Consider the following 70,123-nt stretch of genomic DNA (forward strand, 5'->3'; position numbering starts at 1 on the left):
CCAAAAAAAAAAAAAAAAAAAAAAAAAAAAAAAAAAAGAGAGAGTAAGAGAGCCGTGTGGTCCTACTGTGCAATCATAATTGAGTGTTTGCAAACAACCCCATTTGACACATGCATTTATTTTTACATATTAAAACATCGTGTTTTTTTTTGTTTTTTGTTTTTTGGAGAGGAAAGATTGACCGCAATTTTCAGCTAGACATCATGTGCTCTTATTCCGTATTGTCTTTTTTCAGTTTGCTCCCTACTCAGCCTGGGGGTAGATTATTTTCCTTTCCCATCACCTGTGTTTCTTCCTGAGCCTTTCCAACTTCTCATCTGGGCTGCTTTTCATTTCTTTAAACAACTCACAGATTCAGCCTTCTCTGGTCACAATTTTGAAGTCACAATCTAAATGTTTTTGTCAGCCCAATAAGCTTTCTTCACTTAAATAATAAAATAACAGAGGATTAACAGGCCCTGGGAAAACAGTGCTGTATCTTGGCAAGAAAGATCAGCCTTTTCTCAATGGTATAATGAAATTCAGAAAGGAAAAGACACTACAGAACTGGCCAATTTTTCAGTGGCTCACGCCTGTAATCCCAGCACTTTGGGGGGCCGAGGTGGGCACATCATGAAGTCAGGAGTTGGAGATCAGCCTGACCAACATCGTGAAACTCCATCTCTACTAAAAAAATACAAAAATTAGCTGGGTGTGGTGGCGCACACCTGTAATCCCAGCTACTCAGGAGGCTAAGGCAGGAGAATCACTTGAACCTGGGAGGCGGAGGTTGCAGTGAGCTGAGATTATGCCACTGCACTCCAGCCTGGGTGACAGACCGGTACTCCCTCTCAGGCAAGAAAAAAAAAAAGAACTGGCCAATTAAAAAAAAAAAATTGATAATAAGATGGCTAAGTCTATTCTAATTATGTGTGTGTGTCTTTGTGTGGTTGTGAGCCCAGAGAGAGCCAGCGGTAAGGGGCCCTATATGGAAGTGACAGGATTTTTTCCTACCCTGTGGAAATTGCAGCAAGTAGGACTCTTCCTCTATGACAATTTCCTACTCCTCTTTACAGCGGTCAGACTTAGACTTCTAGAATGTTCTGTGGTTGGGTCACTCAGCCACAGATAAAACAGTATGGTATGTGTGCTCATGACTGGGAGAGAATCGGTCACTACACTGCCTTATGATGAGCTCCCGTTGTCATTATTAGTTCAGTGTGAGATTCTAGGGGTGATGGGAAACTCCAGCATGGAGCCACCTGCCTTGTGATGTCACATCTTACTGAGCCTAGATTGGAGGCCTGGGCTATCCAGGCTCTGCAAGCCTTTTGGCACAGAGCCTTTTATGGCTCTCCTGGCGGGAGATACATTCAGGCTGAATCTGAAAGTGGGCAAAATTGGCAGAAGATAGAACTAATAGAGTTGGTAGAAGCTGATTCTTTAATGAAAGCGTTATTGGGCCTCTGGAGTATGTTTTGTCTTCTTATCCCTAGGGCCTAGCATAGTGCCTACATGTCATAGATACTTAAGAACTGTTGTCTGAATGATTAAATGAATTTGAATGAATGTATTAAATGGCATTCCCAATGAAGACAGGTGGCTTGAATGCCTCATTGTACAGATGGTCTTTCGAGAGAATCCTAAGCCTCACTCATTCATCTATTTAAGAAATATTACTGAGCACTGGCCAGGCGCGGTGGCTCATGCCTGTAATCCCAGCACTTTGGGAGGCTGAGGCGGGCAGATCACAAGCTCAGGAGATCGAGACCATCCTGGCTAACATGGGGAAAACCCGTCCCTACTAAAAATACAAAAATTAGCCAGGCGCGCTGGTGGACGCCTGTAGTCCCAGCTACTCAGGAGGCTGAGGCAGGAAAGTGGCACAAACTCAGGAGGCAGAGCTTGCAGTGAGCTGAGATTGCGCCACTGCACTCCAGCCTGGGCCACAGAGCGAGACTCTGTCTCGAAAAAAAAAAAGAAAAAAGAAAAAGAAGGAATATTACTGAGCATCTCCTATGTGTTCCTTAGCACTCTCTCTGAAATTATCTGCTTCATTTAGACTTCTTACCCCCACCCAGCTGGGTCCTAGAATGTAAGCTCCTTGAGGGTAGTGAGCTTCCTGTTCTTATTGCTATATCTTTAGCATCTAGACCAGAGCTTTAGGAATGGGGAGAGGTCCTCAAAATGCGATAGATTGAATTTTCTGCCAGTTAGTATTGTCTGACTTGCAAATGGCTCCAAATTGTTCCCTGTATTAAAAGCCACTGGTGGCTGGGGGAGGTGGCTCTTGTGCTGGGCTTGAGATCTTCCCCTGTCAAGGGCCACTTGCTCATCTACTGAGCAGCCTCTGCTGTTATTCCAGACCATGTCCCATGGCCACCCCGCATCTTTCCCCATCTCATTTGATTAGAGCTGATATACAGACTCCAGCGTTTTTCCATATTTTCTAAAAGTTCAGTTTTGTAAGTGTAGTGTTTGGTATTCCTTTGTTTTGGCCATTTCTATTCTCATTGTATTTCATAAAATTCAAAAAATGCTGGAGGTCAAAAGTGCAACTTTCCTCTAGTAGGAAAATGTTTAATGCCTTTGGCAAAACTGTTTTCTCTGTGCTGCTGAGATAGGATGGATCTCATAAACCTCCCAGACTCCAGGCTGGAGAAGCGTAACTCCTAGACTAAAGACTGCCTGCAAGAATTTCCCCAGCTTCCTGGAGCGTCCTTTATCCTGCATTTGCTTCTTGAGTCCCTATTCTGAAACCTACTTTCTGTTACAGAGGGGAAGAAGCCAAGAGGAAGAAAGATATTTGCATAGAACTCCACAGTTTACAAAGCCTTTTCACATGTTATCTTTTAAAAATCCTTGCCATTAAACTGTGAAATGTGTGCTATCTCCGTTTAGAGATGAGGAAATAGAGGCTTAGGGAGGTTAAATAACATGCTAACAAGGAATGGAAGTGTCATTCCAACCCAAATCTCCCAAATATGAACCTTACATGTTTTTCCACTCCCAAACGATATCACAAATGAGCCTCTTACATTTGCTAGATTTTTGTTTCCTGGTTACTTCTCTGTGGATGTTATGGTTCCCCAAACTTGCCCTCTTCTCTATGTGTTTACCGTCGCTTATATTCATCCCTATTCACATCTCAGCTCACACAAGATAGTGGAAGACAGTGGTAAGAGTGGGATCTGGAGTCACACCGCCTGAATCTAAATCTTGGTCCTGCCATTTACTCTCTGTCAGACCTTGGATGGTTTTTGTTTTGTTTTTTGTTTTGTGGTTTTTGTTTCTTTTATTTTGAGACGGAGTCTCGCTGTGTCACCAGTCTGCAGTGCAGTGGCACGATCTCGGCTCACTGCAACCTCTGCCTCCTGGGTTCAAGTGATTCTCCTGCCTCAGCCTCCCTAGTAGCTGGGATTACAGGTGTGCGTCACCGTGCCCAGCTAATTTTTGTATTTTTAGTAGAGACGGGGTTTCACAATGTTAGCCAGGATGGTCTCGATCTCCCGACCTCGTGATCCACCGCCTCGGCCTCCCAAAGTGCTGGGATTACAGGCGTGAGCCGCCGCACCCAGCTGGATGGTTGTTTAACCTCTTAGTTCTTAGTTATTCCGTCTGTCTGATGGGGTAATTACAATGCTTATTTTCAAGGGATGGCAAAGAAAGAATACAAATATCTAATTGCTTAAAGAGTATTCCGTTTTCTGTGATTCCCTCCCGATTTTGCGCACCACCCATCTCCCCTGTTTCTCAAAAATCGCCTTTTGGTCATCGTGGGAATTCCAACCAACCACCCCTCCCAGAGAGAGGAAAATGAAAGGGAGAAAAAAGAGAGAGGAGGAAAAAGGAAAATCATGGAGCAAGTGGAGAGAAGTGTCAGATGCAGAGAAAACGGAAGACAGCCAGCTGAATTGAAAGAAGAAGGAATATTAAAATAAATGTACAAATGTTGTTCTGTGGAAGGTTGAGGAGAAGAGAAGAGAGAAATAGCTAAAAATGGCACTGCCTGTCCTGGCAGACATGTCCTGGCTCAGAAGGATCTGCTCTGAATCCAGGAACCAGCAGAGGAGCGTGGAACCCAACTCAGCAACTCTGCGGGAGGAGAGGAAGCGATGAGAAGAGCTGGCTTGGGAAGGAAGGAGGAAGGATGACAGGAATTGTCTCTGTATAAATCCAAGTGGCAGTTGGGATGTATTTACGTTTTAAGAAATTATTTTTTTTTTTAAAAAAAGGACAACAAGCCTTTTATGCACTTTTTTGCTTAGCAACAAGAGCCACCAAAGGCATGTGTTCAGTCAAAATGTCAGTTGCTCAGCTCATTAAAATATTAAGTGAAACACTGATGACAATTACATAGCACTGAGCCTTTTTGTCTGCCAAAGTGTGCCTTTCAATGCACAACAAAGTGGGTCAAAAGTTTGTTTTGTTATTTTATCACTTCTTTTTATCTTAGACTTTTGATGGAGTTTCTTTTGAGTAGGTAAAATGGTTGCCAAGTTTGGCAGGGATAATTTGAGGACAGGGGCACTTCAATAACTCAGACATCTATTTCTGGATGGCCAAGGAAAGGAGAGACTCCCCTGAATTTCCTTCTGTCATAGAAATTCACTCACTCAAATCTTTTCTAAGCTTCTGCTATGCGCTAGACCTTGTGCTAGATGTCGGGAATAAAGTTGTGAGCAAGACAAATACTGACCATGTTCTCATGATGAGATTCTTGGTCCCACTCAAGTCTGTTTACCTGGACAACAACTCATATTCAAAATCTCTCTTCCAATCATAAAATGCACACCTCCTAAGATTTCCCTGCCGGGCTCTGCTATGAGAAATGAACATTGATTACCAGGGGATGTTGATAGGTTATGAGGTGTTCATAGCAAAGAACAGCTATGTAAGTAATCTCCCTGTGGGCCCTTGTACCTGGAATATGTAAAGGTATACACTTTGAAATATAAAACCTTAACCCACAGGACTAAATTCCTGCTTGGGGGATTTCAAGCATACACACACACTTTTATTTACGTGGCTCTCCCAGGGGCACACCTATATTTTGATGTTTATAATGTAAGTACAGCGGGCATTTATTGAAAGTTTACCAAGTACCAAGAATTGTGCTAAGCATTTTTTTTTTTTTGAGACAGAGTCCTGCCTGTCGCCCAAGCTGGAGTGCAGTGGTGTGATCTTGGCTCACTGCAGCCTCTGCCTCCCAGGTTCAAGCAATTCTTTGGCCTCAGCCTCCTGAGTAATGGAACTATAGGCATGCACCACCACATCTGGCTAATTTTGTATTTTTAATAGAGATGGAGTTTCACCATGTTGGCCAGGATGGTCTTGATCTCTTGACTTAGTGATCCATCTGCCTCGGTCTCCCAAAGTATTGGGGTTACAGGCGTGAGCCACTGTGCTTGGCTGTGCTAAGCATTTTAAATGAACAAACTCGTGGCCGGGCTTGGTGGCTCACACCTATACTCCTAGAACTTTGGGAGGCTGAGGCAGGTGGATTGCCTGAGCTCAGGAGTTCATGACCAGCCTGGGCAACATGGTGAAATCTTGTCTCTACTAAAATACAAAAAATTAGCTGGGCATGGTGGTGTGCGCCTGTAATCCCAGTTACTCTGGAGGGTGAGACTGGAAAATCGCTTGAACCTGGGAGGTGGAGGTTGCAGTGAGCCCAGATCATGCCACTGCACTCCAGCCTGGGTGACAGAGTTAGACTCCATCTCAAAAAAATAAATAAATAAAATAAAATAAAATAAAATAAAATAAAAAATAAATAAATAAATGAACAAACTCATTTAATCTTTAACTCGTATAAGGTTTGAAGACCTGTAATGGATCTGTGATTCTGCTCTATTTCCAAGCTTCTGGATGCTGGCAGAAGACATTAGACTTCTGGGTCCGAGGTGAAGGGCATTATTACTCGTGGCTCAGCCAGCAGCATGAGCATTAGTACATTTGTACAGTTCCCCTGGCCTGAAGTTTCAAGGGGTGCCAGCAAATGGTGGATTGTGCTCTAGGAGAAGAACTCTAAGCTTAAAAAACCTGAATCTTTTATAACGGGCAGTAAGCATGCCTGCCCTTTGCTCTGAAGGGAGACATTATTTCTGTATTTCAAGGCTACTTGCTGTACAAAATCCTTGAAAACAGAGGCCTCTGTGTCTCACAAGACATGTAGAAACTTGAGAGACTTATGGAAAACGATCTCTCTGAATAGATATTGTGAATACTTCCTTTAGAGTCACAGTTTCACTCTGTACGGCTGGAGTGCAGTGGCGCGATCTCGGCTCACTGCAACTTCCGCCCCCTGGGTTCAAGAGAGTCTGCTGCCTCAGCCTCCCTAGTAGCTGGGATTACAGGCGCATGGCACCATGCCTAGCTAATTTTTTTTGTATTTTTCAGTAGAGACAGAGTTTCACTATGTTGGCCAGACTGGTCTCAAACTCCTGACCTCAGGTGATCTGCCTGCCTCGGTCTCCCAAAGTGCAGAGATTACAGGCGTGGGCCACTGCACCCGCCTACAGCTTTCATTTTCAAAACTTCCTTCAATTATGCAATCTGCAGTTACTCAATTTTTTGGTAAACCATACAAGAAGTGCAAAACTGATATATTCATTTCCCCGAGGAAAACTTTGGCAATAATTACACATTTGTTTAACCAAGTCAAAGACACTGAGACTGAATTGAAAAACTGCCGATTTTGTTACTTTTTTCTAGAACTATAACATAGGATAGGCTTAGTATATACCGTCACAGTTCTACTTATTCACATGTTAGCATGCTGAGCAGTTTTTAGACCACTTTGGTCTCACAAAGAGTGACATGGATTTTTTTCTTTTTTTATTTTATTAGCTAGTTTTTTTTTTTTTTTACAATTTTTATTGAGATAATTTTGATATGCAGTTGTAAGAAACAATACTAAAAGGTCCCTTGTACACTTTGCCCAGTATCCTCCAATGCTACCATTTTGCTAAACTATGATATATTGCAACTAAGATATTGACATCAATACAATCCACTCCTATTATTTGCGTTTCCACAGTTTTACTTTAATTCGTTTGTGTGTGTATTAAGCTCTATACAATTTTATCACCCACGTAGATTCATGTGTCAACCAATTCGATCAAGATATTGAATAGTTCTTGACCTTTTATAACCACATCTACTTTCCTCCCAATTCCCCATCCCAATACGACCCAGGGCAACCACTAATCTGCTATCTCTGGTAAAGTGTGTCATTTTATGTAAATGGAATCATATAGCGTGTAATGTTTTGGAATGGGCTTTCTTTTTTACCCAGCAAAATTCCCTGGACATATATCCAACTTGTGTGTATCAATTGTTTGCTCCTTTTGATTACAGAGTAGTATTTCCTGGGATGTATACACCACAGTTTATTTTTATTTTTATTTTTTTTAAAACGGAGTCTCGCTCTGTCACCCAGGCTGGAGTGCAGTGGCCGGATCTCAGCTCACTGCAAGCTCCACCTCCCGGGTTCATGCCATTCTCCTGCCTCAGCCTCCTGAGTAGCTGGGACTACAGATGCCCGCCACCACGCCTGGCTAATTTTTTGTATTTTTGGTAGAGACGGGGTTTCACCGTGTTAGCCAGCATGGTCTCGATCTCCTGACCTTGTGATCTGCCCATCTCGGCCTCCCAAAGTGCTGGGATTACAGGCTTGAGCCACTGAGCCCGGCCTACACCACAGTTTATTTAACCAGTCACCTGTTGAAAGACATCGATGCTGATTACTTTTTTTGCTGTTACAAATACAGCCACTATGAGCATTCATGTGTTTGTGGAAATGTGTTTTCTTTTCTCTGGCATAAATGTCCAGGAGTGCAATTACTGGGTTAGATTTTAGTTGCATATTTTCATTAGTGTTTGCAGGTACTGTGAGTGTGGGAGTATGTGTGAGAAATACCATAAAATTTTATCCCAGATAAAATTTTTAAAAATATAATATCAACTTTTATTTCAGATTTAGGGGATATGTGTGCAGGTTTGTTACGTGAGTTTATTACATGACACCGAGGTTTGAGGTATGAAAGACCCCATCACCCAGAATCATTGACTTCTACTCCTATTACTTCCACTGCCTACTGGGTACTGAGCATAGTACCCAGTAGGTAGTTTTTCAGCCCCTGTCCCCCTTCCTCTCTCCTGCTTCTAGTAGTCCCCAGTGTCTGTTGTTCTCATCTTTTTTTTTTTTTTGACACGGAGTTTTGCTCTTGTTGCCCAGGCTGCAGTTCAATGGCATGATCTTGGCTCACTGCAACCTCTGCCTCCTGGGTTCAAACATTCTATCTCAGCTTCCCAAGTAGCTGGCATTACAGGCATGTGCCACCACACCAGACTAATTTTTGTATTTTTAGTAGAGACGGGGTTTCTCCATGTTGGCAAGGCTGGTCTCAAACTCCTGACCTCACGTGATCTGCCCACCTTGGCCTCCCAAAGTGCTGGGATTACAGGCATGAGCCACTGCGCCTGGCTCTGTTGTTCTCATCTTTATGTCCATGTGTACCCAATGTTTAGTTCCTACTTGTGAGAACATGATGCAGTATTTGGCTTCCTGTTCCTCTGCTAATTTGCTTAGCATAATGGCCTGCAGATACATCCATGTTGCTGTAAAGGACACGATTTTGTTCTTTTTATGGCTGCATAGTATTCCATGGCATACACGTACCACATTTTCTTTATCCAACCCATTGTTGATGGGTACCTAGGTTGATTCCATGTCTTTTCTGTTCTGAATAGTGCTATGATTAATGTATGAGTGCATGTGTCTTTTTCAAGAATGATTTATTTTTCTTTGAGCATATAATCTAATTGCTGGGTTGAGTAGTGGTTCTGTTTTAAGTTCTTTGAGAAATAAAACTGCTTTCCACAGTGGCTGAACTCTTTTACATTCCCACCAATAGTATGTAAGTGCTTCTTTTTCTCCCCAACCTTGCCAGCGTCTGTTATTTTCTGGCTTTTAAAAGCCATTCTGTCAAGGGTAGGATGATCTCTCTCTCTCTCTTTTTTTTTTTTTTTTGAGATGGAGTCTCACTCTGTTGCCCTGGCTGGAGTGCCATGGCGCGATCTCGGCTCACTGCAACCTCCACCTCCTGGGTACAAGTGATTCTTCTGCCTCAGCCTCCCAAGTAGCTGGGACTACAGGTGTGTGTCACCACACCCAGCTAATTTTTTGTATTTTTGGTAGAGACGGGGTTTCACCATGTTGGCCAGGCTGGCCTCGAAATCCTGACCTCATTGTCTGCCTGCCTCGGCCTCCCAAAGTGCTGGCATTACAGGCGTGAGCCACCGCGCCCGGCTGAGATGATATCTCATTGTGGTTTTGATTTGCATTTCTCTGATGATTAGTGATGTTGAACATTTTTTCATATGTTTGTTGGCTTCTTGGATGTCTTTTGAAAAGTTTCTGTTTATGTCTTTTGCCCCACTTTTTTTTTTTTTTGAGACGGAGTCTTGCTCCGTCACCCAGGCTGGAGTGCAGTGGCCCAACTCCACTCACTGCAAGCTCCGCCTCCCGGGTTCATGCCATTCTCCTGCCTCAGCCTCCTGAGTAGCTGAGACTACAGGTGCCTGCCACCACGCCCGGCTAATTTTTTGTATTTTTAGTAGAGATGGGATTTCACCGTGTTAGCCAGGATGGTCTCAATCTCCTGACCTTGTGATCTGCCCGCCTCAGCCTCCCAAAGTGCTGGGATTATAGGCGTGAGCCACCACACCTGGTTCTTTTGCCCACTTTTTAATAGTGTTATGTGGTTTTTCCTTGTTGAGTTGTTTAAGTTCCTTATAGATTCTGCATACTGAACCTTTGTTGGATACATAGTTTGCAAACATTTTCTCTCATTCTGTAGGTTGTTTGTTTACTCTGTTGGCAGTTTCTCTTGCTGGGATACAGACATGTATATGGCAAATCTAAATAGCATCATCCAATCAGTTGTGATACTAAGATACTTTATGCTTTGTTCTCCGACTCCAGATTGGCTCCTTTACCAAGCAGAAATGTTAGGAAAGGTAGAATATAAGAAGACAGACAGCAGTGAACTCCCCTGGACCTGATTTGCCAATAGTGAGGTATGTAAGCTTAAGCCAGATGCTTACTTTTAGCTTCAGTTTCCTGGTCTCTCTTTTTTTTTTTTTTTAATTTATTATTATTATTATACTTTAAGTTCTAGGGTACATGTGCATAACGTGCAGGTTTGTTACATATCTATACTTGTGCCATGTTGCTGTGCTGCACCCATCAACTCGTTCCTGGTCTCTTAATAGGGCTGAAAACATGACATATATATTTTTTCTACTAGTGCTAATTGGAATATGATTCTGATCCAGTGAATTCTATTGAGAAGCCAGTACTTACAGCCACGTTGTACACTCTTTATGTTTGTATTTACTCTAGTCAGACAGACCTGGGTTTGCATCCTAACTCTGCTGGTTGTGTGACTTTGGGGCAAGTTGCCTAACCTCTTTGAGGTTCTGTAAAATTAATACGACAACACTGTCTTTTCTATAAATATTTCTACACACTCAAGTCTCTTGAATTAAAAAAACAAAAAACCCTGCTTTGACCTCATGTTTCTGTTCCTTTATCACCACCTCTCTCTCTCTTTTTTTCTTTTTTTTTTTTTTGAGACAGAGCCTTGCTCTTTTGCCCAGGCTGGAGTGAAGTGGCGTGATCTTGGCTCACTGCAACCTCCGCACCCCGCCCCGGGGTTCAAGTGATTCTCCTGCTTCAGCCTCCCAAGTAGCTGGGATTATGGGCGCCCACCACCACATCCAGCTAATGTGTGTATTTTTAGTAGAGACGAGGTTTTGCCACGTTGGTCAGGCTGGTCTCAAACTCCTGACCTCAGGTGATGCACCCACCTCAGCCTCCCAAAGTGCTAGGTTTATAGGCATGAGCCACCGAGCCCCGCCGACCATCTCTCTTGCTTTCCTTTCACAGCAAGCTTCCGAAGAACTGTTTGCACTATTGTTTCTACGTTCCCCCCTTCCTTTGACCCTATGGCAATGTGATTTCTACTCTTATTACTTCCACTGAGACTATTTTCACCAAGGTCACTAATGACTGCCTTCTTCCTAAATTCAAAGAACGGTTCCTAATTGTTTCTCAGCAAAATTCAACATAGTCAACAACTATCTCCTCGAAACACTCTTTTCCTTTGGCTTCCAATAATTTGTTTTCTACCTCTGTTCTTCTTTTTTCTCTGTTTCCTTTGGGGCCTGTCTTCTGCTTACCCCTTACATATGTGCTTGTCCTATAAGGTTCTATTCTAGATCCTCTATTTCTCTACAAAATCTTCTGGATATCTTATGTATTTTCATGTCTTCAAGTACCACCTACCATGTATGCTAATAACTCCTGAATCTTAATCTTTAGTCAATAGTTTTTCTGAGCTTCATATCCTTATACACAACTGCACTCTATTTCCACTTAATTGTCTTATAGACATGTCCCACAACATGTCCAAAATAAAACTCATTATCTTTCTGGCCATATTAATGCCCTTATATTGGTGAAGGAATCACCATCCACTCAATGGCTCAAGCCAGAAACCTGGGCATTATCCTTTCCTTTCCCCTACCCTCATGCCTCATACTCAATCAAGGAAGTCTTGCTGATTCCAGCTTTCACATATCTCTTGAATCCATCCATCTTCTCCATCTCAATGGCCATTTTCTGATTCAGACCACCATCGTCCGTCATCTCGATGACTACAACATTCTCCACATTGATCTCATTGATCAGTCTTGCTGCCATTCTTCACGCTACAGCTGAATTTATCACATCATTTCCCTGATTACAATCTTGCAACAGCTTTACGTTGCCCTCCAGCTAAAGTTCAGACTCTTGGCAATGACTTACAAGACGCTTTGTGATGCGGACTCTGCTCACCTCTGTAGCTTCATCTTTCTCTCCTCTCACTGCTCAGACACCCTGTATTTCATGCTCCATTGAAACAGAGCTCCTTCCAGTCCCTCAGATGAGCCATGGGGCCTGTGGGTACGTGTTATCCTCTTAGCTGGAAAACTCCTCTCCAAGCTTTTCACAGGTCTATAACTATATCACCACCTCCAACAAGCAAACCTTCCCTGATCCACCACACTCCTGCTGGGTGGATCAGCACATATTCAATATTCCCCTCTGTGTTCACCCTATCATCGTATTTGGTACATTGTACTATCAGTATCTCTCACTGCACTGACCTCTGTGAAGGCAAAGGCCCTGCCCATTTCACAGGTATTCCTTGTACTTAGCAGAGCCTGACACGCAGTGAGAACACACTCCACAAATGTCTATTGACTGAGCACAGGTACAGAAGTCACACGCTAGCTTGTTTAATAAGTTAGTTTCTGCTCTGTCACCAGAGTAATAGAATAGCAGAGTATTTCAAATATTGGCATTTTAATAGGACAGTAGAATAGGACAGTAAGCCAGTTGGTTTCTATCTGGGTTCAGAAGCCCTGTGGCTTGACAGAGGGAACTTGGGGGTTCTCATGATGAGAGGGGGGAAGAAAGGGAGAGGAGAATGGTAAAGGAAGCCCACTGGGCAGGTTTTGGTGTCCCTAACATGGCTTTAACCAGAACAGCTCAAAATTGTTTTGCTTCATCCACTGGAATGCCATTTTATATTTCATATGGGAAAAAAAGGAATGATAAAGGAGACAAAAAAAAAAAAAAAAAAAAAAAAACCCAAAAAAAACGAAGCCCTGATCTAAGTAGGCTATCAAAACAGGTCTTCTAAAATGGTTCTGCGACTAAGTCAAAAACACTGAGAAATGGAGGCAGGCATTGTGGTCACTACAACATAGCATATACTGATATTACCCCAAAAATGTACAGTACTCTTGAAAACCTTCCTGGTACAATGATATGTACTCATAAGTTTGCCATTTATTAAATCAATTAAGTTAAATGAAACTACCAGTTGCTATTTGATTATGCTATTTCTATTTCTCTTCTGTATATTATTGTTTTAGAAGATTGTACCTACCTACACTGCGACTTTTTGCTGAGTAGACAAGGAGAAACATATATAATCAGACTTTTATTTTTATTTTTTTGGACACAAAGTTTCATCCTTGCTGCCCAGGCTGGGATGCAGTGGCGTGATCTCAGCTTACCGCAACCTCCACCTCCCGGGTTTAAGCGATTCTCCTGCCTCAGCCTGCTGAGTAGTTGGGATTACAGGCATGCACCACCATGCCCGGCTAATTTTGTATTTTTAGTAGAGACAGGGTTTCTCCATGTTGGTCAGGCTGGTCTCGAACTCCCATCTTCAGTTAATCCTCTTACTTCAGCCTCCCAAATTGCCGGGATGACAGGTGTGAGCCATTGGGCCAGGCCCTAATCAGACTTTTAAAAATTAAATGAAACCCAGTACTGGGAATTTACAATGCTAGTCTGCTGCCTCTACTGATGCATGGGGAGATTTCACGCCTTTTAATTCCCTAGTGGAATGCTGCCCATAATGTCATGTCCCACCTTTCGAATGCTGGAGATGGTAAGGTGTTAGACAAAAAGATTGCTATTGGAAGAGAAAGCTTAGAAGTTAAATATTCTCTATCATTTATTCAGAAATATTTATTTAGAGCCTACTGTGTGCCAAGAACCTGCCAAATTTCTAGGGTTTGGAGACATATAAGTGAAAAAAAATGGACAAGGTCTCTGCTGTTACAAAGCTTATATTGTGATGGGGTGGTGGGAGAGAGAGACATTAAATGAGTAAAGCAAAAAGATAATTTTGAGGTGTGATGAGCTGTATGAAGCCGACAGAATGATAATGTGCTGGATGTGGATACTGCGGGAAGGTGTCAGTGAGGTGGGACTGCTCTAGCCAGGTGGCCTCTGGGCTGAGCAACCTGGGGAAGAACTAGCCTTGTGAAGGAGTAAGGGAAGGGCCTTCTCATCGAGGGAACAGTGAGGGCAACTTATCATCTTGTGCTTTTCCCACTGGGTCCTCAAGTAGCCAGAGCCTGAGGTGTAATGCAAATTCTAAGCTTCCCTACGTGACTCCAAGGCCCACGACCAGGGGGTTTATTAGGAAGGCCCAAAAGAGTGTGCCTATGTATAAGGGGACATCAAGGAAAACTCAGTGAGGAAGGGGAGAGAAGAGGCACATGCATGCTTTTATAAGAAGTTATGCACTTGGGTAGAATGACTATTTTGTTTTCCTCTTAAGATTTAAAAGCAGCTACTCTTAAAACTGGACGTGAAATCTAAAATAACAAAAAATGACCCTAAATTTTAAGGGGATTTAATTGAAACTTGCACTCATCCTACTTGGCCGCCAGAGAGCAGTATTGCCTATCAAATGCACCACGAGGCCCACGCTGCAGGCTGACATTTAGAGGGAGAAACTCAGTGCCACAGGTTCATCTCTTCTCCCATCTTCATTTCCCACTCCTCCCCGACCCTCCTCATAATTCCACCCCTTAACTTCCTACTGTTTACCTATCACACAAAATCTCAGTGTTCTGGATAAGCCTTACGTTTAGAGAAAATCTCTCGTTTTTTTTGTTTTTTTTTTTTTAGACGGAGTCTCGCTTTGTTGCGGTGGCGCAATCTCAGCTCACTGCAACCTCCGCCTGCCGGGTTCAAGCGATTCTCCTGCCTCAGCCTCCCGAGTAGCCGGGACTACAGGCGCCGCCACCACGCCCAGCTAAGTTTTGTATTTTTAGTAGAGACGGGGTTTCACCGTATTAGCCAGGATGGTCTTGATCTCTTGACCTCGTAATCTGCCCACCTTGGCCTCCCAAAGTGCTGGGATTACAGGCGTGAGGCATCGCGCCTGGCCTAAATCTCTGATTTTTTAGCAAAGAATAAAATCAGCACATTTAACCATGTTGGAAGTATTTTGACTCTTCCCTCAGCTGGGGACTCTCAGTGGCCAACGATCGGGGTCTAGGTAGCCTTTGGAGCAGTGGTGGGTTCCTTTTTCCCAGTTCTTCAGAATTAGACCGTTATTTGGGGGAATGGGTTCACGTTTTTAGCCTGGAGAGCAAGGAATGTTGTTCCTTCCATGTGTTGTTCGATCGACCGTCCGCTGGTAGGTTGGTGGCAGCAGAGACCTCCTCTGCCTGAGCCGGCCTCAGTGGGCGCCAGGACCTTGCTTCCTTCTTCCTCAGCAGCTCAAGCTCCGCTTCCTGAGGGGAAGTCTTGTGTTCTGTGTGTCGGGGCCTTTTCTGAAACAGTTTGCAAAAGAATGGGTTCACGAAAAGAAAAAGGAGGAGAAAGAGGTGACAGAATTTTAGCCATAGCCACACAGGCAGAGCAAAAGAAAGAATTTCAAATATGGTGTAAGAATAAATCCCAAAAAAGGTAAGAATTTATAATATGGACCCTGCTTTCTTCCATAGAAAGATTTGAGGCATGCTACAGCAAAAATACACATCAAAAACACACATCGCTTGGAACATAATTTATTCATCCACATTATATTTACTGCCCTACTTTCCTGTGCTAGGAGCTAGGTGTATACCTGAACAAGATGGACATAGACCCTGCTCCTATGCAGCTTCTATTGGAAATGAGTAAGGTTACAAATGAAATCAGAAATCATACAAGAAAACTTGTGAGTGTCAGGGTGCTTCAGAGCTGGAAGGAAACTTAAAATGATCATCTCCAACATTTTTTATCTTATAGATGAGGAAATGGTGGCTCAGAAATATTGTAACTGATCCAGAGATGAAACAATGTTTTCATTTGAGCATGAAAATTTGCTCTGAGGAAATAGGAAAATACCTATTACCTGGGTTTCCTGGCTTTTTCGGACCTTGATTAAGAGAGAATAGTCAGGGAAAGGAAACTTCTTTGAGGGGGATGCTAATTTATGAAAAAAATGGTCATATGGATCCTTACATCACAGACCTGAAGAGACAATGAAACATTCTTAATATGACTCTAGAAAATCATTAGGCCTTCATGAAATTGAGCTATATAGTATTGTGTTGTATTTTAGTGAAGAGATTTCTGTATGGGTTTAAACTACTGCACAGTTCAAGACTGTAACTTCGTTTAATCTAACTTGACATAAGAATGTAACCAAAAAAATCTGGAAAAATGTTTAACTATTTTAAAGTCCAGCATTGAGCAGCCACCCAGCCAATATGATGACTGAAACTCTCTTCAGATGAAACCACTGCCTCCGCCCAGCTGTCTGATACAGTCAGCTCCTTTTTTAAAGCATGTTTTGGGGTCCTAAATTATCTGTGTAGTTGTCTCAGTAGAAGGGAATACTGACAAGAAAAACAGACAGGGATGTTTGAATATGTTGCTTCTTACTTTTATTAGAACATGAACTCCTAGAGCTGGGATTGTATCTTGGATTTTTGGTTCCGCTGGTAGCACACTGTGCTCAATAAAAATTAATCCATCAATCAACAGGACAGAAAATCACATCCTGCCAGAAGCAATACCTCCTGTTTGTCCCATATAAAGCCAATTAGAGTGTTAGGATGTTGTAATGGAGACAGAAACTAAGGAAAGCAGCAAAAAATAAAAAATAAAAAAATAAAAAAATCCCCCAAAACATCAAATAGAAAATGTAACTGGAAAAAAACAGGTAACGATGGGACGCCACTACCCAATTCCACTTTCCCCTTGACACTCTCTTTCAACTTATCCTCAGTGTAATAAAAGTTTGACTGCAGAGTGGCATCTTGGACTGCCCACATTTCCTCGTCAGGGTTGGGCAGGGGAAGCCGTCCACCTTCCTAACGGCTCACCCGGAGGGCACCCACTGAGGTGCTCCCAGCAGTCTTGCCATCTACCTGACCTCCCCACCAGGGCACCAGCTCTTGAGTTCTCCTTGCTCAGCTTGGCTTGGTTAGAAAACAAGAAGGACAGTTCATCTGGGAAGGGATAAATAAATAGGCAGCTGGCAGGAGAGAGCAAGCTAGCTACTACCCATAAGAGAGGGTGGGGGTGGGAAGGAAAGTGAGACGGGCAAATTGGGAATTCTTTGTGTCATGAACCCTCTTGAGAATTGATTAAAAGCTACCAAGGCTTTCTCTAGAACGCAAACATACGTATATGTGCACACAATTTTGCATTCATTTTGTGAACCCCCACCTCACTTTCACACAAACACACCTCTTGTTCTAAAAACATAAACTCTAGAAGCTCTAAGTTTCCAAATCTTACTAACCAAGAAATTCTGAAAAATTTTTTAATCATGGCAACTTTTTAATATTAAGGATTCTCCAATTGTAGTCTTATATATTTCAAATATAATCAGTTTCAAAAGCAATTCCTAAAACACTAAAAATGGTCAAAATGGACACTTATGGTAAAAAATACTTATCAATGTTTCTTCTTATGTTGCAAGGCATACTGTATTTCAAGTTTCTACATATGCATTTACATAAAACTATTATTATTTTTTAAGACGGAGTTTTGCTCTTGTTGCCCAGGCTGGAGTGCTATGGCGTGATCTCGGCTCACCACAACCTCCGCCTCCAGGGTTCAAGTGATTCTCCTGCCTCAGCCTCCCAAGTAGCTGGAATTACAGGCACCTGCCACCACACCTGGCTAATTTTTGTATTTTTAGTAGAGATGGAGTTTCACCATGTTGGCCGAGCTGGACTTGAACTCCTGACTTCAGGTGGTCCACCCACTTCGGCCTCCCAAAGTGCTGGTATTACAGGCATGAGCCACCGCGCCCGGCCTATTAGTTTTGTTTAAAAGAAAAAAGACTTCCAAATCTTGGACGGTGGTTGGGTGGTGGGGGTGTCAAATCATCTGGTATTTGACTATTCAGGGCTCTTTTGGGGCAATAAAAAGCCCAAAAGTAAACAAAACAGTTTTGTCCATCTACCAGGCTCATACACTCTGTGTCCTGAAAGGAGGGGGAACATCTCTAAGTTCAACTAAAAATATGCTAACTGCAGGCTGAGCGCGGTTGCCCGCGCCTGTAATCCTAGCCCTTTGGGAGGCTGAGGAGGGCAGATTGCTTGAGCTGCAGAGTTCGATACCGGCCTGGACAACACAGCAAGACCCATCTCTAAAAAAAAAAAAAAAAAAAATGCTAACTGCAAATTGCACATTCTGCAAATGGTTCAGCATAGGAACAGGAGGCTGTTTCTGATCTCTTCTTGAAGGTAAGTCCAGGGCCTTTGGCTTATCTTCTTTTCGAAGACCGTACAGGAAGAGGTTTTCAAACAAGGATGGCGCAAGAAGGCAGCGGCGCTTGGACCACCTGCAGGCAAAGACACAGGGGAAACCCCACCTGGCCTCACAGCATGTGGGAGAGCAGAAGGGCAGAGATAACCGCTGGCAGAGGGAACATGTGGGAGGAAGTAAGGGGAAATCAATAAAACAGAGATACAAAAAATAATGTGCTTTCCATGCCATGAAGGAAAGTCATGATGAAGGCCCAAGTTAACTCCCCAAATGCTTTCAGGGATCACAGAAATGACACTGTCAAATACAACATTAGTTTTCTGAAGCCTACAGGCTGAATTTTATTTATTTAAAGTTAACTCCCATTTAAAAAGATAGCATATTCTACATCAAAGGGAAAATAACTTTTCCTAATGTATCCAGTTCTCTTCTGAAGCACACGAGCTGTCGCTATAGAATGCTTTGTGGCGTTTTCTCAGCTGTGCTTGCTTTTCTCTGTATCAGGAACAGTAAACAGGCTCAAGCCTGGGTCTGCTGCTTCTCAATGCCAAACTGGCAATCGTTTGACTGTGTGTGTTTTTAAACGCATTGTTGTTAGGTTTTTTTTTTTGAGTTCATTACAACTTCTTAAGAATTTCACCAACAGCCTATACAGTACAAGTTCAAAAAAGTAAACATGCTAAGGTAAGCAGATAACTCTTCAGAAGCCCAAACACATTTTCTTGCTGTATTTATGTTGAATTCTCCATCTACAATGAGCAGTCGTGAAGATGGTCTTCTTCAGGGCAACATGGTCACAGGACTGGGGCAATCCAGGGGACTGAGAGGGAGCATGAGGACGGGAGAGGGGGCTACCTCTTGCTATTTCACATTAGAGACAAACTGTAACCCAGTCCATGGGCCTGCAATCGTCCCCTTTTATCATCTGGCATAACGCTTGATGTAGTCATCCACTTTATTCCGGAAGTCCCCCTTGTCCCGCAAATGATGTTCTGCAGCTTCAATATTCAGTGGATCATCAAAATTCAAAAGATCAGTAAACAAAGAGTTTAATCCCCAAATGACATCCTTTAATGTTCTTGTGGGAGCCCAGCCACTGCCATCCATTGAATGTTCTCTCAGTAAACTCAGACATATTTCCCCTGTCTCTGTGATGTTGGGGTGCCAGATCTTGGTCAGGTATTTCACTTTGGGAGGCACCATGTTGTACGCATCGGGAACTTCAGTTTCAAGCTGAAATTTTCCACCCTGGTAGTAACCCTCATCTGGGGTTACTGTTAGCTGAAAACAATGAAGCTTATTTGGATCAGGAAAATGCACTTTACATGTACAAGGTAAATTAGCTTCAAGTTCTGCAGTCTCTTTAACAAGCAATTTGTCTGTCACAGAAACCCTCCGAGTCGTGTCGGACGCTGTGGCTGCTGTCCGGGACCCTTTGAGACCATCGTCACCCTTCAGTTTGCTTGCTAGCATTAGCATTACTGCTGCCTTTACCCTGGGATCCCTGAGACAGGCGAGGCAGGTCCGGTGCCCAACACCATGCCCCGCCCGGGCGGCTGCTGTGAGACGTGGCCCTCACAGCCGCTGCACTGTTAGTTTTAACTAAGATTTATATATGTTCCATGAATGATGTTTCAAAGCAGGAGAGAAAAAGAGGATTAGGCATCGCTATGAAATCAGTTCTTGGTAAATTGTGTAAAAGTGAAAACCATAAGCTGTCAAGAGAATTGGACTGGGGTAGCTTTTGGGGAATGATTCAGGTTTCTGTGGTGACTATTTTGTTCTCCTTGGAAGTTCAGTTGGTGGTTTCCTGGGTCTGATAAAAATTTCACCGCCTGGTGAAGATAAGCACTAGCTGTCTACCAGCTTTCTGGATTTGGTTTCCTGGCTGTGAGAAGAAACTAAAATTACCGGCTTTCTGAATTGCTGGCCTTCTGGTTGTTCTCCAAATATACTTTGCTCATTTCTGAGTCTGAGTGCTAGTTAGCTTGAACTGGTTAGTTCTTTTCTGAGTGTAGAGAAGTCAATTTTAGTGTAAACACAGTGGATAAGACCATGGACTCGGCAGTGGGATGGCCTGGATTAACTCCCTGGTCTGCCATTTACTGGCCCATGTCTCAGTTTCCCCATCTGAAAATGGGGATAATATGATTATCTACCCGACAGGGGTGTTAGGAGCAAATAAGTAATAGGTAAAAGTTATTTAGAATAGTACCTGGTACATAGTGAATTCTTTATTTTAGAGTGTTTGCAATGATGATTGTTGTAGTTGTTATTTTTCTGGTGACCTCATTACAGTTTTTTTCTCTGGGGAGCTGATCTGGTTCTGATATGGCTCAGATGGAGCTGACCTCACCTGCTTCTGTTCTGTGGGTGGACACATAGCCCAGACCTGGCCAATCAGTGAATTCTCTCCTCCCAGCTACAGTGATTGCCTCAGGGATAGGAACATGATATAAATTGGTCCAATCAGGGGATCACAGGAGTGTGTTTAGAACTATTGAGAAAGAGAGCTTATCTTTTGTGTTGGGGTGGTTAGGGAGTAGGATGTAAGCCAGAAGATGTGAGGGGCTACTGTGCGCAGTCAGGCTGAGACTGAAACCAGTGTAGAGGAAAGCAGAGCCAGGTGATGAAGGGAGAAAGAGGAATCAACTGAAATTGTGGGACCCCATGGCTCTAGCCATGCCTGAAGCCCTAGGACCACTCTTTCTGCACAAGTCCGTTTGTGTTGAGTTTCTCTCCTTGGCTGTCACTAACTCAGGCTCCCCTACGACACAGTCTATCTCCTCGACCCATTCATATGCACCCCATCCTTCGAGGCACCGCACAAAGCTCACCCCTTCTGGAAATGATGCTTCCTTTTCTAAGTTCCCACAGTACCTACCCTCTGGGCCATCAATCTAGTACTTATTATTCACTTCAGAAAGTATGCCTTTGCCAATGCAGCTATGGCATCTCTTCGGTGCTACAGGATCGACTCTGTGTTTTACTGTTTGGTGATCTCCATAGCCATCTGCACATCTGGCATTTTACAGCAAGCTTGCCAGTATTTATTATTTTAATTCCTTCTATCCACGTATATCCATCAGAAGTGGATTAAATACCTCGGTACACAAATAAATGTAAGCACAGGAGTACATGAAGTCAACTGAAGATGGGCAAACAAAGTTATATTGTTCATGTAGGTGACTTTCAAGGGGAGAGCCCAGCTCCTTGTCACATGTGAGAAGCAGCAGTAGGTTGTGGACTTGTTTATATTTCTCCCATCAGGTTGTAGGTTTCATAAGAGCAAGGACTAGCTCTATTTTTTAAAAACTGTCCTTAGTGCTTGGCTCAGTACGTGGCTCATTGTATATGCTCAATAAACACTGGTTGAGTGAATGCTGCATGTTGCAGTACAGGGGGCTTCCGTTAATAACTAACCCTTACCAACAGGTAAAGGAAATGAACTAAGAAAAGAATTGCCAGTTCTGTGAAGCCAACACCTTCTTTCCATTATTCTGAGCTCTTTCTACTATCACCTCATTTCTCCAAATTACAATAAATTAAGGCATTCCCAAGGATGACAGATGAAGTGTAATGACAATAGTATGTTTGGAATTTCCAGGTCTGTAAGAAAATTGGTATGAATTCCAGATGCAACAAGGAAAGGCTTGTGATCTTCAGAATGAGTGAGCGAAGGAATATGAAAGTTGAATTACAGGTTTATAAAAAGGCATTGTATTAAAATGTTCCTTATATACACAAAAAATTCTGGGTTTGGATCAGTCTTTCTTGGTATCATTATACAGCATCAGTTCTATAGAAGCTTTAGGTACTATAAACTGAAGAAAATACATGCCACTTTTCCTTTAAACTAGTTGATTTTCTCCCATAGAAAGTATGACTATATTAGTTATTCCTTTTCCCAACACAATATTTTTAATTCATCCTTTATTATTAACATGTCAACATTATCATCCTAAAAGCTCATTTTATTAGGTCAATAGTCCTGAAAATATTGTTGCTCCTTCACCATAAAATGCAAGCTAAATCAGACAGCCAAGGCCTTCAATAATTTGACCCCAATCTACCTTTTCATAGCTGAACTTTTCCCCTGTCCCCCATACAGGCCTCTAATCCATTTACCTTTGTCTATTTACTGTCTCTCTCACTTGATTCATACCTTTGTTCTTCTGAATCTTTCTGCCTATTCAAACATGTGTTTTAAGTGACATTCTTTAATCACTCCAACTAGAGGTAGGCTGTAGCGTGTGTGGCCTGCAGTACTAGTTCCTCGTGTTGTCTCAGCATTTTGTGTGAATGTGTTCTACGTCTTTTACTATAAACTTTTTAAAGGCAGGGATCACTCTTTAGATTTACCGATACTATTCTTTCTTTCTTTTCTTTTGAGATGGGTCTCACTCTGTTGCCCAGGCTGGAGTGCAGTGGTACAATCATGGCTCACTGCAGCCTCAACCTCCCTGAGCTCAGGTGATCCTCCCAACTCAGCCTCCTGAGTAGCTGGGACTACAGGTGTGTGCCACCATGCCCAGTTAATTTTTCTGTATTTTTGGTAGAGATGGGTTTTCAACATGTGGCCCAGGCTGGTCTCAAACTCCTGGGCTGAAGCACTCCACCTGCCTCGGCTTCCCGAAGTGCTTGGATTATAGGTGTGAGTCACTGTGCCTGGCTCCTCTTTGCATTTTTCTTTACATATAAATTATTTCTACAATTATTATGGCAATAAGTCTGGTATTACATAGCTAAGGATTTTCACTGTTCATGTCTGGGGAGGTTTTGCCTTTTCTCAGGCAGTAATGCCAAGTGCAATGAAGTTTTCAAATTTATAAATATCCTTCATGATTAAAGTTAATCAAAATTGCTTTCCAAATTTTCTGTTTCACAAAGCTCTTAATCAGCTGAGAGCTTTGCAAATCAATAAGCAAAAGACAAAATACCTAACAGAAAATTGGGAATGGGATCTTTATAACTTAATTGCTACCAAAGTATGAAAAGATGCCAATCTTTACTTAAAATTAAAGGTGAGAAAATAAAAAATGAGATTCCATCTTTCCACTTTGAGACTGATGAAAATTTTTAAAATTTAAAATTGCCAGTTAACAGTGTGGGGAAAGGTGTACGGAACTAGGAACCTACATACACCGTCCGTGGGAGTACAAATTTGGTATAATGACTTTGGAGGGCTATTTAGCAATATACCTGAAAATTTAAAATTCACCTAATCTGACCAGGTGTGGTGGCGCATGTCTGTAATCCCAGCATTTTGAGAGGCCAAGGTGGGCAGATCACCTGAGGTCAGGAGTTCAAGACCATCCTGGCCAACATGGTGAAAACCCGTCTCTACTAAAAAATACAAAAATTAGGTAGGCCCGGTGACAGATGCCTGTAATCTCAGCTACTCAGAAGGCTGAGGCAGGGAGAACTGCTTGAACCCAGGAGGTGGAGTTGCAGTGAGCTGAGCTTGCACCACTGCACTCCAGCCTGGGCAACAGAGTGAGACTCTATCTCAAAATAAACATAAATAAAAAGTAATTTAATAAAATAAAATAAAATAAAATTTACCTAATCTTAGATTGAAGAAGTCTACTTTTGGGAATATATATATATGTGTGTGTGTGTGTGTGTGTGTGTGTATATAATTATTTAAATGCATACATATATGTATATGTAAAAAGATGTCCATTGTGGTAGTATATATAATAGCAAAAGACCACCTAATGCTCTTCAGTAGGGGATTAACCCGAGGTTAAGCAGCAGCTGTGGTGGGACCAGGATTTGAATCCAGGCAAGCTAACTTCACATTTACAAATGCAACGCTTTACTGCTGTCAACTGAACTAGGGCCATTGTCTTAGAAGCTTAAAATGCTCTATTAAACGCTGTTCTGGGTTTTGGCCAGAAGGAAGAGTAGTTAGAAATATGTCATAAACATTACTAAAGTCATGAAACCAGTCAGAAACAGAGACACGATTAGAATTCCCATGTTCTTGAGTCTCAATCTAGAAAGCACCCTGCTATTTCTCATCTCAGTTTTGAGTTGACACATTTAACTTAGTTGCATGTCTGTAAAAAAAAAAGTTCTAATGAATCTTTCAAGGTGTTCTGCTAGCTGCTCTGTTTTGAAGTATATCTGATGCATGATTTATATATTAGATTAATTAAAAACACGTCCATTACTTCGGGGCCTTTGGTGGATTTTTAAAGGAAGCATATGACATATTTGACCCAGCAGTGAAGATTCTCCACAGGTCTCCCGCGGGCGTGGGCGGGTGGGACACGGCGGAGTGTCCGGCCTCCATCTTTGGCACCGAGAAAGACAAAGTCAGCTGTTCATTTTACTTCAAAGTTGGAGCATGTCGTCATGGAGACAGGTGCTCTCGGTTGCACAGGAATCCGACGTTTAGCCAGACCATTGCCCTCTTGAACATTTCCCGTAACCCTCAAAACTCTTCCCAGTCGGCCGACGGTTTGCGCTGTGCCGTGAGCGGTGTTGAGATGCAGGAACACTGTGATGAATGTTTTGAGGAGATTTGTACAGAAATGGAGGAGAAGTATGGGGAAGCTGAGGAGACGAACGTCTGTGACAAGCTGGGAGGGAGACCACGTGGTGGGGAACGTGCACGGCAAGTGTGGCCGTGAGGCAGATGCGGAAAAGGCTGTGACTGACTTGAACAACCGTTGGTTTAACGGACAGCCGAGCCCCGCCGAGCCCTCCCCTGACACGGACTTCAGAGAAGCCTGCCGCCGTCAGGATGAGACCGGAGAATGCTCCCGGGGCGGCTCCTGCGGCTCCGTGCCTTTGAAGCCCATTTCCAGAGAGCTGCGGCGGGAGCTGTACGGGCGGCGTCGCAAGAAGCGTAGATCAAGATGCCGATCCCGGGAGCGTCGTTCTGGGTCTAGAGACCGTGGTCGTGGCGGTGGCGGTGGCCCAGGCCGCGGCGGCGGGAGCGTGACAGGAGGCGGTCGAGAGGTCGTGAAGGATCTGGGCGATTCTGAGCCATCCCATTTTTACCTTATGTCTGCTAGAAAGTGTTGCTAGAAAGTGTAGCAGTTCATAAGGGGATTTTTTTGTTTTGTTTTTTGTTTTTTTGTTTTTTTGAGACGGAGTCTTGCTCTGTCTCCCAGGCTGGAGTGCAGTGGCCGGATCTCAGCTCACTGCAAGCTCCTCCTCTTGGGTTCACGCCATTCTCCTGCCTCAGCCTCCCGAGTAGCTGGGACTACAGGCACCCGCCACTTCGCCCGGCTAGTTTTTTGTATTTTTTAGTAGAGACGGGGTTTCACCGTATTAGCCAGGATGGTCTCGATCTCCTGACCTCATGATCCGCCCGTCTCGGCCTCCCAAAGTGCTGGGATTACAGGCTTGAGCCACCGCGCCCGGCCTAACCATAAGGGGATTTTTTAAACCACCACCACCACCACCACCACAACAACCACCACAACAACACAAAGATCGGTTTCTGAATAAAATTTGTAGTGATAACAGTAAAACAACAACAACAACAGCAACAAAAGATTCTCCATAAATAGTGGAGGGTGCCTCACTAATCCCGGCACTTTGGGCGGCTGAGGCGGGTGGATCACGAGGTCAGGAGATCGAGACCATCCTGGCTAACACGGTGAAACCCCGTCTCTACTAAAAATAGAAAAAAATAGCCAGGCGTGGTGGCGGGCGCCTGTAGTCCCAGCTACTCAAGAGGCCGAGGCGGGAGAATCAGTTGAACCCGGGAGGCGGAGCTTGCAGTGAGCCGAGATCGCACCACTGCACTCCAGCCTGGGAGACAAAGAGAGTCTCCGTCTCAACAACAACAACAAAAAAAAATCTCCATAAATAGGGATGGCTCACCTTTTGATGCCAGATCAAAAAGATGCTCTGAGTGGTGGGAGGGTGGGAGGAGAGTGAGGGATGAGAAATTGCTTAGTACATACAACGTACACTATTTGGGTGATGGCTATGCTAACAGCCCAGCCCTCACCACTATGCAGTATGTCCATGTAACAAAACTGTCCTTATACCCACTAAATCTAGAATTTAAAAAAAAGCTCTGAGGAGATAAGTAGACTTGACCTCTCTAACTCAAGATTCAGAAACAGCTACCACAGTCTTGCTTCCATTCCTTATGGCTCAAAACTTCAAACTTCTTTTGCAAAGTTGCTTTTGCAAGCAACTGATTCTTCTCCTGCGGGGCTTGAGTTATTAAACTTCCATTACATTTAGACCAAATGCAGTTCTCAAAATAGGATGCAAACACAAGCGCCAATGTGCCTAGTAAACCGAAGGAAGAAAGAATGATTGAAAGTACAAAGATCTTTCAAAATCAACACTGGGTACAACAGATTCATGATTCCTTTTAGAAGTTAGCTCTGGAAGGGGCACTAGATGGATAGAACATAAAAAGGTTCATTTCTGTCTCCCTGACTCTGTTTTATAATTAAGTTTTAGGACTTGCCAAAAATATTCTAGGGTTTGGAAGAGAAAAAGGTAAAAAGGTTGCAAGAGTGCAAGATTTCAAGAGTCATCTTTGAAGGCTAGGCTAATATATCAACCTGGATTAGTCTGCCAAAAAAACGAAAATATAAAAACATTATAAATTAGTCACATGTCCATGACTGTAATCTGTTTGCCTGATGCCAGATGTACTTATGATAGGAAAAACAGGTGGCTTAAAAATAGCTTAAAAATAGCTAGAAAATGTTAAGTACTTATATAACACATTTTTTTGTTTTAGGTATCAAATGAGTTGTTATCTTATTAGGGTTTCCAGTAAAAGAAGTGCCTATGATTTAACTTGGACCAATGGTAAGTTTTCCCATTTTAATATTTCAGTGTTCATTTATGGAACTATAATACCATGTAGTACAAATCCGTTATTAAATCAATGCATTCATTATCTGAAATAAAAGTTTTATTCAATCACTGTATTTTGATAGATTAGACTATCGCACACAGGCAGGAGATAATGGATTGAAGAGAGTGTCCTTGAAGAGGAGGAGCTCACGCCTCCTTTCTTATACAGTCTCAGGAGACAGTCCATTTCTGACACCATCAAGATTTCAGACGGCTGGCAAGGACTATGAGCCAGCCCTATGTGGTATAACAAATCAGCACATGAACGAGCTAACCATGTAACTAGTGAGAGAAAGAAAATGAAATCACTTCTGCTTAAAATCTCTCAATGTCGTCTTTTAACCTATTAAGGTGATCGGCTCAGGTGGCTTTATGGCGACCCAGTCATGTGTATGGTAAGGAGTCACTAGAAGCCATCATCAAAGTTAGTAAATCTATTTCTGCTCTCTGCAAGCTTTACTCACGTAGATTGATCTGCACATCTCTCTTACTGCCCAACAATTAGGGAAAGAGCAGGAGGTGCTCTGAGGAGAGGGAGGAGAAAGAATACGAGACCTACTAGGCAGATATGCACAAACAACACAGATTCAGAAAAAAGATGCTAATTGGTATTTTTACATTGGTATGCAAGAGGGAAATCAAGGCTCATTTTAAAAAATACTCACTTTCTGGGCCAGGCACGGTGGCTCATGCCTGTAATCCCAGCACTTTGGGAGGCCGAGGCAGGTGGATCAAGAAGTCAGGAGTTCAAGACCAGCCTGGCCAAGATGGGGAAACCCTATCTCTACTAAAAATACAAAAATTAGCTGGACATGGTGGCAGGCACCTGCAATCCCAGTTACTCGGGAGGATGAGGCAGAGAATTGCTTGAACCCAGGGGGTGGAGGTTGCAGAGAGCAGAGATCATGCCACTGCATTCCAGCCTGGGCAACAGAGCGAGACTCCATCTCAAAAACAAACAAACAAACAAACAAAAAAACACAAAACAAAACCTCACTTTCCTGTAACTACCTACAACTTTGTGCACTGACTGGGTCTTCTTACATACTTTTGTGTTTTGGATGCTGGAATAGTCATCGGCATAGACTAATTTTGATACTGAGGATCTCTAAATTCTTCTGGCAAGAGGGCATGGTTAATAAAAGTTAAAACAACAAAATTGATTCATATATATGTGTGTATATGTGTATATATACACACACATATATAATGTTTAGAATCAAAAATCAAATATGTATTTGTGTACTCTAAGAGAAAACCTTGTTAGTTAAATATTGATATGAGGGTCTGTCACTTAGTGGCAAAAATTCTTCAAATTTCAAATCTTAAAGATCTCTTCCTCAATTGTGGGTTTCTCGCAATCGTGTGCTGGATGCCTACACTACCACAAAGATCTCTGGGAAATGCTCTTTGGCAGCTGAACTTGGAAATTATGATGAAAAAACACTCACTAGCACAAGTTGTGTAAAAAGATGGTGATGCTACTTTCAGAAAATTTAATAGCTGTTTGCATTTATTTATACACATAAGTGCCATCACCATATTAATATAAACTGTTTCTATTAAAAGTCGAAGGAAGTGAAAAAGAGAAGAGGGAGATTCCTAGAGAAAAAAGAGAAGCCCAGAATCAGCAGCCTCTACCTTCCCAAACCATTTCAAAAATCACCCTACCCATCAGGAGGATTTAAAATTTTCCCACTTTATAAAAGGAAGGGAAGTAATTCTCGATTGGAGAGAAGGGACCTTATGATCAAGCCATTACATTGTTTCCCCACTTTTCAACGTATGAGTAAAGTGGACAAGACATAGCTACCCACCTTCTGAAGCAAGGCAGGCCTGAGGTTGCACTAGCTTCATGTCCAGGTCACAGTCAGTGTCGCATCTACCGTGCCTTCCGCTTGCAGCTCGGATGCAGTTCTGCATCTGATGCATTGGATGGCATGTGATGGCTTTTTCCGGGTATAGTATCAGAGTGATTTATGAGAAAGGAATCAGAAACGGGCTGAGTCTTGCAGTGCACAGTGTCTTCATACCCTTGACTAAAAATGCTAACAAGGGGTAACTTTGCAAGGCTCTAAAACAGCTCTCAGTCATACTGTAGTATATACAGTGCTCCCCGCTTTGGCCTGGCATTAAGATCCTTTTGAAAGGCCAGGCAAGGTGGCTCATGCTTGTAATCCCAGCACTTTGGGAGGCCGAGGGGGGGAGATCACCTGAGGTCGGGAGTTCGAGACCAGCCTCACTGTTTTTTTCATATGAAAGGGCTCATTCACATCAATGAGTGCTTTGTGGGCACTGGGGTCAGAAAACAGGCAGCCGTACAAGGCAGTAGGTACCCGTTTCCATTCTTAACTAGGCTAGTCAGTTGAAATGCCCAATATATGTACCTTTAAATCCCTTACTTAGGCTTTGAATGATTGCAAAAACCAAGTTTTGTTTACGAATTTAGTTTTCCTGTTTTCTCAGTGCTAGGGAAGGAGCACTTTCTTCTCTTTCTACTGACAATGAGGCTCAGCTGTTGACAATGTAAACTCTGTAAGAAATTCTAGAATTTTGACACATTGTTGTATTCACTCATTAAGCAACAAAGCCCCTTTCCCAAATAAATAGACTTGAGGTCTAGATCAGGAAGGCCTGAAGAAGTCAAGTTAGGTGCAGAAGAGCCGTCTTTTGAAGTTCCCCATGAAAACAGTGCACGGGCACAGAGTGGCTGCAGCTATTGCTTGTGAGGATAAACGAGATAATGGATACTCATGCGCTAAATTGTGTCTTTTCCCCACAACCCCTGCCCCAAATCCACATGTTGAAGTCCTGACTCTCAGTGCCTCAGAATGTGACTGTACTTGGAGACAGCGCCTTTGAAGAGGTAATTCAGATAAAATAAAGTCATATGAGTGGACCTTAATACAATATGACTGATATCCTTATCAGAAGAGGAGATCAGGACACAGTATGCACACTGAGGAGTGACCATGTGAGGACATAATGAGAGGAAACCATCTACAAGCCAAGGAGAGAGGCCTCACAAGAAACTAAACCTGACATCACCTTCACCTTGGACGTCCACCCTCCAGAACTGTGGGAAAATAAATTTCTGTAGTGTAAGGCACCCTATTTGTGGTATTTTGTTATGGCAACCCTAGCAAACTAATACAGATTTGAAAGTATTGGTAATTTATGAAGTATTATACAAATGTTAGTTATTATTATGTGATTATGTTGCACTGGAATAATGTTATTATTCTAAAAATAAGAGTGAGGGAGGAAGACGTATCATGAAGGAGCTAGGGAGTGGAAAGCGACCTGGACACTAAAAAGGCATGTCGTTGAGTAAAAATGGATTGAATGCTAGGTGCTTGGTTGTACCAAGATGAGGAAACTATGCATTTTGACCCCTAGCAAATGTCAACATGATAAGGAAGATGCTGAAAGAAGCTCGGGGAGTGGGGGAAAGGCAATTACTTCTTGTTGGGTGTGATGAGTGGAGGTGGGGAAGGGGGAGTTTGCAAAGTTTTCATAAAAATAACGTAACATTGAAGGTTCAAAAACGAAGACTTTTCCAAGTCAATGAAGTGAGGGCAGAGGAGAAAGCAAGTTCAGCAGCACTGTTACATGGGTGTGCCATGTCACTGGGAAGAGCACACACTGTGCTGGCAGGACATGAAACAGAGGGGACAGTGCTAGGGGATAAAGTTGAGAAATGGTTGGCATCAATTTGTGAAGGGCCTCGAATGCTGTGTGAAGGGACCTGGACTTTACCATACAGACAATGAAGAAGAAAAAGTATATATGTATTTTATTCTCTCAATAGTTCTTTACTTTATGATTTTATCTGCTTTTCTCACTTTCATCTTCATACCTTTACCCAGACTTCAAGTGCTGTCTTTCCCAGTCCACTGGGTTCCATCAGCCAAATGTTCCTTTAAGCCCATCTTTTCTGAAGACTTAGCTGATTTTCTATTGAGTCCATTCTTGAAAGCTAATCAGTAACCTGGATGTCCTACCCTGTGCAAGGTTTGTCACCAATTTGATGGATCTTTTAGGAAAAGTCATTTTTGCAATTTGTTAAGAACTGACAATAATGGTCATTTAGAGAGGTCTTGTCAGCCAAACTGTGATGGGGCCAAAACATAGATTAATTGGGAGAGTAAAATGTGTCTAAAAGTTGACATATACCCTGTTGTCTAGTCTGGGCATTCTCTCCCTCTCAGTGTCTGAATTAAAATAACATCCATCAATTATGGAACACAGCCAAACAGTTAAATATAAGTTATGAGATTAATTGGAAATGCATGCCAATTCTTGAACAAGTTTCAAGACAAACCTTTATTGATTCATGTTTATATATCACAGGGAATAATGAAAGTCACATTCATCCTTTACTTAAAACAAACCCTCATCACATCTACTTAAATAGCTCTACAGAAACTTTTGACTATGGTGGGTAAGCTGTAACACTACAGAATACACAGCTCACCACAATTATCTGGTGAAAAAATGGGCTGAATGTCTCAAAAGGCAGAAAAACTCTTATTACCACATTTTCTGCTCCCATATACCAACTTGTAAATTAGAAGTAAATGTACATGCCTCTGATCTCAAACTATCTTCAGTACACTAATAAAATGCTTCCATATTGGCCAAGAGTTAGTTTTTATATTTTTAGAATTTATTCTTCTAATAAATCTAAAATATTTAATACATAATTTTCATTATAGAAAGGAAATTCTTAGAGTGTCAGTATACATGAGGTGGTTGGGAATAAGAACTCTGGTGTCAGATTACCAAGGTTCAAGTCCTGGTTCTCCAGTTTGTAGTGACCTTGCCTAAGTCATTTTTAATCTCCCTGTACCTTAGAGAATTACCATGAAGATTAAGTAAGGTAATGGAAGTACAATGCATGCATACCACAGTAGTGGGTAAAAGCAACAACGTGCTACATAGAAAAAAATTATTTTCTGCTAGATGCTGCATCTCTAAATAGATTTTTAAAGCTCTAGTGTACACCTCTCTCTTTCCACATGGAATGAAGTGAGTTGACAAGGAAGTCATACAGAATGCCTGATATGACTCCCATCTACAACTATAACTCCTCTGCCAGTGGGCAAGAAATGATAATGCTGATGCAATTGATAAGTCACAATTGCAGAAAAATCAGTTCATTTACAAGTTTCAATAAGTGGCTCAGAAGAAATTGACTTTTACGTGGCTCTAAGCATGGAGGTCAGGGAGTTTGTGTTGAAGAGAATACTTTTGAATCTTTGAAGCAAAACAGATGTTCATACCTAGGCAGAAAGGTTTATTTTGGGTCTTACTGTTGAACAAAAGAGGTGCAAAGTGTAATATTAAAATACTTAGTCCAGCTTTGCACCAGGAGGCTGTGCTGAGAACAGTTAGAGTGAAGATCTCACTCCTCAGGCAGGGTGGTAGAGTTCTTGTTTGTTGGTCGAAGCGTTAACCAGCATGCTGCACGGATAATTTCTTCTCTAGGTAAATGGGTCACAGATACGAGAAGCAGTGCAGGCACCATCTTGTCCATCTGGGCTTCCAGCAATGTCTGGAACTCTTAAGATGCAAAAACAGAAAAACAATGAGTTTTCACTGTTGATCTTGAACAGAGCAGGTACACAATCAACAGCTGTTCAACAAACTCATCTACCACTGCAAAGTTGATTTCTTTAGGGGTGAGATGTGGATAAAGATTCTCCTATCTTTCTGACACTCAGCACCCATTTTGTCTGGTCCTGTGGTATGTTTTGCCTGAGGAATTTTCCATCATCACATCAAATAAAACTAATGTTAAAATATTTGCCATGTCCTCAATTTTTCTGGTTTTTCATTTTAGCAGAAACTCTACTTATAGTATGATTGAAATGAAAATGACTCTCTCTAGTTCTGAAAATGATATTCAGGTTATGGTTATTAAAAACAAAACAGAGAAATGGAACTCTAAATAAACATTTAAGACAAAATCTAATGATGATAAAAATCAGCAATATCGGCCGGGCGCGGTGGCTCAAGCCTGTAATCCAGCACTTTGGGAGGCCGAGACGGGCGGATCACGAGGTCAGGAGATCGAGACCATCCTGGCCGACACGGTGAAACCCCGTCTCTACTAAAAAATACAAAAAAACTAGCCGGGCGAGGTGGCAGGCGCCTATAGTCCCAGCTACTCGGGAGGCTGAGGCAGGAGAATGGCATGAACCCGGGAGGCGGAGCTTGCAGTGAGCCAAGATCACGCCACTGCACTCCAGCCTGGGCGGCAGAGCGAGACTCTGTCTCAAAAAAAAAAAAAAAAAAAAAAAAAATCAGCAATATCAGAGAGCACTTGCTGTTAATTTGGTAATGTTATTCAGAGAGGTGAGGCATGTGATATAAACATGGGGCAGGGCAAAAAGTATATATTTTTATTAATAAATAGTAAAAGCACAAGAAGAAAACAAAATTCTTTTCACAATACCATCCAACTTAAAAGTTCAATAAAAAATTCTCACATGGCAGTTTCCTCTCTAAACTGAGAAATTCTTTTGTAACTGAAACTGTCATGAAGTTGCCACATTAGACTGATGACCTTTAGTTATAATTGGATAATCAAATTTTAAATTGTCAAGAAATGGAACTGAAATTCATGGAATTTGCCAAGAGAGTAACTCTTTGATACACATTTGACAATCTGAAAAATACCACAAGCTTCTATTGCATTATCCAAGGGCAAAGCAAGCACCTGAATATTCTTTTTAAAAGCATTTCCCTCCATGATCTCAGGATTAAAAAATATCTCAGTCACGTTTGATGAATTTGTAATACATTTGCTTCAAGTTTCCTTTGGAGTAATTTTATCAGAGATGATTCTCCATGAATCCAGTCCTCGGTATAGGTTATCTTACAGCTAACTTCTTATTGTAATGACATTTAACCACATACTTACAATGCTGCCCAGTCTCCAATTATTAACTGAGAGTATGGAAGAAACAATTCTTAAACTGGGTGAAACTTGTAATGAATAGGAATTAAACATCTTTAATGTGTGTGGATTAAGAAGACTATCCTTTACTGAATTTATTTCACATTGAAATGTTGACATTAGAGGTGATATTGACAAAAGTGAGGCTGATCAATATTGAACCCTAAGGGTCAAAGGACTTCATGTTTGGTGTAATAAGCAACTTAGTTTAGATATTACAGTGTTTCAGTAAAGTAACAATTATTAAGGGTCAGGGGAGCTTTCCATTATAAACTGTAATTTGGGGAGGCTTGTATATTTCCAGTCTCCAAAGGAAGGTGATAGTATGATCAAGCAAGATGGTGGCTTGGAAATAAAGAGAAAGCGAGTCATTAAATTTGAATTTGAGGAATGAAATTATTTCCATTTTTTAGATTCAAAACTTTTCTTTTCTTATCATCTCCATTGATCTTTAATGAAATCACTAAACCCAGGACACTTTGGATGAAAGATAAATCTCATTTAAAATTTTAAATGGCTGGAAATCTTTTCTCGTGAAAATTATCTAGCACATACAAGAAGTCTATAAATTATAAACACTAGCGAAAGGAGCTCTGTATCAATTCAGCTAGATATGGTTCAATGAAACATCTTCTACACTTTCCACTTAGTCTCTGTGCAGAATGTTAGTACCACATGGAAATCGTTACTCTTCACTCGAACATACTTGATCATGTTTGCCTACTCAATTGCTTAAGATTTCATTTTTCAGCAAATATTACTGTTTATTTAACTATGAAATAATGCTTTAATTATTTACTTAAAATTTTGTGTTGGACACATTGTGATTTGAACTTCAGAAAAAGCAAACAATAAGGTAAATATATACCAAATATTTTATGAAAAATAATGATGAAATAAAAAATGGGTAACTTCTTAGAAGTAGATATTGCCTGGCTTAGAATTCAACAACATAATTCATTCCCTTATTATTTTGTTAAATTAACACAAAAAAGTTTAAGATTACGGACTTTGGGTTTAATAAAAATTGCATATCTGAGCACAGAGGAGGAGGCCTAGAGTACTAACTCCAGTACTGTCTGTCTATACCGGGCCCAAATAAACAAAACTTGTGAATCTTCAAGTCCTTCCTTGGGCAGACACTAAGTGCTCTGCCCTCTTGTGACCCTTCGTTTTGAATTTAGAATGTACAGATATGTTCAAACAACAGAAGTGGGCATTGATCAGTCAGGGAAGAAGCCATGCACTTTCAGTTTCCATTACATTAAACAAAATACTCATTAGTGCTTGGCATTTTCCCAAACAGACACAATCAAGGTGTCCACTGAGGGCTTGCCGTGCAGTTAAGAAGTTTAAAAAGACCTTCTAGACGTCAGCTAGGGACAATTAAGAGATGGGTTAAACTATTCCAGGGTAAGAAGGCTGGAATTACTGGAAATAAACACATGTAGAAAATCAACTGCAAATAGACAAACCACTTTATTTTTAAGATCAGTTAGATATTCAAAGAGACAAAGACTAAAGATTCCTCTGCTTAATAATTACTGCCCTCCTTGATGAAATCACAATACACTTTACTATGGGAGTATTCAGGGACATTAAAACTAAGTCACGTCTAGATATGTGGCAGAAAAAAAAACCTGATGGAAATCTGTCATCACAACATAATTGTTCCTATCCTTTACTCAACAAGGAAACTAAGTGCTGCTACTACTAACAGGTCATAATAATGTAAGTTAGCTCAGAAATCCATATCCATTAAAACTGTTGAAACATGTTTTATGCTAAACATCCACCCCTAGATCCTCTTAGAGCAACTTCTAGAAAATATTACTGAGAGCAAATACTTGCATGCAGATCAGATCAACTAAACTGTTTTTCCAACTATTTCCTTCTTTCCTTCATTCTTTCTGTTTCCCCTGTTGTCTCTTTTTGCCATCCATCCGACATTCATTAAGTACTATCTGCCAGGTACTGTGCCAAGTGCCAAGCCTATAAGAGTGAACAAGACAGACAAGGGTTATGTGTACATGAAGTTACAGTCTAGCACATGCTGCAAAAGCTTTTATATGACCTTTGCTGCTGTTGGTATTAAAACAACTACATTTGAGAAATCTTAATTCAAGACTAGTATCATAAGTTAAACTTCAAAAAATCATTCATGTTACCTGTTCTTCACTCTCTGGGTAGAGGAATGAGAAGCAATGCTTTTCATATCAAAACTTCTCTTACTATTTTTTTATTTTTATTTTTTTGAGATGGAGCCTTGCTCTGTCGCCCAGGCTGGAGCGCAATGGCACGATCTCGGCTCACTACAACCTCTGCCTCCTGGGTTCAAGCAGTTCTCCTGCCTCAGCCTCCTGAGGAGCTGGGATTACAGGTGTCTGCCACCATGCCTGGCTAATTTTTTTGTATTTTCAGTAGAGACAGGGTTTCACCACGTTGGCCAGGCTGGTCTCAAACTCCTGACCTCGAGTGATCTGCTTGCCCTGGCCTCCCAAAGTACTAGGATTACAGGCATGAGCCACCGCACCTGGCACCTTCTCTTATTTTAAAGTGACATTTATCTTTGAACTTTGGCTGATGCAATCTAATTTACCAGGAAGTTCTAGGAACAAATGTTAAATATAAACTCTTTCTCAAAAGGATGCTGTGTAATCTTTTCACAAGAAGTGTATGAAAGAATAGGCAAAAGGAAAGAACGTATACTTAACATGGAACATGAAAACCTCCTTGAGTTTGCCACAGTATATTCTCCTTGCTTTTTAAGTCAAAGACACCATTCTATCAGTACTTAACACGGATCTTTAAATCCCAGAGCTAATAATGCTTCCCAGCTACAGCTGGATGCATCTGACAAGCAGCATGTAGTAGGAAACCTCACAGGGGATAAGGTTCCTAACAGTCAACTAAGGGTTCAAATCCCAAAAGAGATGCCCCTGGAGTGCAGAGCACTTAACCCTTCGACCAGTACCAACATGACTATTCACAAATTATTGATGCTGCTAAATCCTTGGCAGATTGCAGACAGTTCTTGTATCCATTGAAGCTGAAGCATATGGCCACTAATGAGATAGATTTTTAAAAAATACATATATACATTCAGTCTTTGCTACATGAATGTAAATCCACGGAAATGCTAGAAGGTGATTGAACTGGATGGAACACTGTTAAATACATGCTTAGGCTCATGTTATGGATCATTTCCATTGACATCTATCTGCATCCTCAGTACAGTTTAATTAAAGCTGTCTGGAACAAGTCTGCCCTCTAAATGATCAGCAGTGCAATGAAAAGGTGAAATTTGAGGAGGCTTGAGGCCTTTTCTGTAAAGCATTCAAATGACTGTCTCTGTGGTTGAGAAGAGCAGCAGAGAAGAAACTCATTTTCAAAATTAGCCAGCCATTATACTTTTTTTTTTTTTTTCCAAAAAAAGGCAAAGCTTCTTCTGATGTCATCTTGAAATACCAGAAGCTGAGTTAGTTAGTCATATAGCAGATCTTAAGAACTCAAACTGGACCATGTTCTGGTCCCAAATAAACATGGTTTTTTGACTTGAAAACAGTAAATACTGTAGCAAACTTTCTTAGTATTTTATTTTGCAAAACAAAATCCCCAAATTGAACTATTTTGCTTAAATAATCCCTTAAGACAATTTTGCAACTAGATGGCAGGAACATCATCTGTTAGATATTTTCAAACAACTAAAATGTTTATTGAATTCTCTGATGTTTCCAGCACTTGTTAAAGTACCAGGGGAAAAAGAATAAAATGTGGATCTAGGGCATAAGAAATGTGAGACATAAAAGACTGGATTTTAAATTTATTAATTTGTATTTATTTTCTCTGGCATTTTCCTTTATTATGATTTTATTTAAATATATATAGATTAAATTATATTTGTCCTTTAATTCCAGAATTAATGGTACTTTATAAAAGTATCAAAAAGACTTCAATTTTTAAAGTCTCATTTTTAATATTTTTTTCATTGGCTTTTCCACACAAATCCATCAGTTATGGTGTAGGCTTTTTCTTTTCATTTAATATATATTTGATATCTACTTCATATAGGACATTGAATTACACTCTGTGCCTAACACCCACTATCTGCCACCACAAAACAAAAATAGTCTCTCCCTGTCTAGTATAACATGTTTATCCAGGATGGGGAAAACTTAAGAGTAGCAGTAACCCAAAAAAGCATCCCTAAATTCACTCCATTCAGGAGTACAGATGATTTTAGCCCTAGTCAGACCTAGAAGATATTATATTGAAGCAAATAAGCAATATTTATCGAGTGCTTTGTGTGCATTGGCACTGTGGTGGGAACTCTGGGAAATAGGATTCCAGTACAAGCTTCCTCAATGAACTTACAAACTGGGAAGATAGACACATTGAAAGTCATCAAGGAATGATGGAGTCAGATGAGTAAAAACTGGAGTGATGTTAAAGGCATTTTGAAGAAGATGAAGCTTGAGGTGGGCTTTGAAGAATGAGGCCAGAGGTCCAGGCCAGAAATACCATAACAGGCACACAGGGGCTGAAGGGCCAGGTACAAAATTGCCCGGCCTGGAGTGGATGCTTTGTGTTGAGAACAGCTGAGGTCTAATCAGAACAGAAACTACTTGAATTTATTTTAAACAGAAGGAATTTAATACAGGGAATTGATTTTAAAGGTGACCAAAGGCTGGGATGATGAACAGGAGACACGATAGCAATTTAGAGATGAGCAACTTCAGGAAGCTGCCAGCAATGCTTTGGTTGGAATGACAAGGGAGAATATAGAGTTTCTGGAGCTCAGAAACCAGGGTCACTCAGAGGATGATGGAACTAGAGAAGGCTTAACCAGTTGGATCTGGAGCAAAGGAGGAATGAAGATGCAATCATTTCCAGAGATCTGTATGAAGCAGAGAGAAGGAGAAATAACTTGACTTCTGCCACCCCCTAATCTCCCACCAATGTCTCTTATTTGCCAGGCCCAGTCTGAAGTTGACAAGGAGCCTAGGAAAATCATCCTGCAGGGGTCAGCTTCCCTGTGATACAGAACAGGGAGGGGAAGGCGAGGACTATGTATGACAAACAGGCTAATGATTAACAGAGACTAATGCAAAATTGTAAGATTATTATAGTAGGACCCTTTTATATAATGGGTTATGAATGTCAGGGACAGGAATTTAAACCAAATAGGCTAGAGGAAGCCATTTTAGGTTTTTGAGAAGGGGGACGATAGAATGAAACTGAGATTTCAGAAATATATGGCCAGATATGAAAAAAGATTTGAGGCAGGGTGACCAGTTAGGAGGGAGTAACAGATTAAAGATGGCCACAAGCTCCTTGACATTCCTCCCCTTGAAAGGTAGGGTGTATTTCCTTTCCCCATGAATCTCAGATGATCTATGGAAGAAGTGACACTGTACCAGTAGTCTTTAAGAGGACTGGGAGATTACATTTTGGTATCTTGGAGTCCTGAATTGCCATATAAGAAGTCTAACTATCCTGCAGAAAAAGGTCATCTGGAGAAGCCCAGAGAATATGGGGCAGGCAAAAGGGCTCAGCTGAATCCAGTTTCCAGCTGTTGCTCACCAAGGCACCAGACATGTGAGTAAAGCTGCCTTAAACCCTCAAGACAGGCCCAGCTACCAGATGAATTCCGATGACTGACTGTTGTTAATGAATCATTCAGCTGAGCCTTGCCTAAATTTCTGATCCACAAAATGATGAATTATAATACAACGGTCTTTGTTTAAACTCACTAAGTTTTGGGATATTCTATTATGCAGCAGCATATAACTAGAGTGGAGGCTATGCAGTAATATGAATATATCAAGATAAATCCCCCAAATTAATTGTAGTAGGAATGGAGAAGAGGCACAATTTTTGGAAGAGATCCTGAGTTTTTTTGTGTTTATAATGGGTTGACAATTTTTTTTTTTCTGAAGATGGTCACATAGCAAATATTTTTGACTTTGTGAGCCAACATATCTTTGTTGCTACTACCCAACTCTGTCACAAGGCAAAAGAAGCCACAGACAATATGTAAATGAATATGTGTAGCTGAGTTTCAATAAAACTTTATTATAAAAACAGGTGGCTGACTAGCATTGGCTGTGGGACATACATTGCTGACCTCTGGTTTGTTTGTTTATTTATTTATTTATTTGAGACGGAGTCTCACTCTGTTGCCCAGGCTGGAATGCAGTGGCCGGATCTCAGCTCACTGCAAGCTCCGCCTTCCGGATTTACACCATTCTCCTGCCTCAGCCTCCCGAGTAGCTGGGACTACAGGCGCCCGCCACCACGCCCGGCTAGTTTTTTTTTTTTTTTTTGTATTTTTTAGTAGAGACGGGGTTTCACTGTGTTAGCCAGGATAGTCTTGATCTCCTGACCCCGTGATCTGCCCGTCTCGGCCTTCCAAAGTGCTGGGATTACAGGCTTAAGCCACCGCGCCCAGCCTGACCTCTGGTTTATAAGGTTTGAAGTAGGAAGGAAAATTCAACTGGAGATATGTTACATCTAGATAACACACAGGAATGGAGCTTTGTGACATTTCAGGACAGGAGTATAGATTGAAGAATAGCTAAATATTCTGGAAGAGGGACTACAACATTGGTGTTATATGTTTTTAAGGTTGCTTCTGCTTTGTTGTTTCTTTTAAGAGACATTTGGATAGTTAGTAAACACACTAGTGGGCTCAGGAATTACTTTAATCTATAAGATGGTTCCACTGAGCCAGGGAACTTATAATATGCAGACAATCAGAGAACAACATTAAATAGACTTTCAGTTACATCTAGGTCTGCTCTCAATGGTTTTCAGATTTGTACAATTTCAACCCAATATATTTTATGAGTAAATTGGACTATTCTAGTACCATTTTTTTTCTGTGTGTGGCTAATACCATTCTAATTTTTAATTTATATCACATTCATGATTTATTTGAACAATTATGAGTTCGGCAATATTTCTTGCTCATATTTGAAGAGCATCTACAACATTAATCTCAAAGTATTTATATCCTAAACTATCTTGAAAAGTCAATGGTTATTTTCTATAATTTATGATATATTGAAGGCATTTTGTCATGCTATTTACTGTTATGTCATGGGAAAAAAAGTGTGACCTTTGAAGAAATAAAACAAGCAGTTTTTTAGTTCTCCTGCATATCTGTTACATTTATGGATATTTAGGCTTTATGAAACTTATATCAGGCAGCTAAACAATTTAGACTCACACAGCATGTAAATTCTATCAAACAACGGCTCTTTACCCTTTCACCTATTGCCCTACATATGCTTGGCACAGTGGTAGAACTATTCAGAACAAACACTAATAGTCTGCTTAAAATCTTTAATATAAGTAATGCTGGCATGCTAGAGGATTCTAGTGAATTTTGAAAGGGGTTTTTACCCATTTAAGGCAGAGAATGGCTTGAACAGTTCTGTTTGGAGCCAGAAAAAGAGCAACCTGGTTCAGAGGTGAAAGCTTCTTATAGTTCCCGCATTTGATAAAATACAGACCTTGTAGCATTCCCTCATAGACCTGTGACCTCAAGCCCTGGCCTTTAGACTTTTTCCCTCCTTGAGAGTGAAATGATTAGTGAGGTCCTTCTATTAGATATGTTAGCAGTTTCTGCAAAAAAGAGGATTTTAATAATACTAAATTGCAAAGAATTATGAGGCAGGGCTTACTTCTAGATACTAAGACAAACCCAGTTGAAGCTGACTACATAAGCTCCTATGCAGGGCCATCTGTTTAGTTCTAATAGTATTTTCTTTCTTTCTTTTTCTTTTCTTTTCTTTTTTTTTTAATCTTTGCAGCTTGGTTTCAAACCCTGTCTGGGACACCTGCTCAATGTGAAATGAGATTGGCGAGTCTCAGTCCATTTGTGGCTGGCTGAAATTTTCCATCTTCCTTTCCAGAAAAATGGTCCATAAGGAAATTAAGTGAAAAGAGTTAGACGTCACACACGGATTCACGTGTAGGTGTACTGAAGGCCTACAGAATCTTCCTGTGTGAAAGTACAATATAAATTCAACACTGGTTCATTGGTTCATCCACTTCTCCTCTCAGCAGCTCTCTAACACCTGAGGTCTCTGATACCCTGAAGAGGATGCAACTTTAGGGACATCTTTTTACTATTCTAAGCCACTGCATAATTTGAGCTGAGATTGTAACATGGTTTGAAATTGGCTGTATTTGCTGCTTCATTTAAACAGGAATGGTGTATGAAAATAATGTAAGAGGTACTTTTCTGTGCTTTTCTACATTATGTAAATAGATTCTACATTATGTAAATAGAGATTTAAAGTCTCTCTAAATAATAATTAAAGAATATTCATAGTTTAAGAGTAAACAGATTAGATGCCTTCAGACTGTATATTACCCACGAGAGAAGGCGGACGACCATAATTTATTATAACCCAAGGCAATATTACCCTAAAGTGGTATGAATTTTGATTTCAAAAGTCAATAGGGTCTTTTCCATATAAATTTAAAGCCATCAAAAATTTCACTGAGTTTACTAAATACACAATTAGTTTCTTGTTACAGATAATTTCTATTGATCCAAATCTGGTTTGTCAGCATGGATTAATCAAAATCGTCAGAGATTGAGATCTGTATGGCTCAAGGGATCAGTTTCCGGGCTAGGAGCCTCTCACCCCCAGGTCACTGTTTCCAATGCATAAAGGAGTTTTGAAAGGCCTATTTGACAGCTGGTGTGAAACCAACCAGCACTTTCAACTAAGTCTCCTGCATAGATTCATTGTCCCTTATATGAAAAGACATTAGCACCTACCGTCTGAGGGTATATGTGAGGTGAACAGTTACTGCATTGTCAGCAATCTTAGTTATTATTCATAGATACGTCCATATTTATAATCTCCTATGGTAAGCAATAGCAATTGCTATCTTCAAGGCCTGCCGTATCTAGTTATAAAATATTTATCTCTGTATGACATTTTCCTGCAGTTGAAACCAGCTGATCTCTGATAGACCAAGCTATTGTATATTCTTTCTTTTCTGGAATAAACTGTAGAAATGTTTCTTTTCTAGACGATGTATGTGTGTGCAACTCCTTTCTTTGTTTGCCTTTCAGGTCTTCCCTAAAGTGTAGGTTATAAGGTTCTAATCTTTTATCACTACATAAAAACTTCAGGTCCAGGTCTTCGCCAGTTATACGGCTTCCCTAAGGAAAATACTGTTCCTGGCAGTTCTGGGTTAGATGATTGTCCTTCACTTGCTCACAGTCTTTAGGAGGCTTTTAACCCCACCTGGGAATCCATAATGATCCATTGGGTAGATCTATGGGGTAGATCAGGGTAATACATATGCCTTGCTCTGTGGCCACATATTTCATCACTCTAAGTCAAAGAAACCCTCTGAAGATTCCCTTCCCTTCAGCCCTCAACCTTTAAAAGCCCTTAATAGCCTTGTTTATTCAAGGTGAGTCAGGCAACCTGATTTTCAAGAGTTTTTCTAGTTCTAGTCCCATGGATTTTGTTGTCAGGGACCAAACAACTTGTTTCTTTCCTGTCTTTGTAGAAAAATGAATAGGCTTTTACTATAAAGATACTAGCCATTCTCCTAGTTAGGAAAGAAAAAAAACCTGGTTACCCTGAATTAAAAGAAAAGAGGTTCTAGCCATGTTGGATCATGTATTAAGTTTTGCTACCTTGGCTGGGCGCGGTGGCTCACGCCTGTAATCCCAGCACTTTGGGATGCCGAGGTGGGTGGATCACCTGTAGTCGGGAGTTCATGACCAGTCTGACCAACATGGAGAAATCCCATCTTTAATAAAAATACAAAATTTGCTGGGTGTGGTGGCGCATGCCTGTAATCCCAGCTACTCAGGAGGCTGAGGCAGGAGATTCGCTTGAACCTGGGAGGCGGAGGTAGCAGTGAGCCGAGATCATGCCATTGCACTCCAGCCTGGACAACAAGAGCCAAACTCCGACTCAAAAAAAAAAAAAAAAAGTTTTGCTACCTTTTCTTTACTAAGGTATTTTTAACGTATGGTTCTTCTATGAAACTACAAATCTAGGAAGCTCAACATAATGAGTGGTGCCTATAGTGACTGTTATACTGTGAATGCAAGTTCATGATTCTTATTCGTATAAAGCATGAAAGGCCAAGGTGGGCAGATCATGAGGTCAGGAGATTGAGACCATCCTGGCTAACATGGTGAAACCCCATCTCTACTAAAAATTCAAAAATTAGCTTGGCGTGGTGGTGTGCACTTGTAGTCCCAGCTACTTGGGAGGCTGAGGTAGAAGAATCGCTTGAACCCAGGAGGTAGAGGTTGCAGTGAGCCGAGATCGTGCCATTGCACTCCAGCCTGGGTGACAGAGTGACTCTGTCTCCAAAAAAAAAAAAAAAAGAATGGGGGCAGGGTACAGTGGCTTATGCCTGCAATCCCAGAACTTTGGGAGGCCAAGGTGGGCAGATCAGTTGAGGTCAGAAGTTCGAGATCAGTCTGGCCAACATGGAGAAACCCTGTCTCTACTAAAAATCTACAAAAATTAGCCAGGCGTGGTGGCGGGCACCTGTAATCCCGGCTACCCTGGAGGCTGGGACAGGATGATCACTTGAACCCAGGATGCGGAGGCTGCAGTAAGCTGAGATCACGCACGCCACTACACTCCAGTCTGGGTGACAGAGTGAGACCCTATCTCAAAAAAAAAAAAAAAAAAAAATAAGAATGGGAAGCATCTAGTGCTTTCTGGTTTACTCTCAGAGGGGGGTCATGGTGATCTTTGGACGCTGTGTATAAGACAGTATAGTTCTCTACTACTGGGCCATGTCCATACAGTGAAGCCAGCTTGGTAGAATGTCTTAGTGATAGAGATCATGCCCACAGGAATTGCTGGCTTTGCTACTAGTTATCCATATGTCTGTGGCTACTTAATTTCAAGTCCCTTTGCTGTGGGATCAGAAAGAAGGTTTGGGGGATCTAATTAAACCAAGAAATCTGCCTTCCTGGATTCCAGATGTCAGGGAAGTAGCCCAAGATAATTATCTTCCAATTCCAAATTGTTGACCCAAATTGCTCCAAACTGACTTGAGTGCTCCTGGCCATAAAGCTAGAGGTGTGGGAAGAAGGAGGAAGCTCCTTTGGTTTCAGGTAAATGAGTGGAGTTGACCTAGCTAAGTGGCTTCCTTCTCAGTCCAGGGAAGGGGAGGCAGACAGTTACGTTCATAGAATGTCTTAGTTGAGGACAAAGAGCTGCTGGATTCACCCTTAGGGGACTTACTGTTGTCCTAGAGAAGGCCATCACTAAGTAAAAACACTGAATTATTTGGAATTTAAATTTTTCCAGTGTCCTCATAGCACCTTGTATACATTTCAATTACATCATCATAGTGAACTTCAATCATTCACCGATTTTCCTTCCCAATGAATAATAAAGGCAGTGACTATAGATTATTTATCTTTACAGAACAAGGATAGAATCTGATATATTACCTGCACTCAAGAAATGTGTGACAAATGAATGCATGGGAGAATCCAGAGAGGAACATGAGGTGTTCCATACTTCTTTCTTACCCTATTCTTTCCTTTCCGTGATGGTGACTTAGAGATGGAATCATTATGTATCAGTGCAGTAGAGTTGGTAAGCCCTCAAGTGCCCTGTGCTTAATTTGAATTCTGATTTTTAATACTTTTTAGTTATGTGATTTTGGACAAGAATTAAATAGCTTCATCTGTAAAATCAGAATAATGCTATTTTTTTTTGGATGTTGCGAGGATTAAATAACATATAGTTCTTGACACCTATAAGTTACATTATTAGTAATATTACTGCCATCAAAGTGGGAATATGTCCAGCTTGCTGCTGTTGAGTCTCGGTGAGAGGAAGAAATCATTTACAGCATCAAGTAAGAGTGCCTGATTTATTGTCTTGGATAACACTAAAGAATGGACTAATCCCCAGTTATTGTGCATCCCTTGGGTGATTCGATTTACCAGGTAAAAATACGTGTCTCCCTATTCTAATTTCCTTTAGATAAATAAAATCTGATTATTTAGTCAAGGAAATTCCTTTTTTCTCCTGGGTGGCCAAGGTGTGTGTGTGTAGGGGGAGGTGGGTAGAGCCTGATATGAACCATGTTTCAGTGTCCAGCAATCCTGGGGGCACTGAGGAAGAGTGTCAGTGCATAAATATGGAATGCTGACATTCTGAGCAAGGCAGAGAATGCACCAAGATTCCCAGTGTGGACTAGAAATGCAAGAGAAAGGAGGCACTGATTAACAGAAAGTTTTGGAAGAAGTCTGACATGGAAGGGTAGACTCTCCAAAGGAGTGAATATGGAGGACGCCTGGAGAGGAGAAAACATCTTAGCCTAGAATCTTTGCACACAGTAGCAGAATGGTAGTCTGCTAAATAGTAGAGGTAATAAGTGCCCATAAAGCCAATATAAGGTAAGAAACAAATATTTCTAGAAACATTAGACAATCTCTAGAGTCTAAATTTCCCTGGGGAGATGTAGTTATTTCATATTTACTAGGTTTCTTTTCATCAAAAAGAAACATTTACTTAAGTCTATATTACCTCTTTTTTTCTTAGTTTATTTGCATTTATAACTCTGCTAAAATAAATTGGTAACTTGGAAATACACAGGTACCATTTTTTTCTTGCCACTGGCCCGTTCTGAATAATCAATAAATAAAAGGACTTCTCATACCCAGACCTTGATTTGAAAGATACCCTGAAGATTTACAATATGCTAAACCAGGGAAAAACTTGGGAGTAATCAGTACAATACATTTTGTTCTCCATCATAATCAGTTTTTCAGCCTCCACGTCGATAAAACTTTTTCTCCTTTTTCACAATGGTTTACAACTTAAATAATTTAATACAACAGTTGTTATATTTTTATTGCAAGCTTATAAAACCAGTACCATAAGTCTTTTCTATGCAATATATTAGCAAAAAGTGACAGTGGAGAAGGGGAACTGATGATTACTAAAACTGTAATTCAATCTTCCAGTTCTGAAGATGTCATAAAAACGTCTTCTGCTTTACTTGCATATGGCAGATACTATCAGGATGCCTCAAATGAACTCTCTCTGGATATTCAATCTCTCCTTAGGCATTATTTCATATACAATAAAAAAGGGACTTCACAATGCAAATGCAACTCTGATTCAAGCCCAATAGTTCTTTTTGTCAAATAGGATTTTCTTTTATGAAGTTTCATCTTAGAATTAATTTTGATATCAATGCCTGTCAAGCTGTGGAAATTGAGCTGAACCAAGTGAGTCTATTCCTCTTTGCGCTGACTTGTAGGAAGTGGTAATTAGAAAAAATGCAGAGATTTTTGTACTTGGCTAAATAAAATTTAACTCATCATGCTACATATTGTCAATCTTGTCGAAAGTATAGAAGTGGTACATAGCAACATTCTATAAATGCCTATTTTTTGGGTATATTTTAAAATCTGCTCTTGACTACTTTTCATCTTATATTAGTTGCAAGAAAATTCTTTTCTAATTTTGGCTAATTGCTGCTATGATCTGAAAGGTCTGTGAAATTAAATAACAGATTCCTGTAGTGTTTATGATTAACGATGTTCCACAAAACTTAGGACACTAGCATGGAAGAAAACATATTTCATTAGATAAAGAGGATGGTTAGTTATTTGTACATTCTTGCCAACTGTTCTCATTCAGTGGTCTTGTCACATGTGTACTGACTTCAGTCTAAAACAAAGAGGCATCAAATTCCCCAAATCTCTTCTTTGAATGTCTAACATACAATTAATCTAATGATGTTGCAAATAAAATTAAAGAACTGTTATCTTTCTATTAACAGAGTCACTTTGCCTTCTGTATCAATGCACTAAAGCAATACTTTACAAAAGCCTTTAAAAATCTTCCTAGGATGAGAATAAATTAGTTTTTACAGGGAGGTGGAAGAATTGAACTTTCATAATATAGCTGCCTGGAGAGCAACACATACAGTTGGAAGGTAAAATTTTCCATTTATCCCCCAGCCTGAGAGAGTGCAGGTGGCACTCTGTGGGTTTCTGCACTTTGTCTCCCAGCCAATGCAGCCCTGGCCGACTCCACAAGGGGTGAAAGGTCACAGACGCTATGTGAGTGGTGTTTAATTCTCACCACAACAGAGGTTGCTAATCACATAACATTAGGGTGAATTATGATAATTATAAAAAGCTGAACAGAGAGATTCAACAATAACAACAGCACGACTACAGCTGTGATGGTAGTGATGAAAAGGTGGTGCTTTCACAGCCCATGGTAATGGGTTTGATTGAGATTCTGGAAACCTTTGGTGAAAGACACTTTGCCCCTTGCAGGTTAGCTTTTTCTAAACCACCTCTATAATAAGTAGAGTAAAAATAACCCATTTGAACAGTTTCTAGTGTTGGAAGGAGCTCAAAACATTCTCCTCTAGCATGCTGAAGTCCTATTCGTCTACAGAGTAAGAATTTATTTCAGAGTCACTGCTTTCCAGCAGGTCTCAACTTGTACAGCTGTTAGCTTCTGAGCATGAAATTTTAATTTGTCTGATCCCATTTTACTCTTCTATATATGTAACCCCCTGTAATGGACTTCATTTGCCCTAGGAAAATTTGGAGAACAATAAAGAAGAGCCTATTCTTAGGAGTTTTCAAATTCAGGAAAAATTGATTGCACATTTTGAAACAGGAAAAAGTCAGGCAGTGGATATGAAGTGCAATAAAGAAAAACTAACTGATATAGTTGGTCCCTAGTGATTACATAGTTTGCTTTTCACATTTTGGGGGCAAAGAAAGCCTCACAGCCTTTCTGTTGTTCACCAAGTTGAAATGCCTTGCAACATTGGTTGTTTTACTGAATCAAGAGAGGCAGAGATGTTTCGAAGCCACGAATTGCAAGGGGAAGTTGAGCCACAATTAGCCCCACAGTTTAGCGTTAGGACTGGCTTCCAAGTAGCACTAATCGCACTCCTTGAATATATAGAAGATGCAGCATGTTTAAAATAAAAACACAGGGCTTCAGCCATATTTGTATATTTATTTATTTGAGACAGAGTCTCGCTCTGCTGCCCAGGTGGCGCGATCTCGGCTCATTGCAACCTGTGCCTCCTGGGTTCAAGCAACCATCTCCAGCTAATTTTTGTATTTTTAGTAGAGATGGGGTTTCACCATTTTGGCCAGGCAGGTCTCGAACTCCTGACCTCAAATGATCCACCTGCTTCGGCCTCCCAAAGTGCTGGGATTACAGGCATGAGCCACCACACCCTGCCATATTTATAAGCTAATGGTAGCACACCAAATCTTACTAGGAAGTGAAAAAGTAGTCCTGGTTGACAAATAAATGAAATGATACATATACTCTATGCAAATAATGCCATAAAGCAAATAGTTTCATATGTTCTAGCTAAGGCATCTGGATAGTTTTTAAAGACTTTTCTTCTTCTTAAAATATGATGCAATGATCCAATGTAATGCTAATGAAGTTGGTAAAATCTACTACAAAATCTGAGTCAAGAAGAGAAAGTTCAAAACTCTTTGACACAGTTCAATAGAAGAGGCACCAAGTGCCTTTAAAATACCATGTTATCAAGCCCAGCTGCTATGAGGTTGGATAATTCCAAACTAGGGTCTATGCAATTTATCCCAGTTGCATACTAGTAGCCCACCTATTCTGGCTGATTTGATATTAGCTTGGAAAGACAGTTTTGGGCTAAATAGTGCTGGGGCTTACAGTAAGTTCATTTTAAACTTTCAGGTGACATGAAAATATTTACAGAAGAAGTTACATAACTACATAGGCAAATGGCTACTTAAGTGCATGTATCTTTATTTGATTCCTGAACCACAAGAGGTAATGATGATAACCATAATAATGACAAAAACTAATGATATTTAATATCTACAGGCATTGTATTAGGTCTATTGACTGCATTCTCTCATTCTCACAACATCCAGAAGCTGCCTTTTGTTATTACACCTATTTTACAGATGAATAAATTGAGGCTGAGAGAAGTAAAAAAAACCAGGCTTTCTGAATTGGGTGAAAATTTGGGCTCTGCTGAGTATCAGAAATATTCTGGGATAAGAAATGGAATCATCTGACTTTTCTGTGATTATTGGCTCTTAGCAGCAGTGCAGCTTTAGGAATCAATACAGTGCACGAGTTCTATAAATGTGCCTCTTAATAAGTTAATAAAACAGCGATATTCTCATTGCCTCTCCATCAAAGTTTCAGGGGAAAAATGAGAATATTAAATGCAGTAGGATAGGGAAGATCTGCTCCATTTGCTCTGCAATGATAATCTTTTACAAAAGAGGATTTTTATTATTAATTCTTTGCCTTCTGGGGATATTATAATTTTCTAGAATGTAGAACTGCCTTAAGCACAGTAATTTGCTGAGCTAGACTGAATCTCAAAATGTTTCAAATGAGCTGATAAACAACTGCATAATTAGCCATTAGTAGATCAAGTCTGTATGTTACTGATATCCAGATGAGCAAACCAATGGATAGGCAAATTGTAGATACAGTTTTAAAACCTAAGAGCCTGTATTTTATTTTTACATGCTTTGTAACTTGTTCTTTAAAGAATTAAAAACCACATTTCATTTGCCCTTTAAAAAAAGAAATTTAGATTATTCCATCAAATAAATCCTTAGAGACTTAATCATTAAATACATACTGCCATGTATGAATAATGAAGGATTTGTGTGGTGAATGCAACTCATGCTCTAAAAATGACTAGATGGTGGGATTTTTCTTTTCAATTAAAACTTGCCTCAAATCTATTGCTTGCATGGGTAATGCTCTTTCATCCTCCTTCTGAGTTTTGGTTTAAGTCCAAAGTATGAAATACATTTGGCCTTGATTATGAAAATAAAAGGTTTTGCATGTTCAAATAAGAAAAGGAAAATACAGTCAGTTTTTATGCTTAAACGCACATACCTTATTCAAGTGGCTGGCATCCAGTCCAAAATGTATCCATGTTACAATTAAACCTCTCTTTCTTCTCATTTTTCAAGAACTTCTCACTGGATCAGAAAACACCTGCGCTGGAATTTGTCATGCAGGGTTACAAGCTAGGTGTAAGATTTTTGTTTGTTTGTTTTAATATTAAAATCAACTCAGCAGTTTTGAGGACCAAATAAAGAAAAGAGAAAGGTTTAATTTAAACAAGGTTGTACTTTATGCTCTGAACTCGGAGGTCACAAAGCCAGACAGATAAATGTACCAGCAGAAAGAAAAGCAGCAGCAATTTTCCTGAAAATTTATAAATTAGAGAATTCATATTTTATCTTAAATGGCTTAGGTGTTCTCTTGTTTGGGGGGCAGACCAGGTATAATTTCTTGAGATTCTTTGCAGATCAATTATTCTGATTTTTGTCTATTAGTATTTCAGATGTCAGCGCATAGTAAAATGCTAATTTGAAATTGTGCAATGGGCACAAGATGATGTGTGAGCCTAGCTAGAGAATGGATGTGTCACTACATTTAAAAAACTATTTTGACCTTTGACAATTTTAACAGCCTCTAAAATCTGTATACTCTTCTTATGCTCCCCATTATCACTGATCCTCCATTTGATGCCAACTGATAGCCTTATGTAAAATTTTGTTGTTGGGCTCAAGTTCTGCCATTATTACAATGATTATTTATCCACAGTCTGATTTCTATTTTAGTCACAGCCTTAATTTATTACAGACCTTGAGTCCCTGTTACTGTTTTTATATTTACATTTATTCAACTAGCCCTTTCATTTTATAAATTGGCATTCATTGTATTTGCATATTTGCATAGTTGCACAAATAGACCATTTATATCCTCTACGTTAGAGGCATAAGGTCATCTAGGTTCTCAATCCAACAAGGAGTGCCAATTTCTTTTTCCAAAAGTGTGCCGGCTGAACTCAGGTCATGATGAAAAAACAAGACCTTTGATTCATAAGGTATCAGCAATAATTGCTTTGGTGTTTTTTGAAGACACTGGGAACGTTTTAAACTATTTTAGAATGTTCTGACTTTGTCAGGAACATTTTGCCTTCATGTATTTGATAGGTAATCTTATCTGTATATTTTGCATCCTTTTGTTCTAAACTCATAAAAATGACACCAGTATTCTACAATGTCCAAGATACCTCATTAGGATTTTATTAATGAGGCTTTTAAAGGCAATCCCTCCCTAAAAGGGAAATTACATTTGGTTCAGAATAAATGAACTTACACAATTAAAGATCTGAGTTGATTTAAGGCTATGCAGCTGAGAAACTTAAGCAGATTTCAAATTTGGAGCAATATACCGTCATGGCCCCAGAATAAGAATATTATTCCGAATTTGATTATACTTTCACAACATGCAATGCTATATTTTCAGAATTAGGTAGATACAGAAATATGGGTCATTACTGGGTTTCAGTTTTATGCATAAATAAAATGTTAGGGAAAAAGTTTCACTGAATTTTATTTTAATCCTTTGTCACCCCATCTCTCTGACATTATTATAAATCCCACTGACATTATTATAAAGCAAACCACAGTTTTGCTATTAATGAGACATACAAAACAGCTTGTCTGGCATTTGATTCCTATAAAAACTTTGAGGTCAAAAGTTGTTTCTCACAAATGCATACCTGTATTGGATATTGAATACTTGGGCTAGGCTTTTGATCTGGAAGGATTTTGAAAAACCTTTATAATGGACAATGTTTGCATTTTTACATTAAAAGACTCATAAAACCAAATGAAAACACAATTGACAGTACTATAATCAAAGAAGGAAAAAAGACCTCCAACCTTTTAAGTAAGTTGTTTCCTTACAAATGTGGATGGAAAAATACTGCAAAATAAACTACCAAAATCAAAAGTTAACAGATTATGATCATAACTGCCATTTATTTCTGACTTGTATGAGGAAATAAGTAAAAAGTGCAGGCAAAGGAAAATGCGAACCTAAATTCTGATGAACAAATTTCACAGTAGATAATTCTTCTGCTTTTGGATTTTTGCCATCAAAATACAGTTAATAATTAAGAATCAGAGGCCATAAATCACCAAGAAAAATCAATGGACGGCTTCCAGAGAGAAGAGCACATATGGCTATAGACATCCTGGACTGGAAACAACGGAACTTGTGCAAGATACTTACTCCAACAAATAAGTTATTTTTAAAATGAATTAATTAATTAATTAATTTATTTATTCTGAGACACAGTCTCTTGCTCTGTCACCCAGGCTGGAGTGCAATGGTGCGATCTCAGCTCACTGCAACCTCCACCTCCCAGGTTCAAGTGATTCTCCTGTCTCAGACTCCCAAGTAGCTGGTATTGCAGGTGCGAGTTGCCACGCCCATCTAATTTTTTTTTTCTTGTATTTTAGTAGAGACGGGGTTTCACCGTGTTGCCTAGGATGGTCTTGAACTCCTGAGCTCAGGCAATCCACCTGCCTCAGCCTCCCGAAGTGCTAGGATTTTATAGGCGTGAGTCACTGTGCCTGGCCACGAATAAGTTATTAAACAGTGTGTGTGAATTTTGTTTTAATTATTTTACTAAAACCAGCAGTGAGGATGATGATTACTTGCATTTAAGCTTTGCTGCATTAATCCTACAAAAATATTCATGTTGAAGTATGGTGGTTCCATAAAAAATTAAACAGAATTATATGATCTAGCAGTCCTACTTCTGAGTATATAAACAAAAATAACTGAAAGTAGAGACTTCAACAGATATTTATTTTTTTGAATTCAACAAGTATTTATTGAGTGCCTATTATGTGCTAGATATTGAGACACATCAGAGAACAAAACCAAGAGCCCTGCCCTCGTGGGGCTTACAGTCTAGCACTTACTGCCAGTCCACCTGCAGGCTACCTGGATCCCAGGGCAAGTCACCGCCCCTGTGTGCCTCGGTCCTCAGCTGCCCAATGGGAGAATAAGCAGACCTGGCTCAGACGTGGATCACGTGCCTGGTGTACTGCAGATGTCAAACTGGATTCCCCACAACCCACCACTCAGACAGTAGATAGGGCTGTGACTTTTTTTTTTTTTTTTTTTGAGACGGAGTCTCGCCCTGTGGCCCAGGCTGGAGTGCAGTGGTGCGATCTCGGCTCACTGCAAGCTCCGCCTCCCGGGTTCACGCCATTCTCCTGCCTCAGCCTCCCGAGTGGAGTAGCTGGGACTGCAGGCACCCGCCACCAAGCCCTGCTAATTTTTTTTTGTATTTTTAGTAGATTCGGGGTTTCACCGTGTTAGCCAGGATGGTCTCGATCTCCTGACCTCGTGATCCGCCCGCCTCGGTCTCCCAAAGTGCCCGGACTATAGGCTTGAGCCACCGCGCCCGGCCGGAAGTTGATTTTCAATGATAAGGTACAATGGAGGGAGGGCAGAGAACTGTCTGGGGTGCTGTGGTGGTGGTGGGCTGGCTACACAAAGTGATGCTGCTGCTGCTGCCCCTTGGTGGCCGCCTTGCTGGTGAGGTCCTTGGCCTTCTCTGCAGCTGCCAGTGCCGTCTCCTTTGCATTCTCCTTGTCTTCCTTGGCTGTCTCAACAAGTGTTTTGAAAGGGGCCTCGCCTTGCAGCTTCGCCAAGGTATATTCAAAACCCTTCATGGTCTTGGTCACGTTGCTTTTGAATTGGGCAAGACCAAATTCCCGGACAGCTCTGGGGACACCGAATAAGCTAGAGGAGACCCTCGCTTCCCGGCAGATTTCGGTCCAGCCACTGTTGACAGAGTTCACAGTCAACTCACCGTTCCTCCACCACCATCGGCCAGGCGTGGTTGATGTTTCAGGTGAAGGTGGTCACGCTCTGATTCTGTGGGTCCACAACAGAGTCCTCCAATATGTATGTCCACCGAGTGAGCAACACTGGCAGGAAACAGCCACTCAGCCCAGCGGGGCATCCTCTCGGTCTCGGTCAGGAGTCTCGGGGACAGCAGTTTCTGGCCAGGGGTCACCTCCCGGTGTACTATGTCTTCCGTCAAGATATGTTTGCCACAGGGATTCGGGTACCGCTGCCCTAAGGCGGCGAACACTTGGTCCCAGGAACTCCGGAGCACGCTCTGGCCCAGGAGATGCTTCACCATCGTCGCGGCCGGAGCGGGCTCAGCACCCGCTCAGCATCAGGGCTGTGGAGCCTGCGAGGCACGCGGGGGCCGGGCCGGGCCGGGGCTCGGTGCACACCCGCCGCCAGGCGCTTAGCTTAGTCACCACCGCACCGCGCCTGAGCAGCTGCCGCTGCCGCTACCATGAGTTCAGATATTTTATTTTATTTTTCTGGACAGTAGACTGGATTCAAATGAACAGATATTTGTACATCAATAGTAAGATTATTCACAATAGCCAAAAGATAGAAATAACCCAAATTTAATTGGCAGATGAAAGGATAATCAAAATGTGGTATATACACACAATGGAATATCATTCACCCTTAAAAAGGAATAAAATTCTAATTCATGCAATAATAATCTTAAAGACATTATGCTAAATAAAATATACCCCACACAAAATGAGGAATATTGTATGATTCCACTTATATGAGGTATGTAGAGTTGCCAAATTCATAGACAGCCAGTAGAATAGTGGTTATCAGGAGCTGAGGGGAGGGGAGGACTTGGAGTTACTGTTTAGTGGGTACAGAGTTTCAGTTTGGGATGATGAAAAACTTCTGGAGACGGATAGCAGTGATGGCTGCACAACAACATGAGTGCACTTAATGCCAGTAAATTATACACTTAAAAATGACTAAAGTTGGCCGGTGCAGCGGCTCACGCCTGTAATCCCAGCACTTTTGGAGGCCGAGGTGGGCGGATCACGAGGTCAGGAGTTCGAGACCAGCCTGGCCAACAAGGTGAAACCCCGTCTCTACTAAAAATACAAAAAAATTTAGCCAGGCATGGTGGCGGGCGCCTGTAATTCCAGCTACTCAGGAGGCTGAGGCAGGAGACTCACTTGAAACTGGAAGGCGGAGGTTGCAGTGAGCTGAGATGGCGCCACTGCACTCCAGCCTGGGCAACAAGAGCGAAACTCCGTCTCAAAAGGAAAAAAAAAAAAAAAGACTAAAGTTGGCCGGGCGCGGTGGCTCACGCCTGTAATCCCAGCACTTTGGGAGGCTGAGGCGGGCAGATCACGAGGTCAGGAGATCGAGACCATCCTGGCTAACACAGTAAAACTCCGTCTCTACTAAAAATACAAAAAATTAGCCGGGAGTGGTGGCAGGCACCTGTAATCCCAGCTACTCCGGAGGCTGAGGCAGGAGAATCGTTTGAACCTGGGAGGCAGAGGTTGCAGTGAACCGAGATCCCGCCACTGCACTCCAGCCTGGGTGACAGGTAAGACTCCATCTGAACCAAAAAAAAAAAAAAAAGACTAAAGTTATACATTTTATTATATTTTACCACAGTGAAAAATCACAAAAAAAATTCACATTGGGTAACAAAAATTATTTAATATTCAAGCTTTTTAAACAGTGTGGTAGAACGCTGACATTTACAAAGCTTTGGAGATCTTTGTGAATCCCCAATTTTATAGGTATGAAAGTGTTCTGACTTTATTCCAACTTCCAGCTTTCTCTCCCTTAATAGTTCTTTCTCATACATATCCTCCCAACACAAAAAACAAATTCAGTGTCCATTGACTTTTCTTTTCCACAGTATGCATCTATTGCATTGTTAGGGACACGAGAATTTTCCCCCTGAAATGGTTTTCTTTTGCTTTGCCTAGAAAGTTCTGTGAATTCTTTCATGTTACACATCTGATCTGCCATCAAATTCAACATGCCACTATTTAATATACTGAAAATTTCTATTTTCAGGCTAAAACAGATAATTTCTCCGAATTATTTTCCTTCCTCTTTATTTCTATCAAGAGCTCTAGCAGTTGGCTTTCTTCTTTGAGCCAATTTTGCCCATAAACCATCATGACAGTTACTATGAGAAACAAGTAAAAAACAAAGACGAATAGTAATGAAAGTGCTAGATGATAAGATATGAATACTGGACAGTCAGTTAAGTTCATTGGCTGGTTAAATGCTTCTTGAAAGTATCTGTGATTCTAACTCTTGCTTCAGGAAAATTACAAATCAGCACCAATATAGGTTCATATTTGCAAAGTTCTAAGAACAGTATCTGACACATAGTAAATACATAATTTTAAATACAAAATACATGTTAGGGGTCTTTAGCAAATCAGAATCAATATACAAAGATCATCAGACCTAAAAAATACCAAAGCTGAGTTTATTGCTGGACAGACATGGAGGAGCTACATCGCTAAGATGCAAGTTAGGGGGTCTTCCCAACCAGGAATTGAAAGGCTAGATGTAGAGCAAAAAGAGAGAGTATAGCAAACAGGGAAAGATTTTGAGTTCACGTTTCTGATTGACCCATGAGGTGGATTGTCAACTCTTCTTATGATTGATATATTCAGGTTCCATGGCACCCATACTGAGAAAACCGGTTTCAAGTAAGTCTGGGTGAGCTGCGTAAGATTCAGTGGACCTAGGTTCATTCGATGGACATCTTAAGCATATGAACATGCTTGAAATTTAGTGTGTGTTTTATAACCGAAGTGTCCCGAAAAATGTAAAAATCATTAACATTTATGATTGCTGAGAATCTATGCATTTTTCCAATAAAAATACTGATAGGGTAACAGTGAGAAAGTGGCTAGGGATTTACACATGCTCTAAAAAATGATATGAGGAGTTTTGAAAAGTTTTCCACAGGAGTTTCTGAGGTCAGCTCTATCTTTTGATGAACCCACATAGTTAAGGAGTTCCCTGGTAAGAGAAGTCATGAGCACTTAGGAAGAGTAGAATTTACTCAGTGGGCTAACCCTATTTAATTGAAATTGCAACAGTGTTATGAGGATTTAGTAATATTTCACTATCGTCCTAGAACACCAGATAGAAAGTTTCAGTGTTTCATTCTGCAATGTACAGGAATTTTTGTGTGTGTGTCAACATTCCCCAGCTTTACTTCAGGTCCCTGAGCTAGTACCTGTCTAGAATACATGCTCAGTAAATACTAGTTGAATGAATACATCAATATATGAACAAACTGACATTTCTCTTTCCTTTAGTCACCTACAAATAGTAAGGAGGAGCTGACCTACTTGTTCCTTTTGGAATGGCACCAAAAATCTAGTTTTCTTCTGAGTGGAATGACCAGTTTCCTAGAGGAAAGCTCCACAATCAGACAAGCCACAAAATAGAAACTGATTTAAACTGGAGATTTAGGGGGAGAAAACACCAAAAGTTGAAATGATGGCATTAAAAAAATAACTTTATTAGAAAGGTAAGACATGTCTTCCAGAAGGAAGGCTTCCATGGAAACAAAAAATGAATCTACTGTTTTACCAGTAGATTCTCATAAAAGATAGATTTAAAAATTATGCTTAGAAAAATAATGAGTAAGACTATAGAGATGAAAACATTGCGTTTTATATATTTAATTTAAAGATTTTAAAAGAGTGAATTAAGGCATTATTTTCCCATTAAAGAATGTTTCCATTTTAAGTTTGGGGGAATAGCAGGTTTTTCTTGTCACATGGTAAGTGATTCTTATGCTATAGCCATTAGAGATTCCCCCATCATCCCTGAGTGGGTAATTATTACTTGAAATAGCTCTTTCAGAGTGATTATTATAAAATATACGTGTCTTCTGTTGATCTACTGCTTTATTTATCCCATGTTAAAAGATCTTTAGAAACCTTTCTATCATTAATGGACAAATTCCATTTTACAGATACATCCATTAGTTGCTAGAAATAATTGTGATCCGATTAAAGTATAACCATTTAAGACAAATTCACACATTAAATGCTCAGTACTGTACATTGTTAAAGACTTAAATCTCCAGACCCAGTTTTTTTTTTCTTGATAGAGGACGATAAATGAGACCTCAAATAGTGGATGGATCTTCTCCTGTCTAGACTGGAGGAAAAAAGATCTGAAAAATAAGCATATTGCTTGAAAAATCCTTCCAGAAGGGTGTTCAAGGATCACTGTAGATGTTATGAAATAACAAAGTATTACAGATCTCTTCGAGATGGAGGGAAACTCATTAAAAAGAAAAACAGAAAGAATAGATCTCAAATGGGTATTTAAGGAAATAAACACGACAAACTATTTCTTATATCTATGAGGTGATTCTCAGAAAGATTTAAAGCTAATTTGTTATTGTCATCATAACTATTTCCATGCAATTAAGATCATAAATAGAATTTGTTTTCACAAGGGGTAGTATTGGAGAGGCAGAAAGAGAAACATGCCAATATTTAGCAAAATTTATGCATTCGATTGTAAGCACCTTGAAGGTAGGGGCCTAATTAATTCCACTCCTCATCCTCAGAGCCTAAAGTTGATTCTGATAAATGTTATTACTCAATAAATGCTTGCTGAATGAATAATTTAAATTAGCACATGACAGTTTTCCTAATCTCAGTGGAGAATCCACAACCTACAAATGTGCTAAATTACAAATGTGCTTAAAATACATGTCTCCACAGAAAACGATATCATGGATGGTGCTGGGGTTGGAAAATCAGCACGTGAAAGTCATTTAATCCACAATGTAGCAGAAACATTACATATTTGAAATGAACAAGTAGCAGGGAAATAATACTGCAGCAATAAAACCAAAGAGAGAAATCATAAAATTAAATAAAAAGTTAAATTTTTCTTGTCTCTCTGTGCTTGAAGAGAAGTAGATTTAAGTATAAGAAGATGAAGAGATGTATAGAAATTGTCATGGAGAGGCTTATATTCTCAAGGAATTTTAGAAGCTGATGGGTCTTAAAAATTATGTAGAATTTCCCTTCAAAACATAACCCTACTTATTCATGATAAAAGTCTTTGATAATACTATTTTAATGCTTATCAGTCAAGATTAAAATGATTTTTTAAACCTTGAAAGTGGAATGGTGAGAAGGGAAAAGAAACAAGTGAAGAAAAGTAACCCAACAACAAAGATGAAAATATTATAAAAAGTATTAATCTAGTACTCCCTGGGCTCCAGACACTGAGGATAGATACAAAAGTGGATAAAAACAGTCCCTGCCCTCAGTAAGGGAAGTCAAACTCATAAAAAACTAAGTGTAACAGTCATTATAAAAACTACAAAAGAGGTAACTGGGGTACAATAGGGCCAACAAGGTGGCCAGAGCCTCCTGAGACCATTGGTGAACCAGGCTTGTGGCGAATCTTAACAGAGGAGGAGTTTCTTTGCCGGCAGATAGTGTAAGAGCAATTCAGGCTCAGGGAATAGAGTGAGCCGAGGAAAGTGTGTGAAGTGCAGAGGCCGAGTGGAAGGGAGGTGATGCACTGGGACATGGGAATGGAGGGGCAGGCCAGGGCTGGAGCAAGAAAGGGTTCTGTGGTCCCCATGGGAAGCAGCCTGTCTTAAGTCTACAGACCCCTGGAAACTTAGGGGGTTTTAAGCATGGAAATGACATGACCAAGTGGACATTTTAGAAAGGTCACTCTGATGGCACTATGGAGGATAAATGGTAGCAGAGAAACCTGTTGAAAAACTTCAAGGGAATGAAAACTGGGAGTGAATAGCAGAGCTAATTATAGAGAGAACCAGGAAAGCCATTTGGTCTGTATTCATCTTCATAAAGAGCCTCAAATTTAGATTCTTGACGTTATCTTCTACTGAGGTTATCTACACTGTCATTAGAATTCATTGTTAGGATGGAACATTTAAAATATGCTAAAAATGTTGTAACCTTGCTTTTATATTTCTTTAATTTTTAACACACTGAGAGCCTTGATAATAAAAAGGATCCAACAATGGGGAGGAAATCTCCATCTGAGAAAACTATTATCTTGCTGTGCCCGGTTTGTGCTTAGCCTTCTTCTCAAGATAGAGAATGGCAGGACTAGAGATGACAGCTAGAAAGTTTCCACAACTGGAACCAATGTAGGTTTTTGCAGTTGAGTGAAGAGAGTGTGCATCTCTTTACTTACAAGTTTTTGATGTTTGTAAGATGGGTGTTCATAGCTTTGGAGTGCCTGAACTGTTATTAAATAATTCTCTCTTTACCTACTTACAATATAGAGGAAGGTGCAGAATTTGAAATATTTAGTAAAAGTACTATGCTTCTCTAAATTACTCTCAATTTTCCCGACATAGAAGATTAACTTTGGGAAATGACCCAGGGTTAATTGTTTTTAAACTAAATTATTGAAAGTGGCTCTTTTCTCTCATATTTATGTCTCTGGTACTCTACTTTTTAAGACCTTATGAAAAGCATTATAATCATCTGCAAAAAAATCATCATTTTGTGGTTGTTGATTACAAAACATGAAACTTAATTTTTGCTTTTTAAACATATTGGATAGCTATTATTGAAAGGAAGACTAGATATGCAGCCAAGTTAGTTAGGGGCTATTTATTTCCAGGTAATCACAGCACAATCACCCTGATGAATAAAGTAAATAATAATACAGCAGATTTAAAGAGAGTTGAATTTTGAAGTTTTTAAAAAAGCATTCATTCATTAAATGCAATTGGTTATTAGCCCTTTGCTAAACGATTAACATATGTCTAAACTTAATAATTATCTATCACTCACGAAGGGTCTGTACATCATATACTTACAAAAATAAACACACACCTTCAGGACAAAGTGGCATAATTGTAAGGCCAAACTTGATTGAAACAAAATCTGTATGAATTCAGACTGTAAATAAATCTAAATTATTCCTTCTGAGTTCAGTTGTCCTTGACATGTAGAAAAACCAGGAAAAATATATCTCTTTTCAGAAAGAAAACAATTTTTTTCTTTTAGTGGATGACTAGATCTTTATCCATGTAGGAGAAAGCAATAAAAATGATAGAAGTATTACACTATTAAGATGAACAGAGAGGGTCTTCATATTTCTAAAGTTAGCCATCTCGTACAAGCCAAGGACACAGAAAAGCTTTCTCTTTTGGAGTATTTGAGTCAATGTTTATATCCAATGCTCTGATCCTCCTGCTAGGGATGTCTTCTTTCCTCTTCCTCTGCACTGGACAGTCCCTAAACAGCTTGGGCACTGAGGGGACCACGCAAAAGAAGGCACTGGTAGTATGCTAATTAATGCTCTGAGACCTGAGAGAATCTAAGCGTCTTTGAGAGAAGTCAGTTTACGGGGTCAAGCTTATCATAGTTCTGGTAGTTGGCACTGAAACGTGATCATCTTACGTAGATACAAAGTTGTACACAACTACTTTTTGGCTGAAAAGGTAAGGAACTTTCGAGATCCTTAATATGTGAATTGGGATTTGTTCAATACTGATTATTAGCATGCTTTAGAAAGTTCAAACTGTTTCCCTCATCAGGTATCAGTTTCCTGACCTAGAATTCCTATAAGGAAGATGGCCTAGAACAGTCATCTGTGAGGCAAATTCTGGTCCTCTTTTATGTTTAAATATGTTCTCTTCCTTACTGTTTTGATCTCATCAGACATTTTCTTTGCGGGGGCGAGGGTAATGGTGAGGGAATTGTTCCTGTCAAGTATGCTGCCTTACTTCGCTTTTTTTTTTGCAAGATAGACTCATAGCTTCCTTGACAGGAACAATGAAGTAATTAGTATTGTACCTCCCACTTAATTAATGTGTGACCCAAATTTTGTGGCATAAGTTTTCAATGCGTAGTTTCATTTTTTTTCTGCTCTTTTAAAAAATTGGGGTCAACATGACTTCTTGTTCAAGTAGGGAGAAAACAGAAAGGCCCAGTCTGCAGAACTCTTCACACAGAATCTTCTCATACAGTCCCTTTAACTTTGCACTACACTCAAATAAAAAATCAGGGCTTCCAAAATGGTTGCTGTGAAGCAGGCAGTCTCCCAAGTGTAGTTGTAGGCATGTTCTAATACTCACTTCTACCCGCGGGCCTCTCTTCTCTGACTTCTTTTCTCATATGACAGTGGTTAACGGAAAACTGACAAGAAGAATTTGGGGTTTATGATGAAAATTTTGTAAGAATTCATGGCGGGAAGGGATAGTTTACTTTTGGGTATTCAACTCCCTAGGTATTCTAAATGTTAGGTTTCCCATAACACAAAGGCACAGAGGCTCACATGTGCCCAAAGTAGTGCCATGTTTAAAGATTTCTTCTCATGAGTAGCATTTACTGGCCTCAGCCCATCTTTACATTAAAAAAAAATCTGCTAAGTATGGATTCTATATTCTAAAGCCTAAGAATTATAAATAAAATCCGAACCATGGAAAACTGAACAACTTTCTAAGATGTTTACCAGAGACATGTGCATTCAGATCTTTCCTCAAATTAGATCTCTGGCATTCCTTTCTTGCTTTCTAGCATTGCTCCAATGCCATATCTGTTTCATGGCTGGGAGGAAGCCAATTTCAAGGATCTATTGCACAAAGAACTATTTACTGAGACATATGGAATGCGTTCACTACAAAATAAACAGGAGTAACATGCCTTTAATATAGATTTTGACAATAAGAAATGAGACTAATTTGTCTTTGCACCCTCATACTCTAGAATACAGTGGCAATATCTTTGCTATTTATTATGGTGCAGCACCGTCCATGGTTTTGGAGGCACATAATTTTCTTAGCTTAGTCTCACTCTTCACCTTTACATAGCCTTCGCATTGTCTTCCAAAAGGTGAAAATCTATTACCTTATAAGTTTTTACAATGAGAAGACCTTTTCATACTAATGCACAAATTTCCTATGCTCTACCAATGGTGGCATTATTTTCTCTGCCGGCCAGATTGAAAACTTAGTCATTTTGACTCTTTTCTGTACATCATAAAATTCTGGCAAGTTCTCGAGTCTCTCAAATATAGATCCCACTTTAGTACTTCCATCATTTTTCCTCTTGTAGGACAGTCATTCTCAAACTTTAGTTTGCAGATAAGGACCTGGGAAACTCATGACATACAGATTCTTGGCCCCAGTCTTAGATTATTTAGTAGGTCTTAGGAAAGGCACAGGAAACTGAATTTTAATAAGTCACTTAAATACAATTCTAGATTCTAGGTTTTCTTAAATTCTAGATTTTGAAAAGTCTATTCTACAGTCTTCTTATCTCTGTTGTATCTTTCAAATGGTTTTCCAAAAAAAGCATCCTACAGATTATATCATGCTTATTCACTCATTTATGCCTTCAACTATTTGTTGAACACCTTCTGTGTTTCAGTACTTTCCTAGGTATCACATTCATAACAGTGACCAAAACAAACATCCCTGACCTGCTAGAGTTCATAGTCTGTGTTTCCCCAGGTTTAGGAAGAGGCTTCTATAACTTATCAGATGAGATCCACGTTCTCAGTCTGATGTTGAAGATCTTACTAACTTGTCTCTTACTACCTTTCAACAAGGATGTTCCTCTCTAGTCAGGTCATTTTCTCTTACTGTTTTGTAGCCTTTCTGTCCCCATACACAGTCAGTCTACCTCTGGTCTTTGGTCTTATTATTCTCCATCAGAAATATTGTCCAGTATTGTGGACAGGGAATAAAGTTGAGAAAGCAAGATTCATTTATTCAATTAAACACATATTTATTGAGAGCCAAACACTATTCTAGATATAAGGAAATTCAGCACCAAACAAGACAGAAAACAACCATACAACAAAAAGCTCCCGGAAATATCAGATAAATGCAATATGGGGTGTGACAGTGATAGTGACCCAGAAGCTACTTCATATAGGGTAGTTAGGTATCCTTGAATGACAAAGATAGTGGCTATGCCAAGAATGGATGCTGGTGAGAATGTCAAGGAAGGGCAACCCTTGTATGTTGTTGGTGAGAATATAATTTAGCACAGTCATTAGGGAGAGCAGTGGGAAGCTAAAAATAGAACTATCATATGATCCAGCAACCCCATCTGTTGAGTATATATCCAAAAGAAAGAAAATCACCATATCGAAGAGATATCTGCACTCTCATTTTTATTACAGCACTATTCACAATAGCCAAGGTGGAATCAATCTCAGTGTCCATCAATGGATGAACAGACAAAGAAAATGTGACATGGATATACAATGGAATATTATTCAGCCATGAAAGATAATGGAATTCTGTCATTTACAACAACATGATTGCAACTAGAGGCCATTACGTTAAGTGAAATAAGCCAGGCACAGAAAAACGAATATTCCATGTTCTCACTCATGTGTGGGAGCTAAAAAAAAAGTTGAACTAATGGAGATAGAGAATAGAATGGTGGTTACCAGAGGCTAAGAGAGTAGTAGGGACAGAGAGATAGAAAGGGGATCGCTAATGGGTACAAAAATATAGTGAGATACAAGGATGTAGTGTTTGGTACCACAATAAGGCAACTACAGTTAACAATAATTTATTGTATCTTTCAAAATAACTAGAAGAGTGGAATTGGAATGTTCCTAACACACACACAGACACACACACGCACACACACAGACAAATAAATGCTTGAGGTGATGGCTATCCCAATTACTCTGATTTGATTATTACACATTGTATGATTGTATCAAAATATCACATGTATCTCATAAATATGTACAACTAATATGGATCCGTAATAATAATAAAAGATAAAAAAGTAATGTAAATGTAAATAAATGTCAAAAAGAATTTGCATGTTTTCAATCTTTTCTTCCAAAATATTTTAAATTATTTATTAAAATTACAGGGCAAAATACAAAATACATTTTAAAAACACAGCGGCCATGCAAACTTCAGGGGAAGAGCATTATAGGCAGAAGGAATAGCTAGTGCTAAGACTTTCAGATGAAAATGTTTGTAAGAGGAATATGAAGAAAGCCAGTGTGGCTGGTGCACAGCGAGAGATGATAAGGCAGTAAAGGCTAGGATCAAAGAACTCCACATAGGCCAGATGACACAGGGGCAAGAGTATGGATTTTATTCTACGTGGAATAAAATGCCACGGGAGGCTTTTAAGCAGGGGAGCGATGTGATCTGATTTATGTTTTAGCAAAGCTCTCTTTGGCTTCTGTGTGGAAACTATAGACAAGCAAGAAGAAACCAAACAGGGATTTCTGTGGCAGCCCAGCTGAATGATAATGCTGGTGTGGGTAGGCAGTGGTATGAATGGGCTGAAATGGATAGACTAGCAGATGTTATGGAAGCAGTGTCAAGGGGCTTGGTGATGGATGGGATGTAGTGGGTCAAAGAGAGGACCCAAAGGTAATTCTGAAATTTTTCACTTGAGTAATTGACTGGGTGGTCACATCCTTCACTGATCTAGGGAATACTGGAGAAGGTGCAGATTGGGGTGAGAGGGTGAGATCAAAAGTCTAAATGGTGGGTGATGTGGCTGAATATATAGCTGCTGGAGTCAGACTGCCAAAGGCTTCCAAGAAGAAAAAAACAGTGGCAGCCCCTATTATTATTAAGATCATCTAACAGGATATCTGATAAAAATTACATATTGTGGCATTTTCAGAGCTTGAAATACTGGTTCATAAAAATGGGGACATTTTACTCAGTTGCAAGTTCTATTGCCAATGGGCAGTATCTCAGAAACAGGATGTCTGTAAACAGGATCTTTGTTGTGACAAGGAAGAAAAACTGTTGCTCTTTGTGAGAAAATGTTTCCAGTTTACAATTAATTTTATTTTTCTGACTGAATTTCTTTTCCAATTCCACAAGCCTGGTTAATAAGAACCCTCCATGTATAATTTAGGAAATCTAGACAGGGAAAATCATCAAAGAGACTGCAAGTGATGTAGAAAATCAATGTGCTTACCTACCCTGTGTGTTCACTTATCCTTCATTTTCCACTTCTTTCGTCTTCATAAAAACTTGGCCACTGAAACCAAGTGAACCATTGAAATGTATATTTTTTTCCTAAGAAGCAAATTTTGGCTCACGTGTGTCAATTTCAAAAGTAGTTGCTTCTTTCCTAGATGAGTCATTTTCTAAATAAGTGATTTTGGTTTTTTGTTTGGCAAGTTGAGTAATTTTGGCTTTGTCAATAGTTGGTATTATCATCAAGTAGGAGGCAAATTATTCACTGTGAATGATTATCTCAAAGAACCACAGTTATTTATGCCCCGAGTGATAAGCTTGGGAACTGTTAATCAGTGCACTGACAGAATTTGTCAATGAGATCAATGCATCGCTGTTGGGGATCGTCCAGGAATGATAGAGGACAGGAAATTACCAGAAGATTAGATTCATTCATTTGCTTGCTCCTTCTTTCTTTTTCTTTCTTTCTTCTGTTTCTTCCCTTGCTCTTTCTCTTCCTTCCTTAACATATATTCATGATCTCTTCTGTGCTAAGTGTCAGGGATAACCTTAAGGAGACCATATACCGCAACGTTAACAATCTAGCGCGAAAATAAACACATGAAGACATCGGACATCAATAGAGCACAGTGTACTAAGTACAATAATAACGGTCTATACAATGTTTTAAAGTGCAGATAAGACTCTAACTTGCCCTGTGGGGATTAGGAAGGGCCTCACTGACAAAAGGAAATACAAATTAGGTAAGTGGAGAAGGCGGTATTTTAGGCTGAAGAAAATGTATGTGCAAAGCCAGGCTCTTGTGAAAAAATATCACCACTACCACAGCAACCGCAATATCATGTGCTTACTTTACATCAGGCACCATGTTAGGTGCTTTTCATAAATGAATGCATTTAATCATTACAACCACTCTATAAGGTAGGTATTATTCCCAGTTTTTCGATAAGAAACTAAGTCCCCAAATGGTTAAGAAACTTGTCCCAAAGAAAAACTTTAGGGGGTTGCTTAGGGAGTTGTGAGCACTTTGGTAGACTGGTATGTGAAGGGTGTGGTGGAAAATGTCTCGAGATGAGACTGGAAAGACCACCACAAGTTTAAGAAACACTAAAGTACATTACTGGGTAGGGTTTAGGCTTACTCTTAAACAGGACACATTTTTCTATCTCTGTCTCCATCCACTCATTTTTTGAATATCTGTTACATAAAGGACTTTAAGGAAGACACAAAAATCATACACAAAATGAATAAAAATGAGGGTGAAAGAAGAGAAAAGATGGGAAAATGGAATGGAGTTAGGAATAAGGCCAGCTGAGTAGACACAGCGAATCTCGGCAGACACTGATGCTGTTTTACATCTTTCTGTGGAAGTTGAACCAAACAAGGAGAGAAGGCCAACCTACCCACTGAGTGAGCTGAAACTGCACCCACTGGAAAGGCCAGGATTTTCTGAAATAATGATTTCTGAAGTCATTTAATCAGATGAATAGTGAATAGACGCAAAATAGAAGTCCTGACGTCTTATTTCTTATAGCACATTTGATATGATTTTAGCTTGGAAAAAATTATAAAGGCCAGGCCACTAGGCCAGGCACGGGGGCTCATGCCTGTGATCCCAGCACTTTGGGAGGCCAAGGCGGGTGGATTACTTAAGCCCACGAGTTCGAGACCAGCCCGGCCAACATGCTGAAACCACGTCTCTACTAAAATACAAAATTAGCTGGATATGGTGGTCCATGCCTGTAATCCCAGCTACTCAGGAGGCTGAGGTGGAGGTTGCAGTGAGCTGAGATCGCACCACTGCACTCCAGCCTGGGTGACAGAATGAGACTCTGTCTCAAAAAAAAAAAAAAAAAAAAAAAAAAAGGAGATAGAACCAGATACCCACCTTAACCAAAACACAATCTTAATAAGGCACTCATGGAATGTCTATCTTTAATAATTCTACTGCTTGAATATCTGCCAAAATAACCTGTGACGTTTATACCAGTTTAACTAAATCAGCGAACTTGCTGGTTGGCTCGTTATTTTTAAACCCATTAAAATATTCAGACACCTAACAAATATGCTAACTTGGGTTTTGGGAACATTTGATGTATAGCCCTTCCTTCTGGTAGATTAGTTGGTGGGGGACGTTGATTATTCAGGCTACTCTTAAGTTTATAGGATTTAGGCTGGGCACAGTGGCTCACGTCTGTAATCCCAGCACTTTGCGAGGCCGAGGTAGGTGGATCACTTGAGGTCAGGAGTTCGAGACCAGCCTGGCCAACATGGTGAAACCCTGTCTCTACTAAAAATACAAAAATTAGTCGGGCATGGTGGCGCATGCCTGTAATTCCAGCTACTCGGGAGGCTCAGGCAGGAGAATCACTTGAACCTGGGAGGCGGAGGTTGCAGTGAGCCGAAATTGTGCCACTGCATGCCAGCCTGGGCAACAGAGTGAGACTCCGTCTCAAAAAAAAAAAAAAAAAAATATATATATGTGTGTGTGTGTATATATATATATATTTATAAGATTATTTAGAAGCCAGTTCAAAAGAAGAGAGGAATAGAGCCAGAACACGAACTATGGAAAAGTTAACTGCTCTGTTAAGAGATTGTCTCAAGCAGTGCCAACTCTAGTGTCACTAATCTGACTCCATTTTTGTATAAACATTAATAGGGATAGCATGACCAGAGAGGTCTATGTTGAGTTTGTTTCTTGACCAATAACCAATTACCGTCCACAGAAGCAAAAATTAATGGAAGCTGCACATAATCTGAAAACGCTCCTGGTAGATATTTGCATGAAGTGGTAAAAAGTACTACAGTGTGGTGAGAGGCTGCAGCACGACAGCTAGCTCTAAAGGCCACCAATTCCTTATGAGAAAACTGTCCTGAGAGAAACTAATAATTGGTCAGGCATATGGGTTGTGTATGATTCAAGTAAACTGTCAAGTGGCCTAGTAAATCTAAGATTTGGGGGCACAGAAGGTGAGCCTCTCTGAAAAGGGACTAAACGACAATCTACCAGGAGATACTGTGCCCCGACTCAGTAAAAGTTTACAACACGCCATGAAAGAGGAAGGATCTCAATTCAGAGAAATCACTGAATAGCTCTGAGGGCAAAATGTCTTAACCAGGGACTTTATTGGCTTACATTTTCAATCAGCTGAACAGAATGAGACCCTGACTGGTGGAAGTTGAGGCAGTTAGCTATGTCATAAGATGATGAGATGAGTCTCCCTACCTATCAGTGGCGTCCCCACAACTTTTCCCCCACTCCATTCATACCTGCGTTAACTTTGTCTAGAATCCATGCTTATTGTCTAATGAAACCTAATGGCATGTGACATAGCTCTGGCTCTACAGGTCTTTTTAGAACCAAGGTTTTTTTCGGAGATAATAAAATGTGTTAAATAAGCTTTAAAAGCTTTAAAATTTATAAGGCCATAGTCTCCTGTTCAGTTTTTTTTTTTTTTTTTTTTTTTTTTTTTTTTTTATTTTTTTTTTTTTTTTTTTTTTAAATTTAT

The 70,123-nt window shown here is 40.3% G+C and overlaps 1 protein-coding gene and 2 pseudogenes across 5 annotated transcripts; 1 reads left to right on the plus strand and 2 right to left on the minus strand.

The window, feature by feature from the left end:
• Nucleotides 1–18,720: 18,720 nt before the first annotated feature.
• LOC112627840 (NEDD8-conjugating enzyme UBE2F-like) lies at nucleotides 18,721–19,694 on the minus strand. Of its 3 annotated transcripts, none has more exons than XM_025390540.1 (2): nucleotides 19,613–19,656; nucleotides 18,721–19,478 (listed from the first exon to the last, which is right to left on the minus strand). In XM_025390540.1, the coding sequence occupies exons 1-2, from the start codon at nucleotides 19,654–19,656 to the stop codon at nucleotides 19,037–19,039; spliced, it is 486 nt and encodes a 161-aa protein (XP_025246325.1). In that variant the 3' UTR covers nucleotides 18,721–19,036. The 3 variants fall into 3 exon arrangements, with proteins under 3 accessions (XP_025246325.1, XP_025246326.1, XP_025246324.1); XM_025390541.1 differs by lacking the exon at nucleotides 19,613–19,656 and having other exon boundaries at nucleotides 18,721–19,375; nucleotides 19,472–19,594; XM_025390539.1 differs by having other exon boundaries at nucleotides 18,721–19,694.
• Nucleotides 19,695–21,063: 1,369 nt separating this feature from the next.
• Nucleotides 21,064–25,113, plus strand: LOC112628049 (annotated as a pseudogene). Its single transcript, XR_003120262.1, has 2 exons — nucleotides 21,064–21,111; nucleotides 24,322–25,113. The product of XR_003120262.1 is annotated as a splicing factor U2AF 35 kDa subunit-like (transcript).
• Nucleotides 25,114–54,248: 29,135 nt separating this feature from the next.
• On the minus strand, nucleotides 54,249–55,146 carry LOC112627682 (annotated as a pseudogene). The gene has a single exon (XR_003120215.1). The product of XR_003120215.1 is annotated as a PRELI domain-containing protein 1, mitochondrial pseudogene (transcript).
• Between the last annotated feature and the right edge of the window lie 14,977 nt (nucleotides 55,147–70,123).

This window comes from Theropithecus gelada, chromosome 7a (assembly GCF_003255815.1).
Source record: "Theropithecus gelada isolate Dixy chromosome 7a, Tgel_1.0, whole genome shotgun sequence".
NCBI classification, from domain to species: domain Eukaryota; kingdom Metazoa; phylum Chordata; class Mammalia; order Primates; family Cercopithecidae; genus Theropithecus; species Theropithecus gelada.

What these genes read in the sequence shown, in the direction of transcription:
- LOC112627840 (XM_025390539.1), bottom strand. Translation starts at nt 19,594, where the DNA reads ATGCTAATGCTAGCAAGCAAACTGAAGGGTGACGATGGTCTCAAAGGG.